General features: G+C 41.7%; 2 protein-coding genes, 1 long non-coding RNA gene and 1 pseudogene across 6 annotated transcripts; all 4 read left to right on the forward strand.

The window, feature by feature from the left end:
• Positions 1-1,724: 1,724 nt before the first annotated feature.
• Positions 1,725-1,894, forward strand: LOC114197225 (U4 spliceosomal RNA; annotated as a pseudogene).
• Positions 1,895-11,093: 9,199 nt separating this feature from the next.
• On the forward strand, positions 11,094-27,796 carry ZNF227 (zinc finger protein 227). Of its 4 annotated transcripts, none has more exons than XM_028088043.2 (6): positions 11,094-11,142; positions 13,808-13,883; positions 14,302-14,363; positions 16,661-16,787; positions 17,536-17,658; positions 25,259-27,795. In XM_028088043.2, the coding sequence occupies exons 3-6, from the start codon at positions 14,304-14,306 to the stop codon at positions 27,379-27,381; spliced, it is 2,433 nt and encodes an 810-aa protein (XP_027943844.1). In that variant the 5' UTR covers positions 11,094-11,142; positions 13,808-13,883; positions 14,302-14,303; the 3' UTR covers positions 27,382-27,795. The 4 variants fall into 4 exon arrangements, with proteins under 4 accessions (XP_027943844.1, XP_027943845.1, XP_027943846.1 ...); XM_028088044.2 differs by lacking the exon at positions 11,094-11,142 and adding an exon at positions 11,149-11,334; XM_028088045.2 differs by lacking the exon at positions 11,094-11,142 and adding an exon at positions 11,356-11,971.
• A 2,473-nt stretch (positions 27,797-30,269) lies between these two features.
• LOC148163243 (uncharacterized) lies at positions 30,270-38,890 on the forward strand. The gene is made up of 3 exons (XR_015769183.1): positions 30,270-30,320; positions 36,359-36,605; positions 38,770-38,890. It is a non-coding gene; the product is annotated as an uncharacterized LOC148163243 (long non-coding RNA).
• A 4,867-nt stretch (positions 38,891-43,757) lies between these two features.
• Positions 43,758-51,030, forward strand: ZNF233 (zinc finger protein 233). Its single transcript, XM_088026942.1, is given in 4 exon segments — positions 43,758-43,776; positions 45,603-45,752; positions 46,276-46,371; positions 49,232-51,030. Coding segments are annotated over 4 exon segments (2,064 nt in total).
• The last annotated feature ends 21,059 nt before the right edge of the window (positions 51,031-72,089 follow it).

The raw sequence follows: 72,089 nt of genomic DNA on the forward strand, positions 1-72,089 counted from the left end.
GCATTACTCCCAAGAAAGCAGCTTCTAGCTTCTTTGATCCCTAGTTAAAACTAAATATTTGGCCATGAACCAGGAAATTACCATGCAATGAAGTCAAATTTGAGCATGCCAGTAGCACTTCAACATCAAGGGGCAGTGACACAGATGAGACTAGGTTTAGACAGAAGTCACAAGCTGCCTGAACAAGTGACTCAGATTGCCATAAGGAATGGCTCCTATTCCTGCTACTGTGACTCCCATCTCTCAACCCATGCCAGTGGCCTCATGAGGAGTTCTCTGATCAGTTGAATGAGAAGGGAAAAATTTGGTACAGTTCTCCAAAGAGAATTACCCAAACCCTGCTAGGAATTTGGTTACACAAGACCACTTCCACCATGGAAGGGACAGCACACTGTTTTCATTGGAGAAAAGTTGCTCTAGATATGGAATTGCCTTTCCTGCTCCAGTGCTTCTGCAAAAGAACCATCTGTGGACCTTACAAAATACTGTGTTCTCCCTCATGGTATTCCATCTACCACTGCTTGTGCTTTAAAAAAAAAAAAAAAAAAAAAGAATTATAGCAATTAGGCTCATGTTTGCAGGATTCACTGATCTTATACCATGTTCCCTGTTAACTGTTCTTCAGTAGCTGGATGTGCCTGGATTCTCAGAATTCCTACAAACTCTGATACCTCCTTCCACATTTGCAAGGTTTAATTCCTATTTTAAAATTCCCTTATCTCTAAAATCATTGTGACACAGCTTTCCTGATTGAACACTGGCTGATATTGAACCCTGTAGTGTAAGTGCCTGATGTTAAGCTATTGATTGCTGAGGCATCCATTTTTAAAAAAGTCATTTTGAATAATCATATTGCCAGCTATATGACATAGTTTCTAGCAAAACAACCAGATGAGGATCTAGGCCATCCACATCCATGAACTTACCCTTTTAGTCACCGTGGGTGACCTAGATAAGTGACCACTTTGGTGACCTGGCCTCTGCTCTTCCATCCCCTAATTCCATTTGTATGTTGCCATTTAGCCAATAATGAGTGAACCCACATGAAACCCCAGACATCCCACCCTTGGACTCAATCAAAGGCAGAGCTCCAGATCTGAGCTTGTTCTTTCTCTTTGACCTCCCTGTGTGGCCCTTGGGCATGCCATGTACCCTCCAGGACATGTGAGTTATAAATCTTATTCCTGTTTTGTTTTGTTTGCTGAAGTGTGTCCTATGATCATAGTAAGAACCAATGAGGGCTGGTCCAGGCACAACACTGGCCCCAGTGGGGCTCTATACAAGTAATACAGAGCCTGGACCAGTGCCTCAGGCATCCATAGACAAGAGCATTACCATCGTAGGCTTGGACAGACACAATAGACCATTTCTGCTGCTCCTTTTCAGTGACTACCCCTCTCTCTCAAATGCCCTTTCCTAACTTTTATCACCATTGACTACTTTTCCTTTTGTTTATCTTTACATAAATGGAATTATATTGTATATATTCTTTTGTGTCCCACTTATTTTGCTCAGAATTGTGTTTGTGAGATTGAGCCATATTGCTGTTTATAAGCAATCATTTACTTATTTTGTTATTGCAGAGCAGAGGTAGGTAAACTACATCCCATGGGCCAAATATTATATATGTTTTGGGATGTGTGTGTAGTGTGTTTATTTTTCTGCTCGCTGGAAGTACAAATCTTATGTCATGGAGGATGTGTATATTTAATTCTAGCAGACATAGCTTTGTGCAGTGGCAGTATTGTAGCCAATGAGGTTTATCCAAGGCGTGATTATTGCTAATACTAGCAGACACTGCCAAACATTCTCCAAGTGATTGAACTAATTTACACTCTCACAGCAAAGTAATAGAGTTACAGTTGCTCCAAATCCTTGTTGACACTTTGTAGTGTCAGATGTTTTTATTTTTTAATTAAAAAAAATTGTTTTGGTCGTGTTGGTAGGTGGAGAGTGGTGTCTCATTGAGGTTTCCATTATTACTCTGATGACTAATGCAGTTGAGCAAATTGAGGACCTGTTCAAAGGCTTATTGAACATTTGTATATCCTCCTTAATGCAGTGCTTGTTCAAGTGATTTGTGGATTTTCTGTTGGGCTGTCAGTCTTATCTTGGATTTACAGGATTTCTTTATATTCTGCTAAGAATCTTTCAATAGTTGTGTGTATTGTGATTTTTTTTTCAATTCTGTGGCTTGCATTTTCACTTTCCTTATGGTACCTTGCAGTGAACAATCATGCTTTAAGTTTGTCAATAGTTTCTTTTAGTGATTTTTAGAAATCTTTGCCTATCACAAATTCATGAAGACATTTTATTTTTTATGAAGATATTTTAGTAGCTCTTTTAAAATCTTTTAAGATCCACATTCCATCTCATATTGATTTTTTTTAAAAGATTTTATTTATTTATTAGAGAGAGAGAGAGCACAAGTAAGCAGAGCGGCAGAGAGAGAGAGAGAAGCAGGCTCCCTGCTGAGCAGAGAGCCCGACGCGGGGCTCGATCCCAGGACCCTGGGATCATGACCTGAGCCGAAGGCAGATGCTTAACTGATTGAGCCACCCAGGTGCCCCTCATATTGATGTTTGTATACAGGATGAGGTAAAGATCAAGATTATTTTTCCATATGACTGTGCAAAAGACCTAGCCTCATTTCTTTAAAAGACTGTCCTTTCCTCATTATACTTGAGTGTCATCTTTGTCATGTATCAAGTGACTAGACGTGTGAATCTGTTTCTGAATTTTCTATTGTCTTCTCGTTTATTCATATATCCTTGCATGTATATCATACTGTTTTATTATTGTAAACTCATAAAAGGTCTTGACATCTTGTAGTATAAATCCTCCCTTTTCTGTTTTCTTTTAGATGGTCTTGGCTATTACTGACTGTTGCTTTTCCTTATAAATTTTAGAATCATAAGGCACCTGACTGGCTCAGTCAGTAGAGCGTATAACTCTTTACCTTGGGATTGTGAATTCGGGCCCCAGATTGGGTGTAGAGATTACTTTAAAATTAAAAAAAATTTAGAATCAGCTTGTTAGTTTACATACACACACACACACACACACAGAGTCTGCTAGGATTTTTGCTAAATATATAGATCATTCAGGGGAGCACTGATATTTTTACAGTATTGAGTTTTCTAATATATGAATAGCACTATATATTTTTAAAATTTTCATTGAAGTATAAATACATGTTTAAAAAATGCACATCATAGGTTAATTTTCAACAGTCAAATCACCAGAACCTAGATAAAGAAACCAAACAAAACCAGCACCTATGACAGCCATGAGAATGCACTTCACAAATATCCTAATGCAAGTGACCGAAGGCTTCCAGTTGCTGTGTTTTAAGACCATTGCTGTTTGTACTGAGGCCAAACACCCCAAGTACCACCCCCAGTCAGTAAGTAAATGTGGCAAGGATTCTAATTTAGGCCCATTCCTGGGAATGTGGGACTCATCTGTCAAGCAGATAAGATTGTCTCTAGGGACCCTCCAGTGAACTTACCTAACTTTCCTGAGACTACCTAGATAGAAATCTAGAGCATTTCCACCCAATCTTCCTTCCGTTGTCCTTTACTCAGTGTTAGACTTACATCATAGTCTGGCAGTTCTTCCAGCCTCTTCTGCTCACTTTCCATTTTCTCTCACAGTCATTTCCCCTAATAAAATTCTTGCACATTTGCAGACCTGCACTAGACTATCACCTTAGAAGCTTGCTTCATGCCTCATTCAAATCACTACTCTCCCCTACAATGTAGCCACTGTTTTGATTTATAATAGCACAGATTTGTTTTGCTGTTTTTATACCTGATATAGAACATAATATATGTACAGTTTTGTGTTGGCTTCATTTGCTCAACATTAGGTCCATGACATTCATCCATACTGTTGGGAGTGAAAGTAATTGATTCACTCTCATTGCTGTATATTATTTTAATGTATAAATATACCAAAATTATTTATCCATTTGATTGTAGATAGGCACTGTGCAGTTTCCTGTCCTTGGCTATTAAAAGTAGTGCTGGTATGGGTGCCTGGGTGGCTCAGTTGGTTAAGCGACTGCCTTTGGCTCAGGTCATGATCCTGGAGTCCTGGGATCACATCCCACATTGGAAGTGGAAAAATCAGAACCATCACACGTTGTGAGTGGGAATGTACAATGGTCTGAAGCCTTTGGGAAACAGTCCAGCAGTTTCTCAAAGGTTAATCTAGCTATCATTTGTAAATGTAAGCATATTTACATTTTTACATTTTACATTACACATTTTACATTACAAAAACATATTTACATATACATTGCTGTGAACCCACAAATGCATTCCTTAGATATGTGTCCTAAATAAATTCTCATACATTTGTATAGGACTATGGAGATGTATTGCATCATTATTGCCAATGGAAAATTGGGTGTCTGTCATGGAAGAGTAAATAGATAAGATGTTGTAGGTGAGTTCTATAAAATAGATTAGATGTGGGGCACCTGGGTGGCTCAGTCTGTTAAGCGTCTGCCTTCAGCTCAGGTCATGATCCCAGGGTCCTGGAATCAAGCCCCGCATCGGGCTCCCTGCTCAGCAGAGAGCCTGCTTTCTCCTCTCCCTCTGCTGCTCCTCCTGCTTGTGCTCTCTCTCTGTCAAATAAATAAAATCTAAAAAAAATAGATTAGATGTATGCTAAAAACATGGATGAATCTTACAGACATACTACTGAATGAGGAAAGTAAAAAATCAATTTAGTTTTATGCACAATACCACATATAAATTAAAAATATGTGCACACAAAACCACAACATACATATTTTGCACAAGAACACACACAAAAAGAAATAGTTGACTCTAGAACAACACAGAGGTTAGGGACACTGTCCCACCCAATTGAAAATCTGCATATAACTTTTGACTTCCCCAAAGCTTAATAGCCTACTATTGACCAAAGCATTACTGATAAACAGCACGTATTTTGTGTGTTACATGTATTATACATTGTATTCTTACAATAAATTAAGCTAGAGAAAAGAAAATGTTATTAAAATCATAAGAAAGATAAAATATATTTATAGTACTGTACTATATTTATTGAAAAACAATCCATGTATAAGAGAACCTGCATGGTTCAAACCTGTGTTGTTCAAAAGTCAATTGTACATCAAATGAAATAATATCCTATGGGATAGACGAGTGAATGAAAGTGTTTCATGAGGAAAATAAAGGAATAAATGCAAAATTATTTTATCATATTTTATCACATTTGTCCAGGATTCAGTTGTACTGAAAAAAATTTCTAAAATATGCTTTAAAATATTTCAGCAAGAATCTTTTTGAAAAGTGTGAATGGGTTAAAAGGAACAAGAGTTTTTGTCAATGCACAAAAGAAAGAAAAAGAGATAAAAGATATAAAGATTGAAAAAGAAGAAACAAAACTTATTATTTACCAATGACATGATTATGTATTTAGGAAATCTAAAATAACTTACAACTAAGTTATTGGAATTGATAAATAAGCATGACCAGTTTGCTGGATACCAGGCCCAGTACAATTTCATTAAAAGGGTGCTATTCAGCATTCTCTTCTGATTCCTGTCCTCAGAGATAAAATTTTCAACATTTTATCACTAAGTATTACATGTAATTGTTGTGTAAGTTTATTTTAGTTTTAAGGTGGATTTTCCTAGGAGTTTATAACCATTTCACATTTATTTTCAAATTTATCACTGTAATGTTTCCCCTAATCTTTTCTTAATATCTTTACTGATATTGCCATTTTTATCCCTGAAATTGGTAATGTGTCCTTTTTGTCTTTTTTTTCGTTGGGTCACTCTTACTGAACTTCATCAATCTTACTGTTTTATTCATAGACTGGTTTTCTGGCCTTTTAAAAAAATTCAGTCTATTTTGTTTTTCATTTCATAAATTTCTTATTTTCATCATTTCCTTCCATCTACTTACTGTAGTTTTTGTTTTCTGTTTATTAAATTCCTGAGATGGATGTTTCCATTTTTATTTTCAGCTTTTCTTCTTTTAGTAAATGCTCTTAAGACTCTACAGTTCCTCCTAGGTATTAAAAGCTCCCACTCTGATTGCGAATGTTTTCCTCCTTGTAATTCTGTCAATTTTGGTTTTTTTTTGGGGGGGTGGGGCAGAGGGAGCAGGTAAGAGAGAATCTCAAGCAGGCTCCACACCGAGTGGAGAGTCCTGCATGGGGCTGGATCCCACAGGATCATGTCCTGAGCCAAAATCAGGAGTCAGTATAACTGAGCCACCCAGGTGCCTCTTAATTTCGCTTTTTAAAGTTTGCTTTATATTACGTTGAGGCTGTTATTCTTGATAATTTGAAGCTTATGAAGTGTTTCTTTGTATACCACATAATGCTTTTATCTTCAAGGACTAATTTGTTCAGTATTAATACATTGTAAAATTATAGAAATAATTTGAAGCCTAGGATGATGTTCCCTCTCTCTAGAAGAGATTTTCATTTGTTTTTGCTAGGTGCTTGAAGAGTGTAACAAAAAAGTTTCGCTCTAATCCAATTTCAAATAGTGAGGTGATTTGGAGTTTGTCTTCACTCTCTACCAAAGACAATCCATTTCCGTTCTATTTTTACTCCTATAGGGCAGTTCTTTGGGATTACTCACCACCCTACCCCGACCCTCGTGAGCCCCTACCCCCCGAGTGGCTAAAGTGCTGTTCAGTTTTCAATAACAGAATCGGTAGGAGCCACCAAGGGAGAAACTCACAGCCTAAAATGACAGAATTTCACCAAGATTCACTCTGGCACTCTAGGAGTTAATACACAGATGCTCAGGGTACCCGGAAGTATTTTCGCTTCCGGGGGCGGAGCTCGAGCGTCATTCATCTCGGGCATTCTGGGAGGTGTAGTCTGGGGTCCTTGTAGCCAGCAGCACTTCCGCTTCTGGACGGCGGGGCGCGGGAATTGTGGGAAGTGGTCCAGGAGCTCCCTCCAGTAGGAAGGAGACTCGCTGCAGGAGGGCTACATTGCTGCTCACCTTCCTGTCAAGTAGATGTGTCTTCCATCCCAGGGACCCTTCCAAGCCTGGAACTGCCCAAGGCTGGGCGGGGAGCCAGCGGGGCCCCTGTTCCCGGGAAAAGTAAGAGAAGCCGCGGCCGGCAGAGGAGGGTGGAGTTGGGAGAGATTTGCGTTCCCCTCCGCTAAGCGTCCCGCATGGAGCACCTGGTGCCGCTAGGGGTTGGGACGGTCCGGGTGTCGTGTCTGAAGGTCTCCTAGCCCTCCAGCCGGCTTTCCTCATCTACCAGTCAGCTCTTCCTAGCAGAACAACGTTATGCGATTTACTTACTCTCTCTTGGTCTCGTTATTCTCATCTTTCAAGTAGTGTCATTGGTAGTGGTTCCTTATCATTTTACATGAATTAATTAATGAAATGACCACAACAGCCTTATGAGATAGATAATGCTATTTTTTTTTAAGCACAGGTAGTTGGAAATAAAACATCCTACTAACACGGAAAGTTCTCTCTACATAATGTAGAAAAGTAAGCCATCTTATTACTGAATACTCACATTCAGAGCACAGTATAGTAGGTAATTTGGGGGAAGAGATTACAAAGAATGAAGTTTCAAGCAGTTACAGGCTTTTTATACCATTATATTTTTAAAAACTGGATACATGCAGTCCAACCACTAGATACATGCATTCTCAAGATTAACAATATCTTGTCTTCCTGTAAGAGGACTTGACTGCACCATTTGCTGCAAATTCTTTGATAAATTTATGCTAAATTTACTTGGGAATCGTCTTAGTTAATTCCGAGGGAGTAATGAAATGTATCTTATCTCCCCTGTTAACAGATCTATAGTTCAGAGAAAAGCAGCTTGGTTCAACTCCCACAGTGATAGGGACACTGGATTATTTTCTCAGACGTTTACATTTAAAGGGTACAAAGCCCCGACCTTTATTTTTTAATTTTTAATTTTTAAATTTAAAACCCACACCTTTGAAAAACACCTCTGGATTTTAAACTTGGTAAGAAGCTTATTTAGCCTCTAACAAGATTTACACGTGTGTCTAAAGGTCAGAGAAAAGATCCAAAAAGCACTGGGTTTCCTATGGAAATGCTCTAAGAAAAAGGGCAGGGAGAATGCATCTTTGGACAAGGAAAATTCTTTTTTTTTCTTTTTACTTACTCTTGGTGAACTTCCCTTGTTTGCCCAGAACTTACAGCTGGTAAGAGACAGAACTGCCATTTGAACCCAAGGTGCTAGAGCCTCAAGTCTATGGTTTAATCTCAATGTTGTACCCTTAAAAAAATAACATAGGAAATAGTTCTGTATATGGTTTGAGGAAGTCTTTTTCTATCAGGTTTGGAAGATGGTTTGGGGCTTTATACTTTATATTCTCATTATAGAAAAATGCATGCCCATTATAGAGAGATTAAGACTACAAAAATATAAAAAAGAAAGAATAGGAATCACCCATGACCTCAGGATTTAGACATAACCTCTGTTAACATTTGTAATGCATTTATGCATTGATGCTGTACTACAAATGGTATTTCTTCCTTAAATATTTATTATGGAAAAGCCCAAATGTACACAAACAGAGAAAATAGTGTAATGCACCCCACATCAATAATCTGCAACCCTTGTCAACGTTTTTCCTGTCCTATTTCATCCGTTCCCCTTCTCACACAAAATACTTTTCTTGGAGGATTGGGGGAAGGAGGAGCTGACATATTTCTTTTAAGTAGGCTCCATGCCTAGCATGGAGCCCAGTGCAGGGTTTGAACTCACGACCCTGAGATCAAGACCTGAACTGAGATCAAGAGTCGGATGCTTAACCGACTGAGCCACCCAGATGCCCCAGAGCTGATGTATTTTAAACCAAAACCAAGTTCCAGTCATAGAGTCAGTAGAGTTCAAAATCCGTTAACATGTTGATTGTATATGGAGAGCAAAGGAGAGTAAATGTTAACTTCAGGGTTTTCATTCTTGGCAACTAGGAGAATGGTTGTTATATAAGGAAGTCAGGAGGTATAGAAACATTGAAATTTGGATAGGAGTAATTATGAATTTGGTCCGAAAGTGGATTTGAAGAAAAAAACATGGAAGGTTCCTGTTTGTGTGACTTGCTAAAGCATTTGGAACTTCTCTTGAGGGCACTGGATAGAAATGCAGGTGAAAATAACTGAATTTCCATGTTATGCTATATCTCTCTGGTGTCAGGGAGGGAAAAAAAAAGATTGAAATGAAGTATCTGTTCATGTTGATTATACACTGGTTGTCCAATGCCAAGTTTTGAAACCTGCCTTTAGCACTTGCTAATTTAGTAACAGGGGCAAATTACTTAACCTTCCTCTGCCTCTGGCTCCTAAGCTGTAAAATGAAAAAAAGTAATAGTATTTACCTAAAAAAAAAAGTTGTGACAAGAGAATCCTAGAGTCTAAAGTGTTTGGGATAGTCCCTAGCACACAAAGTACTTCATGAGAGGTAGTTGTGTGTAACAGAAGAAATACATGTTTATTATTGAGAGTTAGATGAAAAAGGAAGGAAGCCTCAGTTCTTTTCGCTGCCACAGTTAAGAATTACAGGACAGCGAAAGGAAAGGAAAGTAGAGCAAAGTAGTATTAAAGTACACTCCAAGGGAGGAGCAGGCCAATCTATAGAGACAATGCACTCCCCCCCACCCCGGACAAACTCCCAGGGGTGGGCTTGTATCAATTTTTTCTTTGGGGCTGGTCCTAGGGTCACAACATTTGAGTGACAGGCCTGGATTATATAAAAATTAGCCAATTACACATGCCCTTTTCCAAAATATATTGGAAATGCCTGCACAGGGTAGGAAACTGCAACATTATTTCTCTTCTGGAGACAGGTCCAATAAGGACAAGAGGCTGCTTTCTGCACAAGAGCAACGAGCACAACAAACTTAACTCTTCCTCTGCCAGGATGTTGTAACTGCACAATGACTGCTACAGGACGGAATTAGGGTGGTCCCTGGGCGGTTCTTGTTTGGGGCTCTCCATCAGGGTGTCTAAGGTCCATCCTCTTGTTGCTCATTCCTAGCTTCCTGCCTAACACGTTCAGTAAATAAGAAATGGGAGCATATATTGTAGTGGATATATGGATATTTTTAGGTATTCCTCTCTGCTCCCCATCTTTATTTCTTTGAAACATCAGTGCTGTCATATATTTGAGCAAATAATAGTGACCATTTCATAAAAATCTAATTAAAAATAATGTGTCCATCCGTCAAATTCAGAAGTCTCTCTGAGGAATGATGACAAACACCCCGGTTGGGAAATTGATCATACAAGTATGCTGAAGCTTGTCTTTTTACTCTGAGTATGTCTAGTTGGCCTCAAAAGCCAAGTTTTGAATTATTTGTGTTACTCTCAAAAGTTGACATCTACAATATAGTCTGCCTCCATTGCAATTTTTTGGGCTCTCATTCTTTTTTATATCTAAAAAGTGTCTGAAACTGCAAAATAAAGGCTATCATTTTATGCCTTCGGCTAGTAGTAGTGGGTACAATTTCATTAGTAAAGTATCACATGACCTGCTTCTATTACAAACTTTCTTTTAAGCCTCTGACTGTTAAGATAAATTTGTTAAGTATGGGGCGCCTGGGTGGCTCAGTCGTTAAGCGTCTGCCTTCGGCTCAGGTCATGATCCCAGGGTCCTGGGATCGAGCCCCGCATCGGGCTCCCTGCTCCATGGGAAGCCTGCTTCTCCCTCTCCCACTCCCCCTGCTTGTGTTCCTGCTCTCGCTGTCTCTCTCTGTCAAATAAATAAAATATTAATTAAAAAAAAGCTATTTGCTAGGTACGTTTTATTTGTCAATGGGAAAAAAACTCGACTTCACTGGCATCAGACAACTAACTGCTTTATGTCCGCAAAAGGCTTCCCGGATTCTGGAAATTGCAGTCCTCGAATTACCAATGGGGAGATTTGTTGGGGGGAAGGGTGGCTTAAGGGGGCGGATATAGTTCTTCCTTCCCTTGGGAGTTATGGGTAATGTAGTCCTCAACTCTGTCCGGAAACAAGGGGCGGTTGAGGCGCTTGTTCCCCCTCTGGACTTCTGGGAAGTGTAGTTCCGGGGCGCCGTGTAGTCTGAGGCACTTCCGCCCCGGAAAAGCAAGGCCGCCACCATCTTTTCGGTCCGGAGGTGAGTCAGCCTTGCACCCCTCACGACCCCTCCGAGCCTTTTCGGCCTGAGCGTGGGACTAGTCGCTACCTAGCCGGCCGTCTTAGGATGGAGAAGTCGCGGCCGCCGGCGGCGGCTGAGAGACGGAGGGCAGAAGTTTGGATCCCTCAGCTCTCCTCCCCCACTTACCAAGCAGCGCTGCTACTCCTATCGGTACACTCTCTGGCGACTTGTTCTCTGCGTTCTACTTTCCTCCTCCGTAAAGTAGCGAGCGAGCGAGCGAGAGAGAGAGAGAAACTCCTGGGTAGAGTTGTGATTCGCAGTAAATGAGACAATACGTGTCCAAAGCTTTGAAAGGTGGCGGCATGGGATAACGGGTCGGCTCTTGCTATTGCTAACGGTAGTTCGGTCCCCAGCGCCCTTTTGCCGGGAAGCCCCAGTGCAGGGAGCGAGGCCAGGGCTGTGGGAGCAACGGCATGGCCCCGCTGTCATCCTCCCGGACACCGAGCTCTCCCCGAGCTTTCCCCATCTCCTTTAGGAGGTCCCGAGTCACCCGCGCCAGCGCCTGGGGATGTCCGCTGCAGTTTATCCGCGAGACAGACGGGGTCGTGCGGTCCCATCGAGTCCTGTTCTTCACCCCCGCCCCTGACTTCGGAAAGGGGAGGAAGGACAGACTCCTCGTTGGCTCCTCCGGGCATAGCCCCGGGTGCGCACCAGCGAAAGTACTTTCTTGACCTGTCGTCTGTTTTCCGCTCATCAGGCTTCCTTCACTCAGTGAGTGACTTCCTAGGGAAAGGTCCCAACATTGATTGCATCCACCTGCGAATGTTTAATCTCCGTGTTAATATGTGTGAGTGTATATGTGAGTTTTAACCACACGCACGTGTGTTTATTTTTGAATTTACCACATTTTACATTTCTTTTCTCCTTTCTTGTCTTCAGTTTGGTTTCCTTTTATTTGCTCTCAGCTGGTTTGGAATAAGAACGGTTGTCTGTCTCAGATACTAAATTTAGCCAGCATGTATTCTCATTCTGAGAAATGTAGAGACTAAACATGTACTTGATATTTGATGATGGCACCTCACCACCACCGCCTTTTTTAAACTGGAGGGCAGGTTATAAGTCTCTATTTTGTTAAAACCACCGTCCAAATTGGTCCTATCGTTCTTGGGCCTTTTTTTTTTTTTTTAAATAACAAAGAAGTTACCAACATATTTACAGGTGTTTTCTTACCATTGCTTCTTTTCGGGTTCATAGTTATGATTGTTCTTCACCTTTGTTCAACTGAAATGTCCTTTTTTCTCCTTCGTGTCAATAATCATTCGGTTGAGCATAGAATTCAAGTTTGACAATTATTTTCTTTCTTCCTTTTGGAGATAGCATTCAGTCGTTTGAGATCTCCATTCTGTTTCCTTGATTCTGTCAATCAGATTGTCATTTCTATTAGGTAAACTATTTTCTTTCTGGGAGCTTTAAGGATTCTTGTTGTTTTTAGTTCTTTGCATTCCTGCGTTTCAGCATGATTTTTTAGGATGTATTTATTTATTTATGTTTAAAGATTTTATTTATTTGGGGGAGAGAGAGAGAGGGGAGGGTCAGAGGATGAAGCATAATCCCCGTTAAGCAGCGAGCCCGACGTGGGACTCGATCCTGGGACTTCAGGATCATGACCTGACCCGAAGGCAGTCGTCCAACCAACTGAGCCACCCAGGCGCCCCAGGATGTATTTATTTTTTAAAAATTTTCAGAGGTGGGGGAGGGGCAGAGGGAGAAGGAGAGAGAGAATCCCAAGTAGGCTCCATGCCTAGTGCAGAGCTCCAAATGGGGCTGGGTCTCAAACCCTGGGATCATGACCTGAGCCAAAATCAAGAGCCTGACGCTTAACTGACTGAGCCACCCAGGTGCCCCAGGAGTGTATTTATTTATTTATTTTATTTTATTTTATTTTATTTTATTTTATTTTTTTAAGATTTTATTTATTTATTTGAGACAGAATGAGAGAGAGAGAGAGCACATGAGAGGGGGGAGGGTCAGAGGGAGAAGCAGACTCCCTGCCGAGCAGGGAGCCCGATGCGGGACTCGATCCGGGGACTCCAGGATCATGACCTGAGCCGAAGGCAGTCGCTTAACCAACTGAGCCACCCAGGCGCCCCAGGAGTGTATTTATTTTTATTTATATTGTTCAGAATTGTTGTATATGAACTCAGCAATTATCTTTTGAAATAAGACCTCTCTGCTATTTCTTCTGTTCTCTTTTCTTCATACTCCTCCTATTGGACAAATGTTGGAGCCTCTCAATCTATCTTCTGTGTCTTGATTTTTATTTTGTATCTTTATCTTCATGCACATAGGGTAAAAGGCTTTTTTACCAATAAGCCTTTTTGACTTCATAAGGTAAATTGACTCGAAATGATGCTTTACTAATACCAGTGTGGATGAAATGTTATTAGGTGGGCAACAAATTAAGTAAGAAGAAATTTATTTATTTATTTATTTATTTATTTTTAGTTAGATAAGTAAGAAGAAATTTTAAGTTGGAATTAGGATTTTCAGAGAATAAAGGTGACTTTTATAGGAGAACATTAATATGTGACGTTCAGATACCTTTCAGGTCTTTTTTGCTATTGTTGGAAAAGACATCTGCAGATACAATTTATGATGCAAAGTATCATTTGCTTTTTTGCAGCTGCAAGAAAAAGGGACTCCTGGGTCGTTGAACTTTCCATCTACTCATTTAATCTGTGGGACAACAACCTTATGAGGTGGGTATGATTTGCAGTTCTTATATTCATGTGCAGATGATCACAGTGAGCCGCAGTTTTTTCCTTAACACCCCCAACGTTATATAGATGGTAAATATCGTTTCTAGGATTTAAGCGTAGGCTCTTGACTTCAGAAGCCATTTTTTTTTTAACCTACATGTTAACAGTAGCCTTCATTTCCGACATCCTCAGGATGAGAAATTCTTATAGTAGGGATACTGCATTTGGTTGTATAGGTTGTTCACTGTCCAATCACCCCTGGCTGACAGACTTGGTAGTTGGAATTTACTCCATGCTCTGCTTACCATGCTCTGTGTGGCTACATCTGCCTGGAAGTAGGAGAGCTTTTATATAATTTCTGCAAAGATCCACATGGGTTCCCTGGCCTGCATTTCATGGTTTCTTTGTCCTTCCCCAGTTATGCCTTCCCAGGACTCTGACCTTCCCGAGAAGGAGCAGGAGAAAATGACCAAGTTTCAGGTAAGGCCCTCTTTTCTGTCTCCTCACATGGGATTTAATTTCTCACAGATTAGGCACATCTCTCTCCTCTTTCTTGTAAAAGTTAATGGAAAACAACATTTTTTTTTAAAGATTTTATTTATATGACAGAGAGAGACACAGCGAAAGAGGGAACTCAAGCAGGGGGAGTGAGAGAGGGAGAAGCAGGCTCCCCGCTGAGCAGGGAGCCCAATGTGATGTCGGGCTTCCATCCCAGGACCCTGGGATCATGACCTGAGCCGAAGGCAGACACTTAATGACTGAGCCACCCAGGCGCCCCGGAAAACAACAGATTTCGAGTGCATGTATGCCAGGCTGTGTGTGTGCATGTGTGTTTTGTTTTATCTTTATTATTTCACAAAACAATCTTTGAAAAAATAATATGAATTTGAAATAGACCAAAAGAATTTACACTACTACGTTGCTTACAGGCCACCTCTTTGCGCTTTCCCATATGCCTTTTTCGCTTGCATTCTTAACTCTATATTTGTAATATTGGAAGTGATGGGTATATAGTTGACGCTCAGATAACGCAAGGGTTAGAGACCTTGATCTCCTGCATGGTCGAAAATCCACATACAATTTTTGACTCCCCAGAAACTTATCTCTTCCGCCTACTGTTGATCAGAAGCCTTACCAATACCATAAACAGTTGATTAACACATATTTTGTATGTTCTGTGTATCACATATTGTGTATTGCAATAAAATAAACTAGAGAAAAGAAGATAGTATTAAGAAAATCGTAAGAGAGGATAGTTTACTATAAAACGATCTGCATATAAGGTGGACCCATGCCGTTCAGACCCTTGGTGTTCAAGGGTCACCTATATTTAGATACATTAGGGAACGGCTTAATAAGTCTCTTATTAAGATTAGTAAGATAAGGAAAACTCAAGTTGGAATATGAGTAAAAGAAATGGAGTGTCAAAGCAAATTTTTGACAAAGATAATGATCATTAATAAGTAAGTGCAAATGTTAACAAAGGCTTTCTATTTATTTATTTTTTTAAAGATTTTCTTTATTTATTTGACAGACACAGCTAGAGAGGGAAGACACAGGGGAGGGTCAGAGGGAGAAGCAGGCTTCCCGCCGAGCAGGGAGCCCTATGCGGGACTTGATCCCAGAACCCCAGGATCATGACCTGAGCTGAAGGCAGATGCCTAACGACTGAGCCACCCAGGCACCTAAGGCTTTCTATTTATTTATTTCACTTAGATTGTTGAAGATTTTTTTAAAAAGGAGTTATGTCCTATTTGGCCAGAGTCTAGAGATTCAGGAACACTTATACTCTCTTGCATGAAAGGTGAATTGGGAAAACCTTTTGAGATGGAAATTTGCCACTCTGCTTTGAAAATTTTGAAAGTGTTTATTCTGTGACTTTGCAGTTGCTGCTTTTAGCTACGATCTCTGTAAAAGGATCTTTGCAGCATTGATTAAAATTAAAAATCTGGGGGAGCCTGGGTGGCTCAGTCGGTTAAGTGTCTGCCTTCGGCTCAGGTCGTGATCCTAGGGTCCTGGGATTGAGTCCCGCATCGGGCTCCCTGCTCAGCAGGGAGTCTGCTTCTCCCACTCCCTCTCCCTCTGCCCTTCCCCCTGCTTGTGCGCTCTCGTGCTCTCTCTCTCTTGCTCTCTTTCAAATAAAATCTGAAAAAAGAAAATTGAAAATCTGTAACTAATTATACATGATTTGGATGATGAAAGATAAATCATCAATTCTAAGGAAAGTTATACTCTGTGGTCATAAAATGGAATGAGACACTATTAACGATGATAACTGTTCAGATTTATTGAGCAATTTGCTACATGCCAGGCACCATTCTACGTGCTTTAACATATACTTAGTCATCTAATGTTGTCAAACACTTTGTGGTATAGACATCTAAAGAGAAGAGGAAGTGGAGAGAGTGAGAAGTTAAGGAATTTCCCCAAGGCCCTAGAATTAAAACTTTGAAATTTGAGCAGAGTGCCTTCACCAGCTGTGAACGGGGCAGGTGGACACAGCATGTACGTTGAAAACGCGGAAGAGCTGTGTGCTTGTCCTGAGAGGGCTGCCGAAGGCCTGTGAACACCGCACACATTACAAACAGTGACAGAATCCAAGCTTTGTGGGGTGGTCGGGAGGGAACAGTGAGGAGAAACAACTGTGGGACTGAAATCTGCCTGGGCTCCCTCCAGACTGTCAACAAATTTTTCGGTAATCCTTTTGATCCTTCTTGGTGCTGCCCCTTTTCCAGGGGAGATTATAGGATTGAGGTTGTGTGTGCTTGGTGTTGTAGGAGGCTGTGACGTTCAAGGACGTGGCAGTGGTCTTCACCATGGAGGAGCTGGGGCTGCTGGACTCCACCCAGAGGAAGCTGTACCGGGATGTGATGCTGGAGAATTTCAAGAACCTGGTCTCAGTGGGTGAGAACAGGCGCCCCATGACACCCCCTTGACAATCAGTGTCCTTAGTTGTTCCAAAGCTTTGGACCTTTTGAATTGGTTCCCTGACCCTGAAGACACAAGTTTCTCTAATCCCTGGGATTACAGGCATAGGTTTTCCTGGTCTTTCTGCTCAGGTAAAATTCTGTCCAGGGGTGGTTTTGCCCCCAGGTGACATTTGGCAATGTCTGGAGACACTTTTAATTGTTACAACTGGGGGGTGGGGAGGGGTGCCACTGGCTACCAGTGCTGCTTAAACCTCCTACAATGCACAGGACAACCTGCAGGACAAACAATTAGCCAGTCCAAAATACCACTAGTGCCTCAGTTGAGAAACCCTGTTTAGTCATGGCATTAATTCGGTACCCTGTGCTGTGGTTTTGTTGTTGTTGTTGTTTTTTGTTTTTTTCCAATGAAATAGAATAAAATAGAATAAGGATAGAAACTATCAGAGTTCCTTATCAAGACCTGCTCACATTACAGCAAAAACTGACCATTTGTGGTGAGTGGTGTGAGAGTGTGGGAAATAGGGTGAGAACAGACATTGGCTAAATCTATTTTATCTCTGTCTGGACATGAACTAGGTCATGACCTAAATTTACTTATTACAGTTCATGATCAGAGAAGTCCCTAAAATATCACTTAAAAGGTTCTGAGGGTTGTAGAACTTGGACAAAAATATATTTTAGCTGCGTGTGTATCTTAGAAGTGTGTATCTGCCTTTTCATAGGACATCTTCCCTTCAGGCCAGATATGGTATCCCAGTTGGAGGCAGAAGAAGAGCTTTGGATGATGGAAGGAGAACCCCAAAGAAATGGGTATTCCAGGGAAGACCACGTGGCTGTTCCTTCAGGTACCAGCTAACCTGCTCCTCACCACGTCCGGGATGACCACTCTTGTCCGAGTACTCTCCTCCCTTTCCCGGACTGCGACAGCAGCCTCCACATTGGTCTCCCTGCCTCCTCCCTTGCCTTCCTGTCATCTGTTCTCCACATGGTACCAGAGTGATACCACATGGTCTCTCAGTTAGAAAGCAAGTGAGGCCATGCCGTTGCCCTGCTGAAAACCCTATAAAGCTTCCCATTTCACTCAGAGCCCTCACAGTGGCCTGCAAGACCCTACCCGATCTGGATTCCTCACCAGGTTCCTTTTGATCAGCCTTGCTTTTACCCTGACTTAGATCGTTCCTGGCATCCTGGCTCCCCTGGGGTGTTGTCTCTGCTGTTGCAGGGCCTTTGACTAGCTCCCCCTCTGCCTGGGCAGAGAGGCAGTGGCTCCTCCCTTCCTAAGGTCTTTGCTCGGATTTCATCGGCATCCGCTTGGCCTTCTGTGTCTGCCCTTTCACACATCATCCCTCTCTCCGTTCTCCAAGCCCTTACCCTGCCTTATTTTGTGTCTGAGTACTGATCACCTCCTGACCTACTAAAACATTTTAATTTACTTGTTCACCATCGATCTCCCCATGAAGTAGGAATTTTGGCAGCATCATTTGTTGTGTCTACTCAAAGTCTCGGTTGGGCCTTCTGCATAGGAGGGGATCCCGTGCACGTGGTAAATGAATAAGTTGTTTCAATAGTTAGCGTCCTTGTAGAAGTGAGCGATGATACCAGCCTTTCCCAGATGGGAAGAATACCTAGTCCATGTCCCCAGCCTTCCGACTTCTTCCCCACCTAGCCTTTTTCACCGCCCCCATCCTTCTCTTGCGCTCTGTCTCTTATCTTTCACCTCACTTCTCCATCTCCTTTCCTTTCTCCTTAATTTACGTATTCCTCAGTTCTCCCCATTTAGAAATTAAAAACTCAGTATTCCCAAAGTAAATTCGTATGCTGTCCCTCTGCTTGAAAAATGAAACAGAGAAGCCTTTCTGCAAATGTGATAAATTAGGCGATGAACTCTGTTAGTAATTGATGGAGGTACCCCCCTTCTTCTTTTCTCCTTTTCCGTATTTATGTTCCTTCACGTTTGATGTGTTCAGGATGAGATTCTTGCTTCCCTTCGCTGGGTCTTATTTTCACGTGCAGACTTGACCTCAGGAATGATGACCCTGATAAGTATTGTTACTTCTCAGTTTTGCATGATAGACCAAGTCTCTCTTGTAACAAATCCTGTAGCATTTTCTGCCACCTTTTCTCAAAGTTTTTTTTTTTTTTTTAAAGATTTTATTTATTTGACAGAGACATAGCGAGAGAGGGAACACCAGCAGGGGTTGTGGGAGAGGGAGAAGCAGGCTTCCTGTGGAGCAGGGAGCCCGATGTGGGGCTCAATCCCAGGACCCTGGGATCATGACCTGAGCCGAAGGCAGACACTTAACAACTGAACCACCCGGCTGCCCCTCTCAAAGGTTTTTTGAACTCTTCAACATCAGCATATTTGTGCGTTTTGCAACCATGCCCCACATTCAAAAACTGTCCTAAAATGCTCTTTGTAGGTCACAAGAGGACAAATTAAAAGGCTTATTTTTATAAAAATGAAAAGCTTACCGATATTGGAGACAAGTGGACATCACATCTCTGTTACTCCTAGAGATGGCCGATAGGTTTAGAGCACACTAGTGTGACCGGTAGGATTGTTCTGGAACATTGTCTTCCAGTGAATGTCTACTATAATTCTCATTTCTGAGACATCTTTGACTATGTAAAGATTCATACTGATTAACCTTAGAAGATAAAAGCTATTCACAGTTATCAGGATGCGTAAGTAAACTATCAGAAATTATTAATGCCAGTATGCCAGGCATTTCATTCATCAGCTCTCATGTAACAGGCTCAGGTTGGCTACCTCATTCATACAGCCAGCTTCCCACTTAACCACCCTCCTCTCTCTGTAACGCCGAAATAATCATAACATCCACATATGGTAGTTGTTTAGTAGTTTGGACGTTCAGATGTCAAAAGACACTCATATACCCGTGGAGATGAGGAGGGTCCTGGTAGGGAAAGAAAATTACAGACTTCCCTGAAGTTTTCCAGTGCAATTTGCGTCCTGGTGGTATTAACTAGCTGATAGAGCAACGTGAGAAGCCTTTTACATGCTGTAGTGACTTGTGATACCAAACACCTGAAGTTAGCCTCACCAAACACCGACTTCCAGGTTATAGGAACAGTCCTCCTCAAGACTGCCCACTGAGACATCAGATACCAGCTGGGCTTTCCAGGGCTGCCTTCACTTCTGACCCAACTGGCATTCCCTAGAATAACAGAATTCAGGAAAGCTCTACACTTAAAATTATAATGGTATTATAGCAGAAAGAATACAAATCAGCCATTTTTTTTAAAGATTTTATATGTAAGTAATCTCTACCCCCAAGGTGGGGCTCCAACTTAGCCCCAAATCAAGAGTCAAATGCTGGGGGTGCCTGGGTGGCTCAGTTGTTAAGTGTCTGCCTTCGGCCTAGGTCATGATCCCAGGGTCCTGGGATTGAGCCCCACATTGGGCTCCCTGCTCAGCGAGGAGCCTGCTTCTCATCGGGCTCCCTGCTCAGCGGGGAGCCTGCTTCTCCCCCTCCCACTCCCCCTGGCTTATGTTCCCTCTCTCACTGTGTCTCTCTCTGTCAAATAAATAAATAAAATCTTAAAAAAAAAAAGTCAAATGCTCTACTGACTGAGCCAGCCAGGTGCCCCCAAAAGAATACAAATTGGAACCAGCAAAAGGGAAAGATGCATAGGGTGGGGCCTGGGAGAGTTCCCTCCCACCTTCCTCTGATAAGGACCCTTGTAACTATTTTGGGCCCATCCACATAATACAAGATAACTTCCCCATTTCAAAGGATTCTTTTTTTTGAGAGAGAGAGTGCACATGCAAGCAGAGGAGAGGGCGGGTGGTGAGGGTGAGGGGCAGAGGGAGAGGGAGAGAGAATCTTTTTTTTTTTTTGATGTAGTGTTCCATGATTCATTGTTTGTGCATAACACCCAGTGCTCCACGCAGAACGTGCCCTCTTTAATACCCATCACCAGGCTAACCCATCCCCCCACCCCGCTCCCCTCTAGAACCCTCAGTTTGTTTTTCAGAGTCCATCGTCTCTCATGGTTCGTCTCCCCCTCCGACTTACTCCCCTTCATTCTTCCCCTCCTGCTATCTTCTTCTTTTTTTTCTTAACATATATTGCATTATTTGTTTCAGAAGTACAGATCTGTGATTCATCAGTCTTGTACAATTCACAGCGCTCACCATAGCACATACCCTCCCCAATGTCTATCACCCAGCCACCCCATCCCTCCCACCCCCCACCACTCCAGCAACCCTCAGTTTGTTTCCTGAGATTAAGAATTCCTCATATCAGTGAGGTCATATGATACATGTCTTTCTCTGATTGACTTATTTCACTCAGCATAACACCCTCCAGTTTCATCCATGTCGTTGCAAATGGCAAGATCTCATTCCTTTTGATGGCTGCATAATATTCCATTGTGTATATATACCACATCTTCTTTATCCATTCATCTGTCGATGGACATGTTCGCTCTTTCCACAGTTTGGCTATTGTGGACATTGCTGCTATAAACATCAGGGTGCACGTACCCCTTCGGATCCCTACATTTGTATCTTTGGGGTAAATACCCAGGAGTGCAATTGCTGGATCTTATGGTAGCTCTATTTTCAACTGTTTGAGGAACCTCCATACTGTTTTCCAGAGTGGCTGCACCAGTTTGCATTCCCACCAACAGTGTAGGAGCGTTCCTCTTTCTCCGCATCCCCGCCAACATCTGTCGTTTCCTGACTTGTTAATTTTAGCCATTCTGACTGGTGTGAGGTGGTATCTCATTGAGATTTTGATTTTGATTTCCCTGATGCCAGGTGATGTTGAACACTTTTTCATCTGTCTGTTGGCCATTTGGATGTCTTCTTTGGAAAAATGTCTGTTCTTATCTTCTGCCCATTTCTTGATTGGATCATTTGTTCTTTGGGTGTTGAGTTTAATAAGTTCTTTGTAGATTTTGGATACTGGCCCTTTATCTGATATGTCATTTGCAAATATCTTCTCCCATTCTGTCGGTTGTCTTTTGGTTTTGTTGACTGTTTCTTTTGCTGTGCAAAAACTTTTTATCTTGATGAAGACCCAGTAGTTCATTTTTGCCCTTGCTTCCCTTGCCTTTGGCGATGCTTCTAGGAAGAAGTTGCTGCGGCTGAGGTCGAAGAGGTTGCTGCCTGTGTTCTCCTTTAGGATTTTGATGGACTCCTGTCTCACATTTAGGTCTTTCAACCATTTGGAGTCTATTTTTGTGTGTGGTGTAAGGAAATGGTCCAGTTTCATTTTTTTGCATGTGGCTGTCCAATTTTCCCAACACCATTTGTTGAAGAGACTGTCTTTTTTCCACTGGACATTCTTTCCTGCTTTGTCAATTAGTTGACCATAGCATTGAGGGTCCATTTCTGGGCTCTCTGTTCTGTTCCATTGATCTATGTGTCTGTTTTTGTGCCAGTATCATACTGTCTTGATGATGACAGCTTTGTAATAGAGCTGGAAGTCTGGAATTGTGATGCCGCCAGCTTTGCTTTTCTTTTTCAACATTCCTCTGGCCATTCGGGGTCTTTTCTGGTTCCATACAAATTTTAGGATTACTTGTTCCATTTCTTTGAAAAATAGGGATTGCATCGAATGTGTAGGGATTGCATCGAATGTGTAGATTGCTCTAGGTAGCATTGACATCTTTACAATATTTGTTCTTCCAGTCCATGAGCATGGAACATTTTTCCATTTCTTTGTGTCTTCCTCAGTTTCTTTCATGAGTATTTTATAGTTTTCTGAGTACAGATTCTTTGCCTCTTTGGTTAGATTTATTCCTAGGTATCTTATGGCTTTGGGTGCGATTGTAAATGGGATCAACTCCTTCATTTCTCTTTCTTCTGTCTTCTGCCTGTTGGTGTATAGGAATGCCACTGATTTCTGTGCATTGATTTTATATCCTGCCACTTTACTGAATTTCTGTATGAGTTCTAGCAGTTTTGGGGTGGAGTCTTTCGGGTTTTCCACATAAAGTATATCATCTGCAAAGAGTGAGAGTTTGACTTCTTGTTTGCCGATTTGGATGCCTCTGATTTCTTTTTGTTGTCTGATTGCTGTGGCTAGGACTTCTAATACTATGTTGAATAGCAGTGGTGAGAGTGGACATCCCTGCCGCGTTCCTGACCTTAGGGGGAAACCTCTCAGCTTTTCCCCATTGAGAATGATATTTGCTGTAGGTTTTTCATAGATGGCTTTTATGATATTGAGGTATGTACCCTCTATCCCTATACTCTGAAGAGTTTTGATCAAGAAAGGATGCTGTGCTTTGTCAAATGCTTTTTCTGCATCTATTGAGGATCATATGGTTCTTGTTCTTTCTTTTATTAATATATTGTATCACATTGATTGATTTGCGGATGTTGAACCAACCTTGCAGCCCAGGGTTAAATCCCACTTGGTCGTGGTGAATAATCCTTTTAATGTACTGTTGGATCCTATTGGCTAGTATTTTGGTGAGAATTTTTGCATCCATGTTCATAAGGATATTAGTCTGTAATTCTCCTTTTTGATGGGGTCTTTGTCTGGTTTGGGGATCAAGGTAATGGTGGCCTCATAAAACGAGTTTGGAAGTTTTCCTTCCATTTCTATTTTTTGGAACAGTTTCAGGAGAACAGGTATTAATTCTTCTTTAAATGTTTGGTAGAATTTCCCTGGGAAGCCATCTGGCCCTGGGTTTTTGTTTGTTGGGAGATTTTTGATGACTGCTTCAATTTCCTTAGTGGTTATAGGTCTGTTCAGGTTTTCTGTTTCTTCCTGGTTCAGTTTTGGTAGTTGATACATCTCTAGGAATGCATCTATTTCTTCCAGATTGTCTAATTTGCTGGCATAGAGTTGCTCATAATATGTTCTTATAATTGTTTGTATTTCTTTGGTGTTCGTTGTGATCAGGGAGAGAGAACCTTAAGCAGGCTTCATGCTGAGCCTGATGTGGGGCTTGATCCCACAACCTTGAGATCATGACCTGAGCTGAATTCAAGAGTTGGGATGCTTAACCAACTGAGCCACCCAGGCACCCCCATCTCAGGATCCTTAATTTAATTAAATCTAAAGCCCCTTTTGTCATGTACATGAACATAGTCACAGGTTCCAGGGATTAAGGCATGGACATCTTTAGGGGGCCAGTTGGTTAGCATACCTGAAATGTGTACATATGTGTTGAGACTTTTTCAGCTTATATTTTTAGAATGTAACTTTACATTTAAGGAAATTAATTATTAAGGACGACTTGGTACCCGCCCCCCCCCAAACATTTTAAGCCAGTGGCTTCCATTCATTTTTAGCCATGATCCTTAATCAAATATTTTACGTCTTCACCCAGCATGGATGTAATGTATGTGCATATTTATTGTATGTGTCTGTAGATGAAACAAGCATTTCATATAGTGTTATCCTTACTGCTTGTGATACACTTCTCATATTCTTATTCTATTTCTATTTTTATTCAATTTATGGAATTGGTTTCATAGTTCATTAATGCATCCCAACAATTTGAAAAATTGTATTACTGTGGAGGTAATGTCATGAAGAAAACAAAACGCATGTTTTCTTCATGCGTGTTACACTCTAGTGGGTCTAAAAAGACAAGAAAAAGTTAGGACGTATACAGTAAGTCAAATAATGTGCGCTGTAGGGAATAGTAAAGCAGGGTAAGAGAAAGGCGGAGAATCAAAGGTGTGTGGGAGTGGGGAGGGATTATTTTGTATTGGGTGGTGCGGGAGGCCGTACCCAACTGAGCAACATTTGAGTGGGGGTCTAAAGGGAGTGAATGAAAAGGCGAGCCTTGCGACTTCCTGGGAAACAGCCTTCCAAGCCGAGTTTAACTCCCCTCTTCCTCTTCAGGGTTGCCTTTGAGAGTCTGTGCTGGGCTCTGTTTCTTTCCTTCTCCCAGGTTCCTTCTCAGTCATACAAGATTAGTTTTCCCTTTTCCTTTTCTTTCTAGAGCCCTGAATTACTACCAGGTTTAGAATAATGAATGTTAGTATTCCAACCACTTCCCAAATTTACTCTTGGAAGATAATTCCTGCCAGGACCTAAAATATTATTTCCTGCCTACAATCTGAGCTTTTGTAACCTAGTGGTAGAATCCCTCTTGTCATAAGCCTCCTGAGGAAAAGGTGAGTAGACTTAACTGATGTTATTGTAGGATGGAGTGTGGATTGTCTTTGTGGCCTGCAGCCATTTGATTTCAAACTTACAGCTCTCATATTAAATTATCAAATTTACGGTTCTAAATTTAGGGTCGCATTTACACTTAGTGGGTAAGAGTCTGTTGACCCCATTCTTTGCTTCCACTTGCATGGAAAACATAAAAGGATAAATGACGTTGTACAGACATGACCCTGCCCCTGGTTTATTGAGGCCTTATCCAATGGCCTAGATGTGAAATCCTGACATTTCTCTACCTAAGCATTTGCTTGTCCTCATCTCTGAGTATTGCTTTTTCTTATAGGCAGCAAGAATCAAAATGAGATGGAGACACTTCGAAAAGTTGCATTGAAATACCTTTCCCATGAAGGACTATCCTGCTGGCAAATCTGGAAACAGGTTGCAAGTGATTTAACCAGGTGTCTTCAGAGAAAGCGTTCTCAGTTACTACAAGGTGATTCTGTTCAGGTTTCTGAAAATGAAAATAGTGTAATGAATCATAAAAGAAATGGCTCCACTTACACTGCAAATCAAGAGTGGTCAATTTTGAGAACCCAGGACTCTTGTGGGAATACATACCTGCGTGAGTCACAGAATCAGAGTAGAGGTCAGCAAATTCACATGAAAAATAACCGGCATATATGTGAGGCCTTCATGCAGAAATCACCACTTATCGATCATATTAACACTGACACAGAACAGAAACCTTACAGATTCAGCAAATGTGGCAAAAGCTTGAGTGACGGCTTCAATCATCATATACCCCCAGGAAAGGAATTCCAACCATGTCGTGAGTGTGGAAAGGGCCTCAGTTATAGCTCGGTGCTTCCACATCATCAGAATGTTCACGCAAGAGAGAAATGCTCTAGTCAGAGCTCACATCTGCAGACCCGTCAGAGAATTCGCCCAAGAGAGAAACTCAATAAATGTCATGGATCTGGTGATTGCTTTAGTAAGAGCTCTTTTCATCCACTTACCCACACAGGGGAGAAGGCCTATAGATGTGACAGTTGTGGCAAGGGATTCAGTAGCAGCACCGGCCTTATCATTCATTACAGGACTCACACTGGAGAGAAACCTTATAAATGTGAGGAGTGCGGGAAATGCTTTAGTCAAAGTTCGAACTTTCAGTGCCACCAGAGAGTCCACACTGAAGAGAAACCATATAAATGTGAAGAGTGTGGTAAGGGCTTCGGTTGGAGTGTTAATCTTCGTGTTCATCAGAGGGTCCACAGGGGTGAGAAACCCTATAAATGTGAGGAGTGTGGGAAGGGCTTCACTCAGGCCGCGCACTATCACATACATCAGAGGGTCCACACTGGGGAGAAACCTTATAAATGCGACATCTGCGGTAAAGGCTTCAGTCACAATTCGCCGTTGATATGCCATCGGAGAGTCCACACTGGAGAGAAACCATACAAATGTGAGGCATGTGGGAAAGGCTTTACCCGCAATACAGATCTTCACATCCATTTCCGAGTTCACACGGGAGAGAAACCCTACAAGTGTAAGGAGTGTGGGAAGGGCTTCAGTCAGGCTTCTAATCTTCAGGTCCATCAGAATGTCCACACTGGGGAGAAACGATTCAAATGTGAAACGTGTGGGAAGGGCTTCAGTCAGTCATCCAAGCTTCAAACCCATCAGAGAGTCCACACAGGAGAGAAGCCATACAAATGTGATGTGTGTGGGAAGGACTTCAGTTACAGTTCCAATCTTAAACTGCACCAGGTGATTCACACTGGAGAAAAACCATATAAATGTGAGGAATGCGGGAAGGGCTTCAGTTGGCGATCAAATCTTCATGCTCATCAGAGAGTCCACTCTGGAGAGAAACCCTATAAATGTGAGGAGTGTGATAAGAGCTTCAGTCAGGCTATAGATTTTCGGGTACACCAGAGAGTCCACACTGGAGAGAAACCATACAAATGTGGTGTTTGTGGTAAGGGCTTCAGTCAGTCCTCTGGTCTTCAGTCCCATCAGAGAGTCCACACTGGGGAGAAGCCATACAAATGTGATGTGTGTGGAAAGGGTTTTAGGTACAGCTCACAGTTTATATACCATCAGAGAGGCCACACTGGAGAAAAACCTTATAAATGTGAGGAATGTGGGAAAGGCTTTGGAAGGAGCTTGAACCTTCGCCATCATCAGAGGGTCCACACAGGAGAGAAACCCCATAGATGTGAGGAGTGTGGTAAGGCCTTCAGTCTCCCCTCAAATCTTAGGGTCCATTTGAGTGTTCACATTAGGGAAAAACTGTTTAAATGTGAAGAGTGTGGGAAGGGCTTCAGTCAGAGTTCACGTCTTCAAGCCCATCAGAGAGTCCACACTGGAGAAAAACCGTACAAATGTGACGTATGTGGTAAGGACTTCAGTCACCGTTCACGTCTCACATACCATCAGAAAGTCCACACTGGCAGGAATCGTTAAAAGTGAAGAATGTGTTAATGGCTTCGGTCAGGATGCACATCATCACGTGTTTGGAGAGTCCAGGCTGGTAATAAACTATCAAGCATTGAGAAGAAAGGGATTTCTTCAGATAGAATCTTTCTAACAAATCCATTAAAATAATGGCATGGAACCCTAATAACAGAGATAGAACTAATATTCAGGGGAGGATTGGCTTGTGACCCTCTTGGCAAGATCCAAGTGATATAAATGGTCTTTAAGAGTGAATATATGCCTAAAGATAATGCATGGAAAGGATATTTGCCATATACTAGCTAGTTTTTTGGGGGTCAGGGAAGTTTTTGGATAATTTTCCCTTTAACTTACATTTTATACTTGTTTACAGTGACTTATTTTTACTGAAGCTGTAAAGCTATGAAAAAATGAATAAAATTACTAAAATTTCCTGTAACCAAGAACTCATGATTGCTTTATTTCATATGGTATATTGGATTAAAATTAAGGAATAGATCCCCATGGTATATTGGATTAAAATTAAGGAATAGATCCCCATTGATGAATCTTGGATCTTCAGAAGTAAATTGGTATCTGCTGCAGATGCATATAAAAGAATGGTCTTTGCATCATTGTTCATAGTAGCAAACAATCAAATGGATTGCCAAAGTATTTTATGATTTATTCCAGTGGAACACTATGCAAATATCAAATGGGAAAAGGTAAGTTTGTAGTTAAGGATGTTGGAAGATGTCCAGAATATATTAACCTGAAAAAACAAAGCATGGGATTTTTGTGTTATTAATATATATATATATACACACACACACACACACACATTTCTTTAAACTCACTGTTTTGAAATAATCTAAAACTTGACAAAAAATGTGAAAATTATATAAAATCTCTTGTATACCCTTTACTCAGATTCACCAGTTAACATGTTTGAGTCTTTGCATGTATATGAGTGTCTGTTCTTCACAGTAGGGAATGGTTTTTAGAAATCAAGACATGGGAGATAGATATGTTACTGAGGGGATGGAGATGATAAATAGATAGGGCGGTGGGTAGGGAGATACATAGGTAGAATGAATCATGAGTTTATACTTATACCACCAATTTTTTAAAAGATTTTATTTAGAGAGCACGAGTGGGGGGAGAGGCAGAGGGAGAAAGAGAATCTCAAGCAAACTCCACGCTGAGCATGGAGCCCAATGTGAGGCTCGATCTCACAACCCTGAGATCATGACCTGAGCTGAAATCAAGAGTCGGACACTTAGCTGACTGGAGCCACCCAGGCACCCCTCTACCACCAATTATTAATTTGACATCATAGTGTTCTTTCTAGCCTTCCCCCATTATAAATTGCATCTTTGTTCTCCAAGAATAAAAAATTTGGCTCCCAGCATCATCCACTTTTTTACTGGAGAGTGTAAACATGCACCCAGCTACAACTTGGGGGTTCTATTCATGGAAAAAGAATGGGGGATTGGACAAGTGCCAGAGGTGATTTGAATGGCATAGTCTTTCCACCATAACTTTTCCCGTTCTCAGGGCATTGACTCTCTCACAGGACCATGAAGAAAAGTACCCAGTAGAGGGGCGCCTGGGTGACTCAGTTGGTTAAGCGACTGCCTTCGGCTCAGGTCGTGATCCTGGAGTCCTGGGATCGAGTCCCACATCAGGCTCCCTGCTGGACGGGGAGTCCGCTTCTCCCTCTGACCCTCTTCCCTCTCGTGCTCTCTCTCTCTCTCATTCTCTCTCAAATAAAAAAATAAAATCTTAAAAAAAAGTACCCAATAGAAAAATAAATCCAAAGATAGGCATATCCAAATGAGAACCCACCAGATAGTGATTCCTTGCCGATACTAGTACAGCTAATGTGAAGGAATGCTACCTTGTGAAGGGCAGGTTGGGGAGCAGTTCTGGCCATTGACCAGCCCTGCATTACACCATCTGCTATTCACCTCCCATTTCCCCCTATACTTCTCAGAGTGAGTTTGACAATTCTCAGGACATCAAGGACTGCATCCCTCCATTACTTCTTGAGAGAAGTAAAGTATTTTAGGAGAAACTGCAGTTAGACCAAACAAGAATATTATTTACAAAGTGGTCTATTGTAATTAAAAAGCAGCCTCTGGAACTAGTTCAGTTCAGCCATTTGCCAGTTGAGTAACTGCAAACAAGATGCTTAACCTCTCTGTTCCTCAGTTTCCTTATGTGTTCGGTGTGGATGATAATATCTCTTCTGTTGTGAGGGTTGAAACTTTATGCCTGGCATATATATAGTAAGCTGTACAGTATTAGCTATTATCTTCAATAGATAAAATTATTACTATGTATTCATGAAATTCTAAGCCAGGGAACGGTAAACTATAGGTTGTTGGCCAAATCCAGCCTCTATCCTATTTTTGTATGGCCTGAAAGGAGGAATTTCACCTGTAAAGAATTTTAAGGAGGAAAAAAAGTATAAAAAAAAAATGAGGAAGCAAAGAATTTGGACCGCAAAGCCTAAAACATTTATGGTCTGGCCCTTTAAAAAAAAAAGACATTTATTTTAGAGAGAGCGCGCACCCACAGTGGGGGGAGGAGGGGCAGAGGGAGAGGGAGGACAGTCCTAAACGGACTCTACTGAGTGCAGAAGCTCATGCTGGGCTTGATCTCAAGGCCCTGAGATCGGGACCTGAGCCAAAACCAAAAGTCAGAAAACAAACGCTAATATCACCCGAGAACGCACTGAACGGCAACAGTTCTTACGTTTAACAGGGAAAGAAGTGGCAACCTAGAGTAAGCGGAACCTTGCTGAGGATTCTGGGAAATGTAGTCCGCCAGAGCCGGGCAGTCAGAGCCACTTCCGCTACCGCGCGGAGGCGCTATAAGCCCTTGTGCCGCTAGGGATTCTGGGAAGCGTGGTCCCGGAGCTGCGACCGGTCCAGGCGCTTGCGCTGCGGGAGGGCAAAGCCGCGGTCAGTGGTACCTTCTGGGACGTGAGTCAGGCTGAGCCCCTGCGTCTCTGCCCAGCTCGCTTGGGCGTGGGACCTGCAGGTGCCTTCCTCGCTCTCAGGGAATAGAAGCCTCGGAGAGCAGGGGAGGCGGGGGGGGGGGGCGTCACCTTGGTTTTAGGGCGGGTCGCGCGTCCCTGACTTGGGGGAGGGCGGGGGTCGCGACCTCGGTTCCCCTGGCCTTCCCCACTTCTACACGCTCTGCCGCCTTCTAGCGATACGTTCGTAGACTTGCTTAATTTCTCCGTTTCTCCTGCGTAAAGTGGAATTAAGGGTAGTTCCTCCATAGGAGACGTGTAGTGAGGTTTACGTTGAAGCGTAAAGATGCTTGGAAGCGATCCTGGCACGGGAACAGTGGCCGGTTGTTACCAATCTGCGTTTTCTTTCCGAGAAGCTCTCAGTCCCTGAAAACTTCTGTGAGCCCGGGATGGGTTCAGAGCTGCAGCTGCAGTGTCGCTGGCCCTTCTCTGAGTCCCCGTGGGAATCAGGGCTGTTTAGGATTCCTCCTGACTCCCCATGACCACACCCCTCTTTTTTAAAGGAAGGATTGGTCTCACCCCAGCTGGTGCCTGGGATTGTCCACCGCGATTTATTCTGGACCAGAGGGGGGAAAAATTGTGGTATCTCCCAGCCTCTTTTCCCTTCTCCGCCCCCGAGTTCTCAGAGGGTGCAGAGAGGAGGAGGGAGTGACCCCCTGCCTCCTGCTGGTAACAGTGTCCCACCGTTTGAGAATTGAACATGATGTGCCATTTCTTTCTTTTTTATATGATCTTATTTATTTGAGAGAGAGCATGAGCGGGGGGAGGGGCAAAGGGAGAAGACTCCCCACTGGGCAGGGAGCTCGTGGGGGGCTCGGTTCCTGGACTCTGAGATCATGACCTGAGCGGAAGGCAGATGCTTAGAAGGCAGGTGCTTAACCGACTGATCCACCCAACGCTCCCTGCTGTGCCATTTCTGCTCTCAAGTGGGGAACAGATTTCTTCACTCACTCCTAAGCAGATATTTTTCTACTGGGCACATGTTCAAATGTTTATGGAATAAATGGGAGTTAGATGAGACCTGTGTTGAAGAATGAGTAATAACAATTTGGTAACATGTTGAGTGCCAGATAGCTAGCTTTATATGTATTAATTAACTTAATCTTCCTAACACACAAAGATACTGTGATTATCTGTATTTTACAGATGACATCGTTGATAGGTGAAGAACTTAAGTTATTTATTTTCCCAAAGTCCAACAACAGGGAAGAGACAGAATTGGGAATTTGAGCACAGGCAGTCTGGGTTCTTGACCCTATGCCATACACTTTTTCAGCCCTACAGTGGTAATTATGGGGCATCCCAGTTGGGTGGGGGCTGGCAGCTCAGGGGTGAAAGAATTCATCGAAGGCAGAACAGAGGAGATAGAAGTTTATCGAATACACTGCAAGAGAGGAGCAGGCAGGGCAGCAAAGGAGAGACTGTTTGCCTCTCGGCAGTGGTGAGGGGCCACAGTTTTAGGGCTGAATGAGGAAGTATGGAGATGTATGGAATTTTCCCTTTTCTGGTAATCTTAGGCACTGTGCCTGGTTGTAAGTAGCCCACTGGTTAGTTAGGGACTATGGCCATTTTGAGTGGGTCACTTAATGAGTCTCTTTGCACTAGCTCGGTGGTCACTGTGGGCCCTTTTGCCTTGCTCAAGGTTCCATTGCTCAAGCCTGTTGCCAAAACACAGCCTCTACAGTAATCCCTACGTCTAAAGGAGGGAGGCCATTTGGTAATAATTTGGGACCTTAGAAGACCTGAAAGCTATGCTCATTTAATTACTTTCTTATTTTCTATGACACTCTGTTTTCTGTTTATGGTGGTAGTTTGTGCTTATCATAGAGAAGTAGAGAAATAGATGAAGGCCAAAAATGATCCATAATCCCAGGATGTAGAAACAGCTGTAAACGTGCTAATGTATTTCTTTTTAGTTACTTCTGTGTATATGCATTTTTCTATGCTTCTCAGGAGTTGTATCATACTTGTAGTATTTTTATATTTGGTAACTTGTGATTGTGAACATTTTCACACACAGGTACAGACAATGCTATAATGAATTCTCACATCCATCAACCTTCATCAACCTTCAACTGTTAGTCTAAGTTTTGTCCATCTTTTGTCCATCCCTTTCTTTTTGCTTGAATATTTTATTTATTTTATTTTTTTAAGATTTTATTTATTTATTTGACAGAGAGACACAGCGAGAGAGGGAACACAAGCAGAGGGAGCGGGAGAGGGAGAAGCAGGCTTCCCGCTGAGCAGGGAGCCCGATGTGGGGCTTGATCCCAGGACCCTGGGATCATGACCTGAGCCGAAGGCAGACGCTAACGACTGAGCCACCCAGGCGCCCTTGAATATTTTAATGCAAAAAAAAAAAAAAAACTGGACATTGAGGCAAGAGGATTTATACTAGATTATCATAAATATATGGAGGTCGAGGGAGAGAGGACATAAACAATTCCAAAGTTTTTATGTGGTGATTAGGAAAATGGTGGTTAGTGAGAAAGCTAGGAGCCCTGTAAGACTTAGAGTTAAAGAGGGGCACCTGGGTGGCTCAGTTGGTTAATCATCCAGCTCTTGATTTCGGCTCAAGTCATGATCTCAGGGTCGTGAGATTGAGCCCTGCGTCAGGCTCTGAGCTCGGTGTGGAGTCGGCTTGGGATTCTCTCTCCCGCTCCCCCATCCCTCTGTGTGTTCTCTTTCTCTCTCTCTCAAATAAGTAAATAAAATCTTTAAAAAAAAAAGAGTTGCAATTAAAGAAAAGAACATGACAAATTTAGTTTGTGCCTTTGGAATTTAATTGCTCATGGTTTCCTGAAGACAAATTAAGTGACAAAACAGTAAAAATGATCCATATAGAAATTTTTGTCCTTTATCTCACTCTGTGGCTATATACAGAAGCCACAGCTTTTTCAGAGTATTCAAAAATTGATAGACATTTACTGATAATACTTCCATGTCCTAAAACAAACTTTCTTAGAAACAGACCAGGACTAACGCATCATCTCTGGATTTATCACCACGTCATAATAATGAAGGTGGTGAAAAGAATAACTAGCAATTATTGGGAGCTTATTATGAGTCAGGCAGAGTTTCCAGTGTTTTTTATGTATTAACTCATTTATTTGTCAAAAGAACCTTGTTATTTTCCCCATGTTACAGATGAGATACAAGAAGATAAGTCGTCTCCAGAAAATCACTCAGCCAGTAACTACAGCACTGAACTAAAACCATCAGGTCTTGGGCACCTGGGTGGCTCGGTCGTTAAGCGTCTGCCTTCGGCTCAGGTCATGATCCCAGGGTCCTGGGATCGAGCCCCGCATCGGGCTCCCTTTCCCGCTCCCCCTACTTGTGTTCCCTCTCTCACTGTGTCTCTGTCTGTCAAATAAATAAATAAAATCTTTAAAATAAAATAAAACCATCAGGTCTTACCATAGCACCTCCCCATCGCCCCTCCCCCCGCCCCACCCCCTCCATGTTTTTCTTAACAGTATCAATCATAATACACATATCTATTGGTTAGTGAATTATCTGTCTTCTCAACTATGATATCAGCTTCACGAGAGCAGAGACTTTGTTCACTGCTGTGTCTTTAATATATGGAATTGTGCCTGGCACGTAGCAGATGCTCAATAAGTATTCGTTGAATGTATGAATGAATGTGCTTGGTGAGTAGTAATGAGGCTTTCAGCTAATATAATACAGGATGTGTCTTTATGAACTGTTCATTTGGTCATTTATATATATGTATATGTGTGTGTGTGTGTGTGTGTGTGTGTGTGTGTGTGTGTACATATAAATATATATCTTTATATGATGGAGTGTTTTTTCAATCATTTTTTGATTCCTTGTGTTTTGAGTACTCAGTATATTCTGGGTGCTGGGGAGAAAAAGGTGTGTTAATTATCTCATAGGCAAAACAGATGCTTAACCACTAATTATCCCCTTGGTTGCTCCCCGGTGATGGAAGGCTTCTCGGAGTCCAGAAGTGGAGAGCCGAGCCAGGGACCCCAGACCTCACTTCCTTTTTCCCACTAAACACTGTGAAATGTCAGGTCTCCTTGCAAAACCCTGTTACTGAGCAGAGCAGTAGGGGGAGGCAGAAAGAGGGCCAGCACAACAGAATTGGTGTTACGAACTGAGATTCCGTCCAGGCTTTGAGAAGTGGATCCATTGCTTTCATCTCTACTCAAGTACTTCTTTTTTTTTTTTTTTTAAGATTTTATTTATTTATTTGAGAGAGAGAGAGAGAACACAAGTGGAAGGGAGGGGTAGAGGGAGAGGAAGAAGTGGGCTTCCGGCTGAGGAAGGAGCCCTATGCGGGGCTCGATCCCAGGACCCTAAGATCATGACCTGAGCTGAAGGCAGAAGCTGAACCAACTGAGCCACCCAGGCGCCCCTCTACTCGAGTCCTTCTGTCTGAAGTAGGAAGAGCCACGAACATGAGTGGATGCCGCATATTGGACGCTTATTTGTGTGTGTTGTGTTCATGGAAACCTCCTGACACCTCTAGACGCTAGACACTGTTACGACCCTATCTTATAGATGTAGAAAGAGGCACAAAGAGCTAGCAAGTCAGAAGAGTCGATGGTAGAATCCTGACTAACTGGCTCCAGTATCTCCCAGCAGATCACTTTCAGCAGACCTGTGCCCTGGGGCTCCCCTTTCTCTCATCCCAAGGGACAGCCTTCCTACGTCCTCTTCATGTTTGTGGTTAGAAACGCAGAGACCATATAGAAACACGAGCTCTGGAGTCAAAGTTGGATTCAGGTCCATCGTCGTCTCTCACAAGCTCTGGGACCTTCAGTAACTTAATCTTGTGAATCCCCCGCCTCCTCATCCATTACATGGGAGCAGTAATCATCATATCATCACTTACTGAGAGTTTATATAATGTGCCAGGCACTGAGCCAAGGCTTTTTTCTTTTTTTGCTGTTTTTTGAACGTCAGGTGTATTTCACATATCATACCATTTACCCTTTTAAAGTATATTCACAAGGTTGTGTGACCACGACCACTATCTAGTTCCAGAACATTTTCATCGCCCCCAGAAGAAACCCCACACCCCTTAGCTATCAGCCCTCACTCCCTGCTCTCTTAGCCCCTTGCAACCACTAATTCACTTTCTGTCTCTGGATTTGCTTGGGCAGTTTTGCTCGACTTGCTCACGTAATCCCCAGAGCAACACTATTCATTTAAATGAGAGACTGTCGAGTTTTTATTTCAAATGAAAACATCTAGAAGTCCTAATTTTAATTAGTTTTTCCTTACTACGGTGCACATAGGAGAGGGGCAGGTACCACTGAGACTCTTCTAGCTGCGTGAGGAAAACTCAAGCATTCATACCTCCTACAAAACCAGACACTGATGTCAATTAAACATCATTTCAGGACAACAGATTATTAAGTAATATAGCCAATCAGAATTATGGGCTTTTCAGAGATAAAGGTGAATTTCTTTCTTTCTTTTTTTTTTTAAAGATTTTATTTATTTATCTGACAGACAGAGACACAGTGAGAGAGGGGACACAGGCAGGGGGAGTGGGAGAGGGAGAAGCAGGCTTCCCGCGGAGCAGGGAGCCTGATGCGGGGATGGATCCCAGGACCCTGGGATCATGACCTGAGCCCAAGGCAGACGCTAAACAACTGAGCCACCCACGTGCCCCTAAGGTGAATTTCTTAAGACTAAGAATTGTAAGGGGCGTCTGGCTGGCTCAGTCGGTGCAGTGTGCGACTCCTGATCTCAGGGTTGTGAGTTCAAGCCCCACATTGCGGGTAGAGTTTACTTAAATAATAGATGGATAAATAGATAGAAGGAAAGAATTGTACAGGCTCTGAAATCTGGAGGTCTTATAAAAGACTCCTTTACTGGAAATGATGGCAGAAGACATTTGCAAAGACAAATGGATGATTATAAATTTATATATTTATATACATATATATAATAATTTTGTTATATCACCTGCTTTTTTTTTTGCAGCTGCAGGGGAATCAGCTATAAGAATTTCTTCCTCTACTCACATGTTGACCCTCACAACAATCCCATGAGGGAAGCACTATTACTCACTTTTGTAGGTGACAGTTTTGAGGCACAGATTTGTTTACAATGCACACAGAGCAGCCATCTGGGCAGGGCCTACGTCTCATGGCTTCTTTCTTTGCCAGTTCTGCCTTCCCAGGACTCTGCCCTCTCCCAGAAGCACCAGGAGAAAATGACCAAGTTTCAGGTGAGTTGAGTTTTGATTTTTATCAAAATTACATGCCTTTTCCTCAAAGATTAGACACATCTTTTTTCTCTTCTATGGGAAGGTTAAAGGAGGAAAACAGGTATTTGTTACATGCCAGTTACTTCTTTTTTTATTGGTTCTCTTTTTTTGTTTCTATCCTTAGCTTTTGTTTTGGTTTTGGCTTTGGTTTTATTTTAGCGTCATCTTCATTTCACAAATAATAGCTCAGAAATTTATAGATTTCAGAAAATTAAAAAACCAACCCACATTACTACACTGCATATGTCTGCTGCTTTCCCCTTGCTATATTTATAAAGTTATAATTACAGTATATGTACAGTTTCTAATTTTATATTTTCGCTTACTGTTACTATTTGAGTTTGTTTTATGATTCAGCATTCTTTGATGTGCTCATCTTAAAAGGGTTTCTAGGGGCGTCTGGGGGGCTCAGTCGGTTAAGCGTCTGCCTTCGGCTCAGGTCATGATCCCAGGGTCTTGGGACTGAGCCCCACGCCCGCTTCTCTCTCTCCCTCTGCCCCTCCTCCACCCCACCTCTGCTTGTGCACATGCTCTCTCTGTTTCAAATAAATAAAAATAAAATCATTTTTTGAGTTACAGTTTACATATGATTTACATATAATAAAGCATTTGATCAATTTTGATGAACATGCACACCCACATGACCACCGCCACGGTCTAGATGTAAACCATTTCTGTCACCACTAAAAGTTCTGGTTCCCTCATGTCCCTCCCCAGTTAATCCCAGTCCCATACACCTGGCTGTAGGCAATGACCAATTTACTTTATGTCACTACAGATTAGATTAATCTTAAATTACTTGAGCTTTGTATGTTGGTCCTCAACCCTCCCGGGAGCTTCCCAGCTGTAATCTGAAATGGGCCCTATACTCGGGAGGCAGGGAGAGATGGAAGAAAGGGGCGGGCCAGTCCAGGTTGGTAGGTGGCAGTTTTACTAAGCAAAGGGAATTTACCTGTGAGGCTTGTCTTGGGTGGCACCAAGACAAATGGGTCCCCTCAGCTGCCCTCCACATCTTAGAAGTTTATCAAGAGGCCCTGTCCTCAGTATACTGTGCAGGTGTTTTCAACACCACATCATTATCTCAAATCTGTATCTTTGGAGCCGTCTGTGGGAGCAGGAAAGACAAGCAGAACCCACATCCCAAGGACAGGAGGGGGTGAGGAGCCTCCGATTGCCAGGGTCCAGCTCACAGGTCATTTGGCAGTCATGTCTTTTTTTTTTTTTTTAAAGATTGTATTTATTTATTTGACAGAGACAGACACAGCGAGAGAGGGAACACAAGCAGGGGGAGTGGGAGAGGGAGAAGCAGACTTCCCACCGAGCAGGGAGCCTGATGTGGGACTCGATCCGAGGACTCTGGGATCATGACCTGAGCCGAAGGCAGACGCCCAACAACTGAGCCACCAGGTGGCCGGGCTGTCATATCTCTTTGATGATGTCCCCCCACATCATGTAAATGAAGTTATACAGTGTGTATTCATTTTGTGTCTGGCTCCATTTGTTCATCCTAATGTTTTTGGACCCAAATCAATAGTCCTTTTTATTGCTGCGTAGTATTTCATAGTGTGGGTTTTCCACGAGTTGGTTATCCATTCACTCACTGATGGACATTTGGGTTGCTCCTTGTTTTTGGCTCTTGAAAGTAAACTTCTGTAAGCATTTGTGTACTAGATTTTTCGATGAACACAGGCTTTCTCTCTCTCTCTCTCTCTCTCTCTCTCTCATAAGTAACTAGGAGGAGAATATAATCTTTGGGTCATACACTTAACTTTTTAAGAAATTGTCAAATCATTTTCCATTGTGATTGCATATTTTATATGCTTTCCCCAAGGTGTTAGAGTTCCAGTTGGCGCCACACTTTTTCTAACATTTGATATTTTCAGTCTTAATTTAGTTTTAGTTAAATTTTAGTTATCCTAATGACAGTTATGTTGTGATATATCACTGTGGCTTTCATTTGCATTTTCCTTTTTCCTGATGCCTGAGATGTTGAATGTCTTTTTTCTGCTTTCTGGTCATCTGCAGACTTCTTTTTGAAACGTTTGTTCAATGCTTTTGCTTATTTTTAAATTAAGTTGTTTATTTGTATTGAATTTTAGTAGTTCTTTTAATATTCTGAATACAGGATGCCTGGGTGGCTCAGTCGGTTGAGCGTCTGCCTTCGTCTCCCGTCATGATCCCAGGGTCCTGGGATCAAGCCCCGCATCGGGCTCCCTGCTCAGCGGGAAGCCTGCTTCTCCCTCTCCCTCTCCCCCTGCTTGTGTTCCCTCTCTTGCTGTCTCTCTCTGACAAATAAATAAATAACATCTTAAAAAAGAAAAGAAAAGAAAACTAAAATTCTAAAATAATAATAATAATAATATTCTGAATACAAGTCCTTTTGACCCAAGAGCATTTAGATCTTCTTTCATTTAGATCTTCTTTCATTTATCTGGGTCTTATTTCTTTCCCTCAGTCATGTTTTATAGGTTTCAACATGTGGGTTTCTTACATGTATCTTGTTAAATTTGTCCCTAAATGATTTATGTTTTGGGGGTGCTATTCTGAATGCTGTTGTTTTTGAAATTCAATTTCTATTTGTTTGTTGCTAGAATATAGAAATATAACTGACTTTTGTATCTTGACTTTTCTAAGTTTGCATATTAAATCTAGAAACGTTTTTCTAAACTGTCAAGATTTTCTACACAGACATCAGTAAATAAAGAGTTGTATTTTTACCATTCCTGTCCCCATTGTGTAGACTTCTTTTTCTTTTCTTATTGCACTGGCTTAAACGGTTAGAACAATTTCGATATATATAGCCTTTCCTTGTTCTTAATCTTAGGGAGAAAGCAGTCAGTCTTCCACCACCTGGTGGGCTTTTTGTACATGTCCATCATTGGGGTTGAGGAAGTTCCCTTCTAGTCCTACTTTACTCAGAGTTTTTATTATGAATGAGCATCAACTTTGTAAGTGCATTTTCTTTTAATAGATAGTCATATGTTCCTTTGGTTCAATTAGATTCTTTGGGACCTTGTTTTTTAAGCTTGGTTAGGGTGGGTCTAGAGTAACCTTTATTCCAGAGCAGTGGCTCTCAGGAGCAGTTTTGCCCCAACATGGGACATTTGGCAGTGTGTGGACATTTTGGATTGTCAGGACTAGAGGGTGGGTACCATTGACAACTACTGGGCAGAGGCAAGGGATGCTCTTAAACATCCTACAGTGCACAGGATAGCGTCCAGCAATGAAGAATTGTCTGGTGCAAAATGTCAACTGTTGAGAAACTCTGTTCTAGAGATAGTTTAGCCCTTCTACTGAAGGGTGGCCCTTTTGTTGCTGCCAAGTGTCCCTAATGACCAGTGAGGGCTTTCCATTTTGGTTGTTTGGAATTCAGACACCTCTAAGTCCTACTAAGCTCTGGGAACCATTCAGCCCATTGGTCCTCAGATACTTTTTGCCTGGCCTGTGGAGTTTCCTCCTATATGTGCACAGTTTGGTTTTTAGCACTAGACTCAAAGGGATTCCTGGGCAGATTTCCAGTGCTTTTCTTATGCATAATTCCCATTCTGGAACTCTGCTCCACATTTTCCACCTATCCAGGCTCCCCATTCTGATTTTTCTGTCTCTTCAGTCCAGCAAGGCTCTGTTTGGGTTCTCCCTTCCTGCACTTGCAGTTCAAAAGTTATCAATAGGCAAATATCTAGGGTGATCATAGGGCTCACCTCATTTGTTTCCTTCATTTCAGCGATCAAAGCATTCTGCTTTCAGTGTCTGAAAGCAGTTTGTTTCATATTTTTTCTATTTTACTACTTATGATAGAAGGGCATGTTTAGTACCAGTTATTCTGTTAAAGCCAGAAACAGAGGTTTCTGTCACCTGCATTTTTGATGACTGCATCATATTTCAATGAATTGCTGTTCCTTAAAAAAAAAAAAAAAAAAAAAAAATTCCCGGTGTGCCTGGGTGGCTCAGTTGGTGGGGCGTTTGATCCCAGGGTCCTGGGATCGAGCCCCGCATCAGGCTCCCTACTCAGCGGGAGTCTGCTTCTCCCCCTCCCTCTGTGCACTCTCATGCTCTCTCTCTGGTAAATAAATAAAATCTTTAAAAAAATTAAAAAATTCCCTAATCCTAGACATTTAGGTAGTTTAAGATTTTTTTTAAAGATTTATTTATTTGAGCGAGAGAGAGCCTGGGACAGGGAGGAACAGAGGGAGAGGGAGAGAATCTCAAGCAGAACCCCTGCTGAGCATGGAGCCCGACAAAGGGCTCAATCTCACAATCCTGAGGTCATGACCTAAGCTAAAATCAAGAGTCAGATGCTTAACCAACTGAGCCACCCAGATTTTTAAAAAAATGTTTTAGAGAACACTGCTGTAACAGTTTTCCTACATAAAAGCTCTGTTCTCAAAAAGCAATTCTGGAGATTGCCACTTCTGGAAAGATGGAGGAGACGTTATTCTTCCCACTAAGTAAAGGGCCAGAAGTCTTAGCCCAGAAGTAGTGAACTTCTCACCCCACCAGGTGTCAACAGAGTCCAAGTGGAGAATCTGGGCTTACATCCCCCAGCTGGCAGTAACAAAACTCTGCTTCCCTTCCCCTTCGAGAGATGTGTCAGAGAAGGCCTAGTAAAACAGAAGATTTAAATGAAATCCTGAGTCTGATTAAGAATACTCAAAATGTTCAAGTTTCAGTGGAAAATTATTTGGTATACAAGAACCAGTGAAATCTCAGCTGGTATGAAAGACAATCAACAGACACAGTAAGATGATGCTCACTGATGTTAGTTCTCAGTTGTAAGTGATATAAAATGTTAGTTATCTGACTAAGACTTTTTTTTTATTGTGGTAAAATATACATAACATATATTAAGTGTACCACTCAATGACATTAAGTACATTCACAGTGTTGTGCAACCATTACCACCACACATCTCCATAAGTTTTTTATCTTCAAACTGAAACTCTGTACCCATTGAACAGTAACTCCTATTACCACCCCTCACCCCAGTCTCTGGAAACCACCATTTTACTTTCTGTCTCTAGGTATTTGACTATTCCAGATACCTCATATAGGTAGAATCATATACACAATGCTTTTTATGACTGGCTTATTATTCACTGAGCAAAATGTCTTCTAGATTCATCCACTTGACAAAGATTTTAAAGCAGCTATCATAGAAATATTTTAATAAGCAATTACAGACATGCTGGGGAAAAAAAACCCCAAAATCTTAGCAAAGAAATAGAAAATATAAAGTAGAACCAAATGGAGATTTGAGAACTGAAAAATATAGTAAATAAATTTAAAAATTCAGTGGATGGGCTTAATAGCAGAATGAAGGGACAGAGGAAAGAACTCGAAAATAGAATAATAGAGATTATTTAATATGAATAAAAGAGAGAAAATAGACTGAAAAAAAAAGAACAGTCTCAGGGGCCCAGGGGACTATAACAAAATATATAACATTCATGTCATTGGGGTCCCAGGAGGAGAGGAGGAAGAGGGTGGGACCGAAGGAGTATTTGAAGAAATATGGCTGAAAATTTCCCAAATTTGACAAAAGACATAAAACTACAGATTCAAGAAACTGAGTGAACCCCAAACAGGGTAAACTGCAAGAAATACACCAACACATCTACTGTCTTTTTTAACTTTTAAAAAACTCAATTTTGGGGGAAAATAAGTGTTGTTTTGGTTTTGCTTTTCATAAAAATAATTTTACTTCTTGTTTAAACTAAATGTTTCTTTAAGCTTTGATAATGAGGAAGATAAACACACAAACTATTCTGGGGTCTTCCGCCCTTTTCAGTACTCTGTTGTCATTAATAATAGTAGTAGCAATAATAATAGCTAAAGAGAAAAGAAGTACACCAAGAAGTTAAACTTCTGAAAACTAACAAAAAAGAAAAAAAATTGTGAAGGCAGTCAGAGAGACATGATACATGATACCTTAGCTATAAGGGAAAAAACAGTCAAAGACAGTGGATTTCTCATCAGAAACCATGGTGGCCAGAAGAAAATGGCACACTATTTTTAAAGTGCTGAATGAAAAGAACTGTCAACGCAGAAGTCTGTATCCAGTAAGGATATCCCTTGAGAATGAAGGGAAAATCAAGACATTCTCAAATGAAGGAAACTAATGTATTTGTTGCCAGTTATACTGGAAATATAAAAATTAAAAACAAATACGACCCAGGGCACCTGGGTGGCTCAGTTGGTTAAGCATCTGACTCTTGATTTTGGCTCAGGTCATGATCTCAGGGTTGTGAGATCGAGCCCTGCATCAGGCTCTGCACTCTGCATGGAGTCTGCTTGAGATTCTCTCTCTCCCTCTCCCTCTGCCCCTCCCCCATCTCTCTCTAAAATAATAAAATCTTTTAAAAAATATGGCTTGGGGCACCTGGGTGGCTGTCAGTTGAGCATCTGCCTTCAGCTCAGGTCATGATCCCAGGGTCCTGGGATCGAGTGCTGCATCGGACTCCTTGCTTGGCGGGGAGCCTGCTTCTCCCTCTCCCTGCCTCTCCCCCCTGCTTGTGCTCTTTCTGTCTGACAAATAAATAAAAATAAAATCTTTTTAAAAAATAAAATTAAATGAAAAAATAATAAATATGACCCAACTATATGCAGTCTATAAGGAACTCACCTCAGGGTGCTCCCTTCTTGCTAGATGGGATGCTATCTTATTCATGAATCACTTTCTAAAACTAGATGTTCAGATTTAAAAAAAACCCAAAACCTCACTTTAAATATAATGGTATCAGCAGGTTGAAAAGGAAAAGGATGGAAAAAGATATACCATGCAACATTGATCAAAAGAAAGCAGGGATGACTAAATCAATACAATATTAAATCAATGTGCACGTGCACTCCTACAGTTACCATATCACTTACAATTATATTAATAAAACTTAGTTTCCATTGAGGACCTACTCTGTGGCAAGTGTATATGTTCTAAGTACTGTGCAGTGGAACTTCTTTGAGGATGGAGATAGTCTGTATTGTACTGTCCGATATAGTAGTCACTAGCCACACGTGGCTCTTGAGCACCTGAAATGTGGCCAGTGCAACCGAGGGAGTGAATTTTTAATTTTATGTAATTTAAAATTTGCACTTACATAGTCACATGTGAGTCACATGGCTACTGAATTGGACAGTACAGTTATAAAAATATGTATATTCATTTACATAACTAGGAATCTTGCAAGATGAATACCATTACACAGATGAGGAAAATGATTAAGAATTTGTCTGTTGAAGATCTTAACAGCTTGTGAGGGCCAGAGCTTGGGGATTTAAGCAGGTATTACAGGGCGCCTGGGTGGCTCAGTTGGTTGAGCGACTGCCTTCGGCTCAGGTCATGATCCTGGAGTCCCGGGATCGAGTCCCGCATCGGGCTCCCTGCTCGGCAGGGAGTCTGCTTCTCCCTCTGATCCTCTTCCCTCTCATGCTCTCTATCTCTCATTCTCTCTCAAATAAAATAAATAAAATCTTTATAAATAAATAAAAACAAAAAAATAAATAAAATCAGATGCTTAACCAACTGAGCCACCCAGGTGCCCTGGGTCATATTTGTTTTTAATTTTTATATTTCCAGTATAACTGGCAACAAATACATTAGTTTCCTTCATTTGAGAATGTCTTGATTTTCCCTTCATTCTCAAGGGATATCCTTACTGGATACAGACTTCTGCGTTGACAGTTCTTTTCATTCAGCACTTTAAAAATCTTTTTTTTAAAGATTTTATTTATTTATTTGAGAGAGAGAGAATGAGAGACAGAGAGCACGAGAGGGAAGAGGATCAGAGGGAGAAGCAGACTCCCTGCCGAGCAGGGAGCCCGATGCGGGACTCGATCCCGGGACTCCAGGATCATGACCTGAGCCGAAGGCAGTTGCCCAACCAACTGAGCCACCCAGGCGCCCAATAAATAAAATCTTTAAAAAAATAAAATAAACAGGTATTACAGCATGAAAAACTGAACACTTTGACACTTTGAATGCTGTCATGTAGAGGTGGCATGTGCCTTCAGAGTGCAGAGGGTCCTTTGCATAGCTCCCCAGGAAGAGTGACTTGTTGGTTTGTCAGATTGTAGCAAAGTGACAGTCCCTTGACTTAGTGATTGTGTGAATCAGAAAGGAAAGACAAAAATTATTTGACTCTTTTGGGACTAAATTGACCTAACATCTCTGGGATGATTTGGTAATATCAATCAAATTATAAAATGTATATACCCCACGATTCCAGAGTTACTGTTCTAGGGCACTTACTGTAGGAATACTCACAAATGACACCATGTTAAATGTACAGGAATTATTTGTAATCAGTTGTTTTCTTTTTAATTATGTTCAGTTAGCCAACAAATAGTACATCATTAATTTTTGATGTAATGTTCGACGATTCATTAGTTGCGTATAACATCCAGTGCTCATCACAAGACGTGCCCTCCTTGATGCCCATCACCGGGTTACCCCATCCCTCACCCCCTCCCTTCTGCAACCCTCAGTTTTCAAATTTCTTTTTTTTAAAGATTTTATTTATTTATTTATTTGAGAGAGAGAATGAGAGAGAGAGAGAGAGAGAGCACATGAGAGGGGGGGAGGGGCAGAGGGAGAAGCAGACTCCCTGCTGAGCAGGAAGCCCGATGCGGGACTCGATCCCGGGACTCCAGGATCATGACCTGAGCCGAAGGCAGTCGCTCAACCAACTGAGCCACCCAGGCGCCCCCAGTTTTCAAATTTCAATTAAATTTTAAAATTTAACTTTAATTGGAAATTTTTAATTTTAAATTAATTTTTAATTTTTTTATTGTATTGTTGATGTGACTGTGGCTAAATCTGTGGAAATGACACACGGGATGGAGAAGAGGAGGAAACTGCTTAGGTAGATCCAAGGCCCTCAGAATCCGGAACAGCTTGTCACCCATCCTGTCCACTTTCTCAGTGCTGCCTTGTCCCTACTGGCCATTGGTTATGAGATTGAGGTTGCCTGTGCTTGGTGTTGTCGGAGGCTGTGACGTTCAAGGACGTGGTGGTGGTCTTCACCAGAGAGGAGCTGGGGCTGCTGGATTCCACCCAGAGGAAGCTGTACCGGGACGTGATGCTGGAGAATTTCAGGAACCTGCTCTCTGTGGGTGAGCACAGGGGCCCTCTCTGACTCAATATCAGCCCCCTGGAATGTCTTGGTTTCAAATGTGTAAGACTTGGGGACTCTTACAGTGCTTCCCCAAACTTGCGGGAGGGGTCTCAGTTTCCTCATTTCTGTAGGACACCTTGTCTGTACCTTGTCTGTTTTTTGTCCGATTACAGTTGGACATCTTGTGAAGTTTAAGATCAGTTGGTGAGTTACGTCATTATTGTGTTGAATGAGATAGGTCAGAAATAGCGTAGCTCCTTGTCAGGAACTGCATACTGTGCAACAGAGATTGTGAGCAAAAGCAGGAAAGGGAATGTGACAGAAGTAGGTAATGGTTAGGATGAGGTCAACACATCTGTGTGCTTGTGTACTGGATCACAGCGTAGAAGGTATTTATTACAGCAGGCCATGGTCAGAATTTGGGAAAATACTACTTAAAGAGCGTAAAGATTGTAATTCTGGAATTAAAGTTTTTGCCTTCAATTTATTCACGTTGCACACATGCCATTTCTTTTTCATAGGATATGAACCCTTCAGATTAGATACGACATTACTGTTGGGGAGAGAAGAGAAGCTTTGGATGATGGAGACACAAACCCCAGGGGATGGGCGTTCAGGTGAGAGGCGTGCAGCTCTGAGTCCTCACCACCTCCCCAGTGGCCAGCCCACCCGAGCCCCTGCCATCCATTACCCTGCCTCATCGGGGCAGCTTTCCCACTGCCTCCTCCTCCTGTGGGGCAGTCTGTTCTGCACACACATGAGGTCGGCCCATGTCACTCCATTTGTTCAGCCTTCCGTGACCCCGTCTTGGTATGACCCGCAGTCCTCACGGCGGCCCTTTGAACGGTAGTGAGAAGGACTCCTCTGGGCTTGTCCTAACCTGTGGTCTCTGCTTTGCCCTTGGTGAGCGCCGCCTCCTCCCTTCGCGGAGTTACATCCTTCCTGCTCTGGCCTTGCCTCTGTCCTCCCTTCTTTCCCTTCATTGTCCCCTTTTCTTTGCTCCCTCCTTCCTTCATTTATCTTTAATTTGCGTATCCCTCAGGTAAACCCAGCCTGAAATAACAGTAATCATAGTCATTCCTACTGGAGATAAGCACCAAAAGCCAAAACCAAATCAAACAAACAAAAACCCAGGAAAACCTATCTGCTAATCTGATGTGAGTAGTGAGGGGAAGGTCTTCCTGGTCCTTCGATTATTTCTTCTTCTCGTGTATCCTCCTGCCGCATGAAGGTTTAACGCAGTCAGTCAGGCATGTTGGATGCTGGTTCCATCTGACTCGCTCCCTTGTTTTTATGTATACAGAAAACTGCACAAATTATAAGCGTACAACCCCATGAATTTTCAGGGTGTAACATGACTTATTTGTCTTACAGTTCTTTTTACTGAGGTACAATTTAAATTTACGTATCTTAAGAACGCAATTTGATGAGTTTTGACAAATGGATACTACTCTGTAACCCATATTCCTCAGAATGCTGAGCAAATCTTACAGCATGTTTTATCCCCATGTCCCTTATTAAAAGTTCTTTTGGCAAACATCAGAATACCCCAGAATTTTGCATTTTGTCTATCCATCTGTGTGCCCTACTCCATCTATGAAGAATATTCTTGAGGTCTGTTTTCACTGCACAGAAGCACAAACTAAAGGGTTTCTTCTCCCTCAATGGTCTTTACAAACAGAAGCTCACAGAGAATGGTGCTAAGTGAATCCCACTCTCTTCTCTCCTCGTGGAGACAGTTCACATGAGCAGAATAAGCTGGCATGATGAAAGGATTATTTCAGAACATTGTTAATGTCTACCCTAATTAGAAGTTCTATGGCACTTGTATTAACTATCTATTGCTATATAACAAATTACTCTTAAATTTATTGGCTTAAAACCACAAAACATTTATTTACAGTTAATGTGAGCCCAGGAATCTTGGGGCACGTTTCTGGGTGGTTCAGGCTCAGGATCTCATGAAGTTGCTGTCAAGGAACACCCCCAGAGCTGCAGTCCTCTGAGGGCTTGATGGGGCCGAAGGGTCTGCTTCCAGGATGGGCTCATTCACATTGTTGGCAAGATACCTCAGTTCCTTACTGGCTATTTGGGGGTCTCAGTTCCTTGCCAAGTGGGCCTCTCCCTGGGGCTGCCCGAGTGTCCTTAGAACATGGCACCTGGTTTCCCCAAGAGCTGTGGAGAGTGGAAGGCAGAAGCCACCATGTCTTCTATGATCTAACTTTGGAAATGACAGCATCACTTCTGCCATATTCTGTTGGTTTCATAGACTGATCCCGGTACATTGTGGGAGGGGACCTCTATAGGGGCATGGATACCAGGAGGGGGACCGCAGGAGACCATCTTGTGTGCTGACTACCACAGCACCTTTTGTACAGAGATGAATCCACAGAACCTAAAAGATGACATTAACCGTCCAGGTTTATCAGAAAATCCAATCAAATTAAGTGGCCACAATGCTCATAGGGTGTTTACTCCCATGGGATGTGTCCACCACTGGATTACATTTTCCAGGTTTTTTTCTAGTTATAATGTTCATCAGTTGACTATTATATATTAGGACTTCATTGAACCAAAGGGGAATCCTCTCAAATTTAGTTTGTTTAATGTGCGTTTACTGGCTAAATTGAGAATATAAAGGTACCATCTCATGGATTCATTATCAAGACAGAGGAAATATTTCCTTTTGCAAATACATTCTTTTCACTTTTCAAGGATGTCCTTTCTTTCTTTTCCTGTGGAAACTCTTTTTTGTTTTTAAGATTTTATTTATTTATTTGACAGAGAGAGAGAGCGAGAGCAGGAACACACGCAGGGGGAGTGGGAGAGGGAGAAGCAGCCTTCCCGTGGAGCAGGGAGCCCGATGCGGGGCTCGATCCCAGGACCCTGGGATCATGACCTGAGCTGAAGGCAGACGCTTAGCGACTGAGCCACCCAGGCGCCCTCCTGTGGAAACTCTTGGCATCACATGATAATCCACCTGTAAACACTAAAAGACAGATTCAGCCTTTTCTAGCCATTTTTGGCTTGTCTTATACAAATATGCAGGTAGTGTAATGTAACCATGATTTTAAGGCTTACAAATACATAGGATTTTGTAGCTTTTATACCCCTGCTGCATAAAAGGCCAGAATTATTTAAGTGATTATTTTTATGAACAAGGAAGTAAAGTTTCTCCTCTGTATAATCTTTCTGGGACATCTTTTTGTTGCCCTGTAGCCTTGTATTTCTAATTTGACCTCAGTAAACATTAGTCTTGGTATAGTTGGAAACGAGTCTCCTTGGCCCTTAGTGGGCAGGAGTCTGCTCATTACCTCTTCATTTCCATAGGCATGAAAAAACCAGTGGTAAGGTCAAGGTGAAGTCTTCACTGGTTGAAATAGGTCTCGTAGTGGGATTGACCTGTGGAATATTTCTGTCTCCGACCAAACGTTCACGTGTCCACGTGTTCACCTCTGAATCCTCTTACCCTTCCAGGCCTCAGGAATCAAAACGAGATAGAGACTTTTCAAAAAGTAGGATTAAGATACCTTTTACATGAAGATGTTATATGCTGGCAGGTATGGGAACAATTTACAAGTAAATTAACCAGAAATCAAGACTCAATGATAAATATGCAAAGCAAGAAGTCCAGCTTGCCAAAACGAGGTAACTCCTCCTGTCAGATATGGGCAGGAGAATCTCCTCAGGTTTCTGAAGATGAAAACCATGTAATAAAGCATCAAGGGGAGAGTTCCAATAATATCAGAAGTGAAGAGTTTCCAATTAAGACCACTGGAGATTTCTGGAAGAAAATCTATCTGAGAGAGTCACACAGTTATCAGAGTAGGTGTCAGCAAGTTGACGTAAAAAATAGACCATGTAAGTGTGACCATTGTGTTATGACAAGGATCTAACATCATTGTGAGGATCAGGAAGTACACAAAAGCAAGAAGGCTTATAGCCACAATAATTGTGGAAAAGACTTCATGAGGAAATCGTGCCAACATAGTGTAACCCACTCAAGAGAGAAGCACCTCATATATAATGAGTGTGGGGAGGACATCGGTGAGAGCTCAGTGTTTTGCATTTGCCAGAGTATTCATGCAGGGGAGAAATGTGGTAGGAATGATAAGTGTAATGGGGACTTCGGTCAGAGCTCAGACCTGCAAAATCATCAGGGAGTCAACAAAGGAGAAAAGCCCTACAAATGTCAGGTATGTGCTAAGAGCTTCAATCAGAACTCCTGTCTTCCCACCCATGAGCCCCTCCACCCAGGAGGGGATCTGTATAGGTGTGGCATGTATGGGAAGAGCTCCAGTCATAGCCTAGATCTCAACATTCGCTGTATAGATGACACTGGAGAGAAATCCTCTAAATGTGAGATGTGTGATAAAGGCTTCAATCAGACATCACAACTTCAAGCCCATCAGAGGGCCCACCCTAGAGATAAAACCTACAAATGGGAGGCATGTGACAGGCTAGTTAATCAGAATCCTGGTCCTCATCAGAGCGTTCACACTGGAGAGAAACCATATAAATGTGAGGTATGTGGGAAGGGCTTCAGTAAGGCCTCAAATCTTCAAGCCCATCAGAGAATCCACACTGGAGAGAAGCCATATAAATGTGATGTGTGTGATAAGAACTTCAGCCAGAATTCCCATCTTCAGGCCCATCAGCGAGTCCACACAGGAGAAAAACCATACAAGTGTGACACATGTGGTAAGTACTTCACTCAGGTTTCACATCTTCAGGTCCATCAGAGAGTCCACACAGGAGAGAAGCCATACAAATGTGAGACATGTGGTAAGGGCTTTTGTCAGAGTTCACATCTTCAAGACCACCAGAGAGTCCACACTGGAGAGAAACCCTACAAGTGTGATATGTGTGGGAAGGGTTTCAGTTGGAACTCCCATCTTCAAGCCCATCAGAGAGTCCATACTGGGGAGAAACCCTACAAATGTGAAGAATGTGGGAAAGGCTTCATCTGGAACTCATATCTTCATGTTCATCAGAGGATCCACACAGGAGAGAAACCCTATAAATGTGGCATGTGTGGTAAGAGCTTCAATCAGACCTCACATCTTCAAGCCCATTGGAGAGTCCATATGGGAGATAAACCCTACAAATGTTTTGACTGTGGTAAGGGCTTTAGTAAAAGTTCACGTCTGCAAGTTCATCAGAGAGTCCATAGTGGTGATAAATCCAATACACATGATGAGTGTGATAAAAGTGTTCTTCAGAATGTAGACTGCTCATTTTCATCAGAAAATCCACACAGCAGAGAATATTTATAAAATATTGTGTTTTAATAATTCAGGAGTGAGCTGAATTTTTTTATAGTCCTCTGAATTCTGGGGGAGGAAGCTTATTTGTTGTATGAATGTAGCCAGTTTTCCAGCAGAGCTCAAAATTTCACAGTCCTCAAGACACACAAACTCTGAGAATGGTGCAGTAAGTTTCAGTCAGAACCTTCACATTCAACCTAATCAACACAGGAGAGAGGCCTTAAAAAAGGATAAGTAAAATCGGGACATTAGCAAAAGTTTACTGATGGACATTACAAAGCCATGTCCACTAGAAGAGAAGCTCCATGGGGGCAGGAAGCTTGTTCACTGCTGAATGACCATGACCTCAAACCAGTGCTTGACAAACAGTATAAATATCTAACGTGGTGGAGAAGAAAACCTACCATAAATACGAAAAACACTTAAAACTGACCCAGTTAGTCATAATCAGTTGTACCAAGAAAAGGATTCTTTATTACTACTATTTTTTTATTTTTTATTTTTTTAAAGATTTTATTTATTCATTTGAGACAGAGATACAGAGAGAGACACTTAAAAATTGACCCAGTTAGTCATAATCAGTTGTACCAAGAAAAGGATTCTTTATTACTACTATTTTTTATTTTTTATATTTTTTAAAGATTTTATTTATTCATTTGAGACAGAGATACAGAGAGAGACACTTAAAAATTGACCCAGTTAGTCATAATCAGTTGTACCAAGAAAAGGATTCTTTATTACTACTATTTTTTTATTTTTTAAAAAGATTTTATTTATTCATTTGAGACAGAGATACAGAGAGACGCTTAAAAATTGACCCAGTTAGTCATAATCAGTTGTACCAAGAAAAGGATTCTTTATTACTACTATTTTTTTATTTTTTATTTTTTTTAAAGATTTTATTTATTCATTTGAGACAGAGATACAGAGAGACACTTAAAAATTGACCCAGTTAGTCATAATCAGTTGTACCAAGAAAAGGATTCTTTATTACTACTATTTTTTTATTTTTTATTTTTTTTAAAGATTTTATTTATTCATTTGAGACAGAGATACAGAGAGACACTTAAAAATTGACCCAGTTAGTCATAATCAGTTGTACCAAGAAAAGGATTCTTTATTACTACTATTATTATTAATTTGTTTAAGAGAGCATGAGCAGCAGGGGGAGGGACAGAGGGAGAAGCAGACTCCCGGATAAACAGGGAGCTCAACACAGAGCCCGATCCCAGGGCTCCAGGATCATGACCTGAGCTGAAGGCAGATGCTTAACATACTGAGTCACCCAGGCGCCCAGGAAAAGGATTCTTGTAAGAAGTTTTAAAACAACTGAAGGAAGTGACAACTTCATAAAGATACGTAAAATCATGCGACCTGCAATTTGAGCATAAGATTATTTTTTCAGTTGACTCCTGTCTGCACATCTTCACTCTTCCAGCCGTAATAAGCGTAGGTTTTCACCTTACCATTTAAGACTTTCCCTGTACATCATCAGTTTGTATAGCATACACCTCACTATCTCTTTTGGGTCTTTTGTGACAAGAACAGACAGAATGAAAAAAAGAGGAACTTGTTTTTAATTCCATAAAAGATCATGAGAAAGGGGTGTGGAAAAGGGGAACACATTTTAGCATGCATTTTGGACATTGAACTAAGCTATTAAGGCACAGAACATTTTGGATAGCACCCCACACTTCCCAGCTGCTTCAGTAGCTTTCAAGTTTGCAAGCAACAGTTTACTTTGGTGTATATTTATTGGAGAGAGAGAGAGAGAAATTTCCCACAATTTTTTTTTTTTCTGGACCTTACCTTCCAGGACACTGGATATTTAAGTTCCATGTTACCAACAGATATCCAGTGCCCGTAACACTCTGCTTTGTTGGGACACCTGGGTGGCTTAGTTGGTTAAGCAGCTCAGGTCATGATCCCAGAGTCCTGGGATCAAGTCTCACTTCAGACTCCCTGCTCCACGGGGAGCCTGCTTCCCCCTCTGCCTGCAGCCCCCCCTGCTTGTGCTCGCGCTCTCTCTCTCTCTCTCTCTCTCTGACAAATAAATAAATAAAATCTTTAAAAAACAAAAGCCAAAACAAAACAAACACTGTGCTTTGTCATTACCAGATCCTCGCGTGGGCTACTGGATCTCCTGGCGCTTTATAGCAGAATGTTTTCAGTTGTAAGAAATAGAAAACCCAGCTCAAACTAGCTGAGACAAAAGGAGAATTTATTGGTGTGCATAATTAAAAAGCATATCGGTAGGACAGGACACAGGCCCCGTTGAAATGGCTCTGGATCAATTCTTTTGTGATTTCCTCACCTCTGCCCTTCTGGTTGAGTTGGTTCTCACATTCGTTTTTTTCCAACCCACTCTTAGGAAATTTATTTAAAGAACTGACACTCCATTAACTCTTCTAGCACACCCTCCCCCCTTTTCTATATACTTCTAAAGCAGTTGTTCTCTGAACTTGTCCCTGTTAGTCAACCTAGAGGCTTGGCATTTTCCTAAATATACCCTATCTAAATGCAAATACTTATAGGGTTACTGTGAGTTACCATTTGTCATTTTTATCATGCATCTGTGTTCTGGAGAAACTTTTTCTTTTCTCCTGTGTAAAATTAGATTTTTTTTTTCCTAAAAAATAATGCCTGAAATTTTTAGATAAGCAAAATAATTCAGAAAAGGCACTGATGTAACCCTGCTAACATACATAAACAATACTGGACATTTTTAGGTTATCTGTGCATATGGATACAGATCTATCCAGTTTTACAAAGCCAGGATAATATACATACTGTGTTGTAACTTGATTTTCTTCACTCAATATGTTGGAAGCATTTTCTATCAATATTGGTCTATAACATTTTAATTGTGTGGTATTGCAGTAATGCAGACATATCACATTTTAACCAATTTCCTACTGACGAACGTTCAGTTTGTATCTTCTAAGCAGTCTAATGAAAATCTAGAACAGTGACATCTGTCTTCATGTTCTTGTGAAGAAATTTCTAGAACCAGTGTTGTATCCAAGAATAATCACTTTTTTAAAAAAAGATTTTATTTATTTATTTGACAGAGAGACACAGCGAGAGAGGGAACACAAGCAGGGGGAGTGAGAGAGGAAGAAGCAGGCTTCCCGCGGAGCAGAGAGCCAATGTGGGGCTCGATCCCAGGACCCTGGGATCATGACCTGAGCCGAAGGCAGACGCTTAACGACTGAGCAACCCAGGCGCCCCAAGAATAATCACTTTTAGATTTGGTGTATACTGGGGCAGATTTCCAAAAGTACACGAGACTTTCCCTAGGATATACAATCTTGATGAGATAAAAATGGCCTCCTGGTATTTATCTTGCTTAGCAGAAGAAAAGAAATCCTCTGCGGATAAAGATACCAGACAGAGCCTCCACATATTTTGATAAGCAGTGTCTGGCACTAAAATCTAAATTCTTTTCAGGAAAAATAAAGGTTAAATGACCCCAAAACAAAAAGGTGATCGAAACTGACCCATAGTGATCCAAAAATTGGAGTTATCAAATGTGGATTTAAAATAACTTTTATTATGTTCATGAAAATATGGAGAATTTCACCAGAGAGCTGCAGTCTATTAAAAAAAAACCACACAGTCCTGGATTCGATAAATACAGCAACTCATTAAGAATTTAGAAGATGGGGGTGCCTGGGTGGCTCAGTTGTTAGGCGTCTGCCTTCGGCTCAGGTCATGATCCCAGGGTCCTGGGATCGAGCCCCGCATCAGGCTCCCTGCTCCGCGGGAAGCCTGCTTCTCCCTCCCCCACTCCCCCTGCTTGTGTTCCCTCTCTCACTGTGTCTCTCTCTGTCAAATAAATAAATAAAATCTTTTTTTTAAAGATTTTATTTATTTATTTGAGAGAGAGAATGAGAGATAGAAAGCACGAGAGGGAAGAGGGTCAGAGGGAGAAGCAGACCCCCTGCTGAGCAGGGAGCCCGATGCGGGACTCGATCCCGGGACTCCAGGATCATGACCTGAGCCGAAGGCAGTCGCTTAACCAACTGAGCCACCCAGGCGCCCAATAAATAAAATCTTTAAAAAAAAAAAAAGAATTTAGAAGATGGCCTTAAAAGCAAATTAGATGTGGCTAATGCTGTTTATTCTCTAGCCTGAAAACTCAAGGGACTGAGCAACTCCAAGGCAGACATCATTTTATTGTGTAATGACTGTGCAGTGAATATTTATAGAAACAGTGAGGCTTCAGAGGATAGAATCTTTGCTGGAGAGAATGAGTTTTGGGAGCCCTTATGGCAACAGGTCCCAGGCAGACATGAACAAGTCTTGCTTTTGAAGGTCAAACCAGACAACTCTGTCAATAAAAATCCTTTCTCTGATTTCTTTCCAAATCAGTAATTCTGGAACTTCCTGTCCTTGGTAATTAGGGCTAGGTAGTGTGGCTGAACTTGGGAGACTTAGAAAAGAAAAAGGATGTGGAGGATTTGATTCAGAAACACAAGAAGGTGAGAATGACAAGGGTCTCAGGTCGGGGCAGTCTTTGCAGGCATGGAGAAAGGTGAAGATATCTTCAAGGAAAAGGTGTGTGAGGAAATGTTTCAGGTACGGAGGAGCCAGTTGTCCTAGCTGATTAAATGTTACATTTCCTACCAGGTTATTCCCAGACTGAGTAGGCAGGAGGGTCAGGCAGACCTGGTTTTATGGATTCTTTTCTGTCATTTGCCTTCTCCTGTTCCAAAAGAAGACATTCAGAGAATTCCAGGGAAGTGAGATGTCTTTTCTTCATTGTATACCTTGCCCAGTCTCAGAGATGGATAAGTCTGTCCAATGAAGAAAGCTTAACATCTACGGGGGGTTGGGTGGGGAGTGCTGCAGGGACACCATTCTTATGTATTGGAGTCTCAGTGAGGCAAGTGATGGTAAATCCTTATTGTAACATGAGAAAATAGGCTTGAGAAGGTTAAAGCCATTGCCCTCATTCACTCAAGTAGCAGGATTTCCACAGGTTGTCAAAATTCAAGATTTTAATTCTTAATTATGAAAAAATCTCAAAAAGAGAAAATATAACAGTTCCCTACATACTCATCTCTCAAATTCAAGTTACCAGGATTTTACCACATTTGCTTAATCTTTCCCCTTTTACTTTTTATTTTAAATGCTGAGATAATTTAAACAAGTCCCTGATATATTAGTTCACACCTATTTCAATAGGCATCTCTTTAATATTAGCTATATTTTATAAAACCACAAAGCCATTATCAAACCTAACAAAATAATCAAATTTCTGTGATTGCTTCAAATGTTTCATTTTAGTCGTTTTTTTTCTTAATTTTTTTTATCTTATCCTCCATATTTTTTTTCCTAATTTTGGTATTGGGATTATATTGGCCTCTTCTATTTTCTGGAAGAGATTGTGAAGAATTAGTTCTGATTATTCTTTAAATATTTGGTAGAATTCTTCAGTGAAATCATCTGGGCTTGGGTATTGTGCCTAAGAATACAAATGTGAACTCAGACTGCTGAGGTTTGGATACTGGTGTGACCATCTAACAGTTGCGTGACCTTATACAGGTAAATGAACCTCTCTGCCTCTATTTCTTCATTGTTAAATGAGTCTAATATTTGGAATGTTATGAATGAAAGACTTAATACATGTCAAGCAGTGGAAACTATACCCAGCTCACAATAACAACTCATAGATCTTTGTCTCACTAGTCTAATAGATGGTACACACACTCACAAAACCTTGGCAAAAAATTCTTTTTTATAATTTTTTTAAGATTTTATTTATTTGAGAGAGAGAATGAGAGAGAGAGAGAGCATGAGAGGGGGTTGGGTCAGAGGGAGAAGCAGACTCCCTGCTGAGCAGGCAGCCCGATGTGGGACTCAATCCCGGGACTCCAGGATCATGACCTGAGCTGCAGGCAGTCGCTTAACCAACTGAGCCACCCAGGCGCCCACCTTGGCAAACAATTCTTAATAGTTACATACGAAAGCAATCCCCTGAGATCAAGAATAACACAATGTTTACTATCACATATTATCTATAATTATGGATATTAGCCAGTGCAAGGAAACAATAACTAAACAAGAAGTAGAAAGAAAATGAATTATTTGCAGATATTATCATGTATGTAGAAAATCCAAAAGAATCTACAAATAAAATAGAGGGGCGCCTGGGTGGCTCAGTTGGTTAACTGATGGACTCTTTCTTTCAGCTCAGGTCATGATCTCAGGGTCGTGAGATCAAGCCCCACCTGGGGCTCCACCCTGAGCATGGAACCTGCTTAAGTTTCTCCCTCTCCCTCTCCCGTTGCGCCCCCCACACACACATGCTCTGTCTAAAAAATAAAAATAAATTTAAAAAATTTAAAAATATATTAGAATTAGTAAATTTAAGCCACAACATACAATGAAAATAAAAAATTCAATAGTATTCCTATATACTAACAACAATTACAATATTAGAAGTAAAAGAATTTATAAAGAAATTGAAAGTGGGGCATCTGGGTGGCTCAGTTGGTTAAGCATCTGCCTTCAGCTCAGGTCATGAGCCCTGCATGGGGCTCCCTTCTCAGCGGGCAGTCTGCTTCTCCCTCTCCCTTTGCCCCTCACCCCACTCGTGCTCTCTCTCTCTGTCTCTCAAATAAATAAGATCTTAAAAAAAAAGAAATTGAAAGTATCAAATAGGCAGAACTAAACCTAATGAGAGAAATGTGAGATCAACACAGAAAACAACAGAACATTACTGAGAGAAATTGCAGACCCAAACAAATGACAGACAAAAAGATATCAAATCTCTTCAAGTTGATCCATAGATACAATACAATCTCAATAAATAATCAAGCAGGGTGTTTGTGTGTATGTGTGTGTGTATGCAATTTTATGTAGTTTTATTAACTACCACTGCATTCAAGGTACAGAGCTGTCCCATCTGAGCCACCCAGGCGCCCCTGTAATTGACACTTTTTAAAAAAAGATTTTTACTTATTTGATAGATAGACCCAGGGAGCACAAGTGGGGGGAGCAGCAGAGGGAGAGGGAGAAGCAGACTCCCCGCTGAGCAGGGAGCCCAGCTTGGGGCTTGATCCCAGGACCCTGAGATCGAGACCTGAGCCAAAGGCAGACGCTCAACCTGCTAAGCCAACCAGGCACCCCTGCAATTGACACTGCTTGACGCTGAGTGGGACGGTGTGAGAGCTCCCCCTTCTGGCCTCCTGACTCCATTTTAGTGAGGTTTCCTTTTGTTAATTTTCATAGTTCCTTCTAGTGTGGACTAGTATCCCATGGGATAGATGTACAACAGTTTGTTTAACCATGCACCCGTTAGAGGACATTTGGGATGTTTCTGCTTTTGATGTTATGAATAGAGCTGCTGTAAACACTAACATACAGGTTTTTGCATAAACACAAGTTTTTGTTTCTCTGGGATAAATGCTCAAGAGTGCAATGTAAATGCATGGTTTGTTTTAAACAAAATTACCAAACTCTTTCCCAGAGTATCCATGATATTTTATATTCCTACCAGCAACGTATGAGTGATTCCGTTTCTTCACATCCTCACTAGCGTAGTGTTGTCACATTTTACATTTTGAGTCACATTGTCTGTGAGTCTTCCAGAAAGGTTCTACCAATATACTCTGACAAAAGGTTCGTGAAAAACGTATTTCTCTATCCCATTACCAAATAGTAAGCACCGTCAACTTCTCTGTCAAATATAAGGAAACAATGAGAGGACAGAGGTTGTAAAAGATATTCATGACCTCTGACATCTGGGAACTTGATTTCTGTAGGGTTTTCACCATCCCCTCAGTGGTAAAGGCTATGCACTATGCCTAGACTGCGCAAATAATGTGGTTTATGCTGAACACTTGCTTTCCTTCTGGGTGTCAGGAATTTGAACGTGGGCCAGGCAGAGTGTGCCTGTGTGACCAGCCTGCAAGAGAAATCTTGGGTACTGAGTGTCTAATGGGCTTCCTTCATAGACACACTTCACAACACTTCACATGTCTTGTCACAACTTGTTGCTGGGGAATTAAGTGTCTCCTGTGTGACTCCATATGGAGAGGACTCTTGGAAGCTTGGATTATTTTTTTTTTATAGACTTCACCCCATGAAACAAAGTTATAGATAAACCAGACCCCCCCCAAAAAAAAGAGAGAGAGAGAGGGTAGAGGAGGGAAGCACTGAGCTTCCCCGATAGACAACACTCGGTGGCATTGTCACAACCTCCCTCCCCAGCTGTTGCTAACCTTGTAAATGTTAGATCTACTGCTCAGGGTTTGAGCAAGCTTACAACGAGAGGGTAAAAGGGGGGACTTTTTAAAAAAGATTTGTTTATTTATTTGAGGTGGGGAGGGGCAGAGGGAGAGGGAGAGAGAAACTCAAGTAGAACCTGATGCAAGGCTCCATCTCATGACCCTGAGATCACGACCTGAGCCAGAATCAAGAACTAAGAGTTGGACACTCAACCATCTGTACCACCCAGGCTCCCCAAAGGAGGACTTTTAAAGATATAGCTTTTGTATTTTGTGGCTATTGCCCCTGGTTGTATGATAAAAACTGATGCAAATTTATGTGCTTATAACCTAAACACTAGAGGGATCATCCCAATCAGGGGAAACCACAGAGAATGTGTCAGGAGCCACACTCCCTTGCTTCCTGCTGCCTGTGAGCAGGCTGAAATTTAAACTTTGAATTTTGGGAACAGAATGAGTCTCTGTAAATGATGGTTTTTGTTATGAGTCTTGCCTATTGGAGCCTCTGGGAAAAGGAGGCAACATGAAAAGAGAGGCCATCTCCATGTGGAGATACACTTTTGGAGTTTTCAAAAGCAGATTTTAGTTGGTAATGAGCGCTTGGAAAATCAGATATCTGACCCTAAGAGGCAGATATTTCTCCAACCTGGTGTGCATATTTTTGAGAGGTCAGTTTGGACTCTAAGAATGACAAGGTAGAAAGGGCTTTGGACATCTTTACTTGGACTTGGGCACAGCTGTCTGACCCTATAGTCTCAGCGTTGCTGCTGCCAGAGAAAAGCTTTTTTGGAATGCTGAAATCGCAGATCCTCATTGCCTAGATCTGTCTCTGGGCTGAAACCCGATACTTGTCTGCCTGAGCTGTTTCAGCCCCAGCGTGTACTGTGCTGAATTGAAGTGGGATGGAATTGCTCCGCTCAGGAAACAAGCTCAGACTATGTGACTCTTGCACCCCTCTGGGGGACCCTAAACTGTGACAAAACATCATGGGTGCTCCTGCTTCTGGGTATATACCCAAAGGAAATGAAAGCCCGTTATGCAGGAAATGCTGCACCTCCATATTTATTGCAGCATTATTCACAATAGCCAAGATATGGAAACAACCCAAGTGTCCGCCAACTGATGAATGGATAAAAAAGATGTGGTGTGTATATACAATGAAATGCTATTCAGCCATGATAAAAAGGGAAATTCTGTCATTTGGGACAACATGGATAAACCTGGGGGACATTATACTAAGTGAGATAAGTCAAACAGAGAAAGACAAATACCTATATGTGTGTGTGTGTGTGTGTGTATACATATATATATATTAAGATTTATTTGTTTATTAGAGAGAGTGAGCCTAATATGGGGCTTGATCCCAGGACCCTGAGATCATAACCTGAGCTGAAACCAAGAGTTGGCTGCTTAACCAACTGAACCACCCAGGTGCCCCACCATATACTTTTTATATGTGGAATCTAAAACAAAACAAATCAAAACAAAAACTCAAGTCACGGGGCACCTGGGTGGCTCAGTTGGTTAAGCGTCTGCCTTCGGCTCAGGTCATGATTCCAGTGTCCTGGGATCGAGCCCCACATGGGGCTCTGCTCAGCATGGAGCCCGCTTCTCCCTCACCCTCTGCCTGCTGCTCTGCCTACTTGTGCTCTCTCTCTCAAATAAATAAATATATAAAATATTTTTAAATAAAAAACTGAAGTCATAAAAGCAGAGTAAAATGGCAGTTACCAGGGGCTAGCAGTGGGGGACTGGGAGAGATGTTGGTTAAGGCTACATCTGGTTACCTAATACACAGTGCAAGGATTATAAACAACATAACTGTATTATAAACATTAAGCTTGCTAAGAGACTAAATGTTAAGTGTTCTCAACCCTAGAAGAAATGATAAATCTGTGACACCATGGTAACTAATGCTACAGTGGCAATCCTATTTTGATATAAATGTATCAAATCAACATGTTACACATCTTAAATTTACACAATGTTATATGCCAAATATATCTCAATCAAAAAAAAAATGGATGCTGCTGCACCTTCTGGATCACATGGAAATACCCCCAGCAAAGAGCTTATTACCTGATGGGGTCACCTGACACTGAGCTGCTGATCCACACTAGGTGTCAATTCAGAGACTGATTGCATTCCTAGCTCGTGAGACCCGTGTGTCAAATAGAAACACGTCTGGACTTCAATTAGGAGAGACTTCGTTCAAAGGGGCTTGCAGTAGGGAGAATGCTCCAATTTCAGAAATCTGAAGGTGTCTCAAACTGAGACAGAAAAGAGCTTTTCTTTTAAGGCAGGGTGAACAGGCACTTTGTAGGGGAGGAGCAGGTGGCCAAAGCAGGGCTTCACGGGAAATGTTTCATGTCTTCGAAGATATCCCAAGATCCCCTTGAGATGCTTGAGAGCAGTAGGTAAGAAACCCAGAAGTAGCAGCCAGAAAATTACACTGTTGCTCTCCAAATCCCCAGACCCGGGAACCTCAACCATCACCTAGCCCACACCACCCGTGCCCAATTTGGGGCTCACACATCCCTCTGTTCATTTTGCAGTCCACCCTTTCTGTGTTTGGGGGACTGTTGATACGAAGCTGAGGAAGAACTAATCGCCCCTCAGGCAGCGCAGGGGGTCAATTAATAAACTATCCCTGGAGGGTGATGGAAGGCTTCACGAAGTCAACACCTGAGTAGGGTTTGAGGGGCACGTGCAAATTGTCATGCCTGCCCTTCAGAAATGAAGGGAAAGAGGGTCTCCCAGGTGGAGACACTGGCCTGAGCAAAGGGGTGAGAAAACTTGACTCGGGAAAGACCGTGTCTGGAAAGTTGGGTCTAGAGGAGGGACCCTGCTGGTGTCATGGGCAAAACTGAGCCAGGCGCACCAGACCCTTCTTTGGTCCAGTGGGTTTTCCTGTGCAACTCCCGGTTGAAGGCATTTCCGATGCTCCTGGAGCCAGGGAGAAGCCTGTGTGCCCTGCACGGCTCTGTGTGTTTTCTCTATCTTTACTGCATTATGCCTCACAACAACCCTACAAGGAAGTCACGATGATCTTCCTTTTACATAGATGAGGCAACAAAGCCCAGAGAGGTAGCAGGTCAGTGTTAGAACCTCAAAGATGTGGCTCCAGGAACCACCCCCTTCCCTATGTCTTATTATCTGGCAAACGGGTCATTTGCCAGCAGGAGCTTTCTCTTTTCTGTGTTTGTCCTCCACTCATGGTGGGTTGCATAGCAGCCCCCAAAAATGTCCATGTCCTAATCCCCGGAGCCTGTGACTATGTTCCTTTGTATGGTGCAAAAAGGAAGTTGCAGGTGTGATTGAGTTAAGGGTCTTGGGGAGAGTAGCATGGATTATCCAGGTGGACCCAATGTAATCACAAGGCTCTTATAAGAGGAAGATGGGTGGTTGGAGGAAAGGAGAAATGTTATGCAGCTGGCTTTGAAAGTGGAGGAAGGGGCCGTGAGCAGCTTCTAGAAGCCGGAGGAGGCGAGAAATGGATTCTCTCCGTGGAGCTTCCAAAAGGAAGCAGAGCTGCTGACACCTTGATATCAACTCTGTAACACTCCCTTTGGACTTCTGACTGCTAGAACTGTAAGAAAGTGTATTTATGTTGGTTTAAATTAGCACACAGTTAGGTTATTATAGCCGCCACAGGAAACAAATCCACTTTCTGGACTGTCCTTTCACCCATACGGGGATCATCCCCGTTCCTCTCTGTGTTTGTCTCTAGAGCAGCCCAGTAACAAAGAGCAGAGGTTCTAGACTCAGCTGGATTCGGATCCAGCCACTGCCACTTCCCAAGCTGGGTAACTTAGTCTCACTGAACCTCAGTCTTCATGTTTGTTAAATGGGAGCAACCGTCATCAAAATCTTCGTTATTTATGGAGAATTTATCTACTGTGCCAGATCTCCCATAGATATGCTCACAAAAGCCCCCAAACAACTCTAGGGGTTGTGTTTTGTTATCACTACTCAAGTATTGTTAAACAGGGACTCCGTCTTTAACATGACACATAAAAGTTAAAGTTTGCACAAGTCTATGAATAAGGAAGAGGGATGTGCTTTTGAGCCTCTTCTGGCTTCCAGAAGAAAGTCCACCAGCAATTATTCCTTTTTATAAAACAAATATAAACGTAAAAAAACCTACCAGGCAACAAATAATTAAAGCTGCCAGTGAGGATTTGTTTTTTTTTTTTTAATATTTATTTGACAGAGACAGTAAAAGAGGGAACACAAGCAAGGGGAGTGGGAGAGGGAGAAGCAGGCTTCCCGCTGAGCTGGGAGCCCGATGTGGGGCTCAATCCCAGGACCCTGGGACCATGACCTGAGCTGAAGGCAGATGCTTAACGACTGAGCCACACAGGCGCCCCCAAGGATTTCAGTTTTCAAAGATGAAATTCCCTAGGGTTCAGGAGTCTTACAAGCCCATTTGCAGAGATCTCTCTATGAGGGGACTAGCCTCTGATTTTCTGCAGCTGCCATCAGATTGGGGGGGTCCCCCCAACCCCCGCAAGCAGAATTATAACCACTTTCCTTCTACCCACACGTTTAATCCTCACAACTACCCAATGAGGTGGTCACATGGTTATCCTCACCTTGCAGATGACCGAATTAAGTCAAAGGTATTTGACCGGGTAGTAACATGGCCATGATTTAAACTCAGGCGTTTTGGCACCAGGGCCAAAATACACGGTCGTGCCTCCCCTTCTCACACTGCCCAGGACCAGAATGGCCAGCCTGGGAGCTCCAAGGAAGTCGTTGGTGCTACCAGACCCTGCTGTTCTCATCCCAGGGGAAATTAGCAGTAGCCAGAATCCAGCGCATACTCCACTCACCGATCCATGTGGGGCCGTGTCTGTTTCATGTAAGGGGCACTTTTTTTTTTTTTTTTTGATTTTCACAAAGATGCCAAATAGGCTAGAGATTTCCTGGCCTTTCTCTCATGACTTCTTTTCCTTTCTCTAGCTCTGTCTTCCTGAGACTCTGTCCTTCCCCAGAAAAGAGACAATGACCGAGTTTCAGGTGAGTTGTGCTTTTTTATCTCCTTTTGCAATGAGTGGACACATCTTTTTCTCAATTTCATGAAGAGTGAGAGATGACACCAAATATTTAGTATCTGTAATATATCAGATATTTACTTTTTATTTGATTTCACTTATGGTTCTCATTCTTTTGCCTCACAAATAGTGTAAAAGAATTCCTACCTTTATTCTGCTTTTAAATCAGCTGTTTTCAATGCTCCTTTGAAATAAACCTTCATAACTACAGTTGCAATTATAGAAATTTTAGAAAAAGTATGATTTTTGATTGGTGCTTTCTTTGCCCGTTTTTTATAACACTTTGAAATGTAATTCGTATAGCATAGAATTTATCCATTTAAAGTGTAAAATTCAGTGGTTTTTGCTATATTCAGGTAGGTGCAACTATCACCATGATCTTAGAACATTGTCATCACCTCAAAAAGCAACCCTGTACCATTTAACTACCACTCACCATAAAAATGGAATCATCTAGTGTGTAGTCTTTTATGACTGACCTCTTTGATTTGATGTTTTCAGGGTTCATCCATGCTGTAGAATGCATCACTGTTTCTTTTTAGGACTGAGCAATATGCCAGGGTGTGGATGTAGCACATTTTGTCTGCTCAGCAGTTTGGATTGTTTCAACCTCTTGGCTATTACGTATAATTCTATTGTAAACATAGGTTTCCATGGGGCGCCTGGGTGGCTCAGTTGGTTGAGCGACTGCCTTCGGCTAAGGTCATGATCCTGGAGTCCCAGGATCAAGTCCCGCATCGGGCTCCCTGCTCAGCGGGGAGTCTGCTTCTCCCTCTGACCCTCCCCCCTCTCATGTGCTCTCTCTCTCTCTTTCTCTCTCTCTCTCAAATAAATAAATAAAATCTTTGAAGAAGAAGAAACATAGATATCCAAGTTTTTTATGTGGACCTATGTTTTCGTTTCTCTGGGGTATTTCTTTTGGGTAGAGGTGGAATTGCTGGTCATATGGTAACTCTCTGTTTAACCATGTGAGGAACTGATGGACTGTTCTCCAAAGTGGTTGTACTACTTTACACTCCCACCAGGAATGGATGGCTGGTTCCAGTTTCTCCACCTCCTTTTAGTTTATTTCCAGCCTTTGTCACTTAGGAATAAAGCTGCTATAAATGCTTTGCATGTAGTGTTTGGATGTGTTTTCGTTTCTTTGGTATAACTACCTAGGCGTGAGATTGCTGGATCTTAAGGTGAATTTTAGTCCGTTTTATTGCAAACTGTCAAACTATTTTCCAAAGAGCTGTTGTATTTTGTGCAATGGTTCCAGTTGCTCCGTAGTCTCAAAAGAACTTGGTGTTTTCAAATTTTTTGTTTGAATCATTCTAATAGGTGTGACCCTCATTGTAGTTTTAACTTGGATTTCCCTAGGACTAAAGATATTGAGCACGTCCATGTGATTATTGGCCATTCTTATATTTTTTTAAAGTGTTTGAAAATTTTCCATTTAAAAAATCAGTTGTCTTACTGAATTCTAAGACTTCTTTGTAAATTCTGGATGCGAGTCCTTTATCAGTTCATCTTCTCTCACAATGTAGCTTAACATTGAAATTTTTTTTTTAAGATTTTATTTATTTGACAGAGACAGCGAGAGAGGGAACACAAGCAGGGGGAGTGGGAGAGGGAGAAGCAGGCTCCCGCTGAGCGGGCAGCCCGATGCGGGGCTCGATCCCAGGACCCTGGGATCATGACCTGAGCTGAAGGCAGATGCTTAACGACTGAGCCACCCAGGCGCCCCAACATTGAAATTTTATAATAGTGTCGTGAGTTTTTAATTTAATGACATTTATCAAGTTTTCTTCTGATTCATCCTTTGTGTGTACAATATAAATCTTTGAATAACCCATGTTTATAAAGGTTTTCTCCTACGTTTTCTTGTAAAAGTTTGATATCTCTAGTGTTGCATGTAAGTCTATGATGCAATCTTAGTAATTTCATAAATATGGTGCAAAGGATGAAGGTTCATATATCTTAACATGTAGTTGTTTGATTATTTCAGTATAATTTGTTCAAAGTGCCCTTTCTCCATTGAATTACCTTGGTGCCTTTATCAAAAATTCACTGACAGTTATGTGTGGTACTGATGGATTCTCTGTTGCAATGAGCTGCATATCTATTATCATGCTAATAGCAACCTGTCTTGATTGCTGTAACTTTAGAGTAAGTCCTGAAATTAGGTAGTGCGAGTCTTCTAACTTCATTCTTTTTCTAAAGAACCACCATATGGAGCTCAGTAGAATGTTGCTGCTTTCCATCCCTTAGCCAGGATGTCCCTGATAAACACAATTGGCCAAACCTTAGGTGGTCATCTTAGCACTGATGCCCTGGCCAACAAATGGCCCATCTTCATGTTTATCACCATCTATTGGACCATTGCCTAAAAACTGTCCCCTCTAGGATAAAGGACTCTGGGAATCTCTTGCCCCAGATACCCAGAATCTAAATCCAGTTCCACATGTCTCCACATACTCTAAAGCCCTAAGACATGGCCTTGCGAGGATACTTCTTTTCCTCTTCAGAATTCCAGGAATTACTGATGGTTACCAAGGCACACATTTCACTTCCCCAAATAGGCATTGCTAGCTCTAGGAAAAGAGGTTGACAAAATTTTCATATTTCTCATAGGTCCCAGATAGTCTGTTTAATTAAGAGACCTAATGGTGACCCCAAACAATGCCTTTTTAAATTGCAGCCCAGCAAATGGACCCCTAAATGGGTCTAGATCTTGTCCCACATCTTAATTTCTCTTACTTCAAGGCTCCTTGGCAGACTCACACCAACACAAAAAAATCTTTTCATTACCCTTTCCTATATTTAATGTTAGATCTTCTATGTATATAAAGACTGATTATGTTTGAGTCCCCTTAATAAGGTCTGTTTCTGTCTTTATAAATTTTTGATCTTGCCCCCATCCCCTAAGGGCTGGAAACCAGATGGAAGGTACTCTCCTAGGACCCATTTGAGCCTAAACTTCCACCCCCCCAAAAAAACTTTCCTGAATATTCATGTTATAAGGGGTGGATAATCTGTTTTCCCTCTGATCCTGTTTGGGAAATTCATGTTCCAGGGCCATCCCCAAAGACCGTGTGGATTGCGAGAAAGGGAGACAGAAAATTCACCTAGTAGATAATACTCTTGGACATAAAATCAACACTATTAGTTTGTTAGCGCTAGGATTAACAAAATATCACAGACTGGGTGGCTTAAACAATGGAAACTCATTTTCTCTAGAGGCTGGAAGTCCAAGATCAAGGCATGCGCAGGTTTGCTGCTTTTGAGGCCCCTCTCCTGGACTCGGAGATGGTGCCTTTTTGCTGTGTCCTCACATTGTCTTCTCTTTCTGCTGAGCATACCTGGTGTCTCTTTGAGTTGTCCAAGTTTCCCCCTCTTATAAGGACACCAGTCAGATTGGATTAAGGTCTATCCCCAAAGACTTAATTTTAACTTCATCACCTCTTTAAAAGCCTGCATTGCGAATATAGTCAAGTTCTGAGGTACTGGGTGTTAGGATTTCAAAATATGAATTTGTTTGGGTGGTTGGACACAATTCAGCCCATTGCAATGTCATATCCCATAATGATGAAATCAGACATGGTATAATAATACATGCCAAGGAATCTCAACATCCTACAACAAAGCCTATCCAGTGCAGCCACACACCATTCTGTTGACTGTTGGTCTGGTTACTATTGATTTGGATGCATTCATTGGTTTGCAACCAGGAGGCTCAAACCCTCCAAGTAAACCAGTTTCAACCAGACATGGTAAATGCTGAAGCTTGCATGCCATCAGGTTTAGCTAATAGAAGCCCTACAATCTAAAGACCCTGCCTGGGCACCTGGGTGGCTCAGTCTTCGGGTGTCTGCTTTCGGCTCAGGTTGTGATCCCAGGGTCCTGGGATCGAGTCCCACATCGGGCTCCTTGCTAGGCGGGAAGGCTGCTTCTCCCTCTCCCACTCCCCCTGCTTGTGTTCCTGCTCTCGCTGTGTCTCTCTGTCAAATAAATAAAATCTTAAAAAAATAAAAAATAAAAAATAAAGACCCTGCCTATCACTGACCAGTCCAACAATTGAGGTAAAGAGCCCTGAGTAATTAGCCAAATTAGAAGGCTTGCCTATTGGCTAAGGATGGATGTTTCAATTGGCAAGCAACCTAACACCCTATGAGCAACATACACTCAAATCAGCTATATGATTTAGAACATATTTGCAACAGGACTCCTTCCCATTGGTTACATACAAATACCACTAATTTTTACATATACTTTATCAAACTGTTAGTTTATACCCTCATAACAGTCTGACCTGCCACCTTGACCCAAGAAATTCACCAAGTTGTTATTGCCTATATCTTTTTGATGGCAATTGTTTCCTGACCTGATGACTTTACCATACCTCAGTCACTCCATCATTAGTACACTGTATTTTAAAATAGATGACAGTGTCATCTGTAAATAGCTTTATTTCTTTTTATGTTCAGTTAGCCACTGTATAGTACATCATTAGTTTTTGATGTGGTGTTCAATGATTCATTAGTTGCCTATAACACCCAGTGCTCATCACAACATGTGCCCTCCTTAATACCCAACACCTGGTTGCCCCATCCCCCTCCCCCCTCCCTTCTGAGACCCTCAGTTTGTTTCCCGGAGTCCAGAATCTCTCATGGTTTGTCTTCCTTTCTGATTTCTCCCCCTTCAGTTTTCCCTCCCTTCCCCTATGGTCCTCCGTGCTATTGCTTATATCCCACATATGAGTGAAACCAAATGATAATTGTCTTTCTCTGCTTGACTTACTTCACTTAGCATAATCCCTTCCAGTTCCATCCATATTGATGCAAATGGTGGGTATTCATCCTTTCTGATAGCTGAGTAACATTCCATTGTATATATGGACCACCTCTTCTTTATCCATTCATCTGTTGAAGGGCATCTCACTTCTACAGTTTGGCTATTGTGGATATTTCTGCTAGAACATGGGGGTGTATATGCCCCTTCTTTTCACTACATCTGTATCTTTGGTGTAAATACCTAGTAGTGCAATTGCTCGGTCGTGGGGGAGCTCTATTTTTAACGTCTTGAGGAAACTCCATACTGTTTTCCAGAGTGGTTGTGCCAGCTTGCATTCCCACCGACGGAGGGTGTAAGAGGTTCCCCTTTCTCCACATCCTCACCTACATTTGTTGTTTCCTGTCTTGTTAATTTTTGCCATTCTAACTGGTGTAAGGTAGTGTTATCTCATTGTGGTTTTGATTTGAATTTCCCTGATGGCTACTGAAGTTGAACACTTTTTCGTGTGTCTGTTAGCCATTTGTATGTCTTTGGAGAAGTGTCTCTTGATGTCTTCTGCCCATTTTTCGACTGGATTATTTTTTGGGTGTTGAGTTTGAGAAGTTCTTTATAGATCTTGGATATTAGCCCTTTATCTGTAATGTCATTTGCAAATATCTTCTCCCATTCTGTGGGTTGCCTCTTAGTTTTGTTGATTGTTTCCTTTGCTGTGCAGAAGTTTTATTTCTTTCTAGTCTGTACACCTATTAGTTTTTGCACTAACTTGGACCTCCAGTCCAATATTGAACAGAAGTAGTGAAACTGGACATCTTTGCCTTGTTCTCAATCTTAGCAAGAAAGCATTCATTCTTTCAGTATTTAGTATGACATTAGCTGTAGAGTTTTTTTTTTAAGATTTTATTTATTAGAAAGAGACAGTGAATGAGAGAGCAAGCAGGAGTGGGGGCAGAGGGGGGCAGGAGGAGAGGGAGAAGCAGACTTCCCACTGAGTAGGGAGCCTGATGTGGGGCTTGATCCTGGGACCCAGGATCATGACCTGAGCCGAAGGCAGACACTTAACCAACTGAGCCACCCAGGCAACCCAGCTGTAGAGTTTTTATAGATCCCTTTTATGAGAGGGCAATCCTTCTATTCATAGTTAATTGAGAATGTTAACCATTAATGAGTGTTGAGTTTTATAGCTATTAAAATGTCCATGTCATTTTTTTAGTATCATATTAACATGTTGAATTATATTGACAAAATTTTAAATGTTAAACCAACATTGCATTCCCTGAATGATCCCTACTTGGTCACGAATTTATTCTTTATAAATATTGCTGGATGCAATTTCCTAATGTTTGGGTAAAATTTTCACGTATATTTGTGACATTTATCCATCTTTATAGTTCGTTTTTCTCTTCACCACCCCCATGCAATACTTGTTACTCCCTGTGATTTGTTTATTCCCTAACTGAAATCCTGAATTTCCCCACTCCCTCTACTCTAGCAACCATCAGTTCTCTGTATTTGAGTCTGCCTCTGTTTTTTGTTTGTTTTAAATTCCACACATACGTGTAATCATAGGGCATTTGTCTTTTTCTGACTTATTTCACTTAGCATAATACCCTCTAGGTCCATCCATGCTATTGGAAATGGCAATATCTCATTTTTTAAAAAGATTTTTATTTTTATTATGTTCAATTAAGCAACATAGAGTACATCATTAGTTTTTGATGTAGTGTTCAATGATTCATTAGTTGCTTTTTTATTAGAAAGCGCACTAGTGGTGGGTGGGGAGGGGCAGAGGGAGAGAGAGAAGCAGACTCCCCTCTGAGCAGGGAGCCCAATGAGGGATTTGATCCCAGGACTCTGAGCTCATGACTTGAGCTGAAAGCAGACACTTAACTGAGCCATCCAGGTGCCCCTATTTCATTCTTTCTATGCTTAGTAATATTCCATTATATATATATATTCCATTCCAAATATAAATATTCCATTTATACATATATATACTATATATATAAATACTGTGTATATGTATATAAGCATAAAATACACACACATGCATACACACCACATCTTTATCCATTCATCTATTGATGGACACTTGGGTTGTTTCCACATTTTGGCTGTTGTAAAGCTGCAGTAAATGTAAAGGTGCATACATCTTTTTCAATTAGTATTTTCATTTTGTTTGGGTGAATATCCAGTAACTGGATCATATGGTATTTCTATTTTTAATTTTTTGAGGAACCTCCATACCATTCCCCACAGTGGCTGCACCAACTTAAATTCCCACTAATAGTGCACATGGGTTCCTTTTTCTCCACATCTTTGCCAACACTAGTTATTTCTTTTTGGTAATAGCCAGTCTGACAGGTGTAAGGTGATATCTCATTGTTTTTCTTGGAATGTGTGCTTTTATTAGATAATTTATTTTTTCTAAAGATTTTATTTATTTGACAGAGAGCACAAGTAGGCAGAGCAGGCTCTCCCGCCGAGCAGGGAGCCCGACGTGGGGCTCGATCCCAGGACTCTGGGATCATGACCTGAGCCGAAGGCAGCCGCTTAACTGACTGAGCCACTCAGGCACCCCAGATAATTTTTTAAGGTGACCATTTTGGATATACTGGGTTGGTATTAAAAACAGAAAAGATATGCTTGCATTTCTAGTACAGGCTAAAATTATGGAGATGATATTCTTAAAATGATTACTTGTCTTTATTCAAAAGTTTTCTTTCAAAGAAAAGAATTCATGGCTTGAAATAAGCTTTAAAAAATCACCAGTGTCAGATTTATACTATAAAAGTAGAATTTAACCCTATTTTATAGAACACATTACACCAAATGTGGGAAGGGTTCTCACTGTCCTAATGTAGGAGACAGAGAATGACTCAGCATTATAGTCACGTGGTAAGTGATCTTAGAGTCCCAAATAACACAGGAGAATTATGGTTTCAGAAGTAACCTCTCTGACTATAGAACTTGATCTACTTTTGTGCCATAAACCTAACTA

The sequence above is a fragment of the Eumetopias jubatus genome, unplaced genomic scaffold (genome assembly GCF_037043125.1).
Source record: "Eumetopias jubatus isolate StellerSeaLion01/CBP00866 unplaced genomic scaffold, mEumJub1_p1.0 scaffold_10, whole genome shotgun sequence".
NCBI classification, from domain to species: Eukaryota; Metazoa; Chordata; class Mammalia; order Carnivora; family Otariidae; genus Eumetopias; species Eumetopias jubatus.

Excerpts from the sequence above, each read along its gene's own strand:
- ZNF227 (XM_088027639.1), top strand. The coding sequence starts at position 14,256 with ATGGGTTCCCTGGCCTGCATTTCATGGTTTCTTTGTCCTTCCCCAGTT. Across the intron at positions 14,364-16,660 it reads AGAAAATGACCAAGTTTCAG|GAGGCTGTGACGTTCAAGGA; the intron begins GTAAGGCCCTCT and ends TTGGTGTTGTAG. Across the intron at positions 17,659-25,258 it reads CCACGTGGCTGTTCCTTCAG|GCAGCAAGAATCAAAATGAG; the intron begins GTACCAGCTAAC and ends TTTTTCTTATAG.